Source organism: Oryzias latipes, chromosome 18 (assembly GCF_053564925.1).
Source record: "Oryzias latipes strain Hd-rR chromosome 18, Olatipes_Hd-rR_3.1".
In the NCBI taxonomy this organism is placed as follows: domain Eukaryota; kingdom Metazoa; phylum Chordata; class Actinopteri; order Beloniformes; family Adrianichthyidae; genus Oryzias; species Oryzias latipes.
In genome coordinates, this window is record NC_136254.1 from 25,128,519 (window position 1) to 25,200,607 (window position 72,089).

Here is a 72,089-nt window from a genome sequence, read left to right on the forward strand (position 1 = left end):
TTGTCAATGAGAACAGTTGTTTTACCATTAAAGGGTGGTGAGAACCTCTTATCGGAAGATCTAGCAAAGTCAAAGTCGCAAATGAACCAGAAGATAGGTTTCTAAAGCTATGAAGACATCGAGCATCTGACACGCATTCAAGAACGTGCTAAACGCAGTTTGTTGAACACACATATGTTCACACTGGACAAACAGGGAGGGGTTTCTTCGTTTGTTCTTTTTCTACTGTTTAGCACATGTCTGACAACTACAGTTGGCAGAGGCTTGGTGTGAAATATCAAAGCGGTGGAAATCTCGTGAATCTTGCTCCAGGCTTTTTCTTTCACAGTTCTATTCAGATATATGAAAGACGTGGTACATGTCAATAATTCTGGTTAGCACAAACCACGACTATTAATTTCTCCTTCTAGATCAATTTTTTAATGGTTGGTACTTCCATGTATTAAAGAGGATGCCATCCATATGTCACTACCAAATCCAAGTCTGACTGGTCAAAGTTCAACCTGGTTTAACTTGTACGTTTTGTACATAGAAAACGGTTATAGTAGCTTGCGTAGCTATTTTTTTTACGTGGTAGCCCGACATGTCCATTTACGTGTATTTACATTGCCTTTTCATTGGAAGTTACCACTAGAACGGGTGTTGCAGAGGCTAGTGTGAACGTAGTTTAAAAGTAAACTCCTGTATGATAAGCAGTATTGTCCCCCCAACTTGAACACCTTATGAGCTAGTTAGGCATGAACCAGGCAAAGGAATTATTGCAAAATCTACAAGTGCCCAAGATTTCTGCAAGACTTATAAAAAAATGTATGAAGAAATATCCAGCTATTGGGCCGAATCCAAGTTCTTCCCCTACCCCTTAGGCTTCTCCCTACCCCTCCAATTGTAGGGGCATTTGGAGTGGTAGGGCTGTAGTTTTTAGGGAATAGGGAATAGTTAGGGAATAGTTTTTTTAAGGGCTAACTCTTTATCTATAACTCTCCACTTGGAGGGCTAAATTTAGGGGTAGGGGTAAGCCGTTGGGGTAGGGTAACAATCCAGATTGAGCCTTATGTTGCGGTTTTGTTCATCTGTAAAAACCTTCATGAGTGAAAAGTTTAGTGTATTTTTTGGGTCTAAAAATCTGATTGTTTTTTGGCAAATCCAGTTTTTCATTTTTACTATACATCTCATTTCATAGCGCAACAAGACATTGCTTAAAAAAACTGCCTGTGTGTACATAATACAGTTTTGCTTCACTGTACATGAAACATACTCATAGTTCTTCACACTTTTTTCTGTGTGTAAAATGTTACGCTAATTTCTTGCGTTCCTTTACCTGCCCCTGTGGCTTCTATGCTGCTGTCTGGCCCCATTACCCACAGAGAGACTAATGAGTCTTTCAAATGTGTATTATTTGCATCGGAACATGGGGGGAGATTTGACTGCTGTGATGCACCAATACCTTTGCAATGAGAGATAAAAGCAAAGCCTGGCATAAGCCACTCTACAGACAGAGAGGGAGAAAAAGCTAAATAAAAAAAATAAAAAAGGTTATGTGTTTTTTGGTTTGTTGTGCAACAGAGTGAGAAGTGGGAAACCATTTTTTTGTCATGGAAGGTATGGAATACATCACAAAATCAGATCTTTACCATTTGTTAAAAAAAGCCTCATGTTCATAAAGTATAAACACTCTTACAACTCTTTTTGCATTGAAGCTTATCACATTTGGATATTTAAACCGTAACCCTTGCTCTATCCTAGGCACGTTAACATTTGGAGTTGGGTCATCTAGACCCACTAGACAGTGCGCTGAACCTTTTTTCTTCAGTGATTTGTGAACCTCACTGGTGTCCATGGATTACATGAAATCCTCTTCCCCTTTATCCACCTTTGTCATGGTAGGGAGAACATGTCAATGTAAGGGTGGGGTCATAGGATAGCACAAGGGTTAAACATACCTTCCATATTCTGTAGATTTTAATAATTGAGTGTTTGTAAACCACAAAGCATATACAGAGAAATAGGGCCACCCCTCTAGTTTTGTGTTTATTACCATACATGTGGCTGAGAATACCTGAAGGATCAGTTCTTACAGATCCAAGAAAGTAAACTGGTTCCTGCAGTAGAACTCAGGAACCAGAATCTTCGCTTGATTCCTCTATTGAACAATAAAGTAAGTTGAGAATTTAAATGCAACTCTGTTTTGGGCTTTTACATGAGAACACAAAAGAAATGTCACCTCTACCATCTTGGATGCTTGTAGATGGGGTTGTGTGCTGTCAACAGAGGGAAAAGGCAGAAAAACTTAGAACTAAATAATGTAAAGATTATAAGAAAAATCAAATTTTAAATGAATCTAACAAAAAAAACAACATCCTGGAAATTAGGGATGGGCCGAAATACTTTTTTCCGGCTGATATCGATAACTGATATTTCCTCTGTAGCTGTGGCCAATAGCCAATATTTGGCATTACCGATACATAGTGTCTACAGTAATAAAGCTTAGATTTCCTTTTTGTTTCTTTATTAGAAATGCACAACACTTCTTTTACTGAACAATCACACCATACTTGACCTTTTTAACATACAGCAAAGGATCTCATAGCAACAAGTATCACTCTAAAACTTTCATATAAATATATCTGTAAACATCCCCTCCATTTATTTAATATTGGACATAACTGTAAACCATAGGCTCCCCATTGCCAGGGATCTATTAGGAACAACATGTATCCCTTTCAAAAACAACACTTACCTGAAAACAGTTGATTACTGACTATGACTGAAAACATAAGCTTCCCAATCTATGAGGAACAAGTATACATTTTAAAAAATAAAGTGTTTCTGAAAACAGCCAGAAGAATATCGGTAGATTTTTTAATATCAGAACGATACTAATAAATTCAAAGTATGCAAATATCAGCCAATAATGGCAACAATATATTGTCTTTCCCTACTGGAAAAACCAATTTGTTGCCAAAAGACAAAATCTTGATTCTAAAATTAAACAATTTTACACTCATTCCATTGTGCAAACACAATTTGTTAATAGGTGGCGGTGTCCAACTTTTGGTTCATTTTCCTGCGATCTATACTTTTCAGATGTCTCTACATGCAAGAGGTTCTTTACAGATCAGATTGTACCTTCAAATAAGTTTCAAACTACAATGCTTTTTAATTGAGTTTCATTTATCTGCTGTTTCATTTTCGACAGTTCCTTATTATTAAAGTGGTGCAGCGTTATCTGCTTCCACTAAATTGATCACACAGCTTTATTTTTCTTTTGATAATGATCTTATACTGCAGACTTTTCATTTTCAGTTTAATTCATATTTGAAAATGTGGAAGTTTGAAGTAAGTAACAGGAGACATCCTAACATCCAGCCCCTGTCCATCTCCTTCACCTTCCCCTCTGTTCTCTATCCAGTTGATGGACTACTTATGCCCCAAGGAAGCAGCAGAGTCCGCTTGATAGTATCCACCATCTATTTTATTTTTCCTTATTCTCATTTTTTTTTTTCAATTTGGTGGCTAAGGAAAGGTCAGGATTAGTTATCAACATGGCTGTGTCTAAGCCAGAGACAAGGAACCACAGTCACTGCCATGGGTTCCCTAAAGCCATTTTCCTCAGTCCCAGCAGTAGCCTAATCTGTGTAGGTGTGTGAGCATGTGTGTTCAAGATTGTGAAAGCACCTTTGGGTTTTCTGCACTTTTTTATGCACTCTGAAGAAGGGGTTGTGTACTAAGAGTAAATACTTATTTGCAGGTGGTTTGAACCATACTTAAATGGTTTTTATGCATGTGTGTTTGTCTTCTTGATAGTGTTTCATTGGGTGTGAGCGCTGACATTGTGCACAATACGCATTTTCTAACAGAGCAGTATTTGCATGTATTAGCACAGAAATTGAAGTGAAAAGTCACCTTGTGACTCCAAGCAAACATTTTTTAAAATACTTTCTTTTCATTTTTTTCCCTCATCTTTAGTCGGAGACTTTTAATCTAATTTTTCAAAGCGATTACATCCTTACTTTTTTTTTTTTTTTAATCTCTTCTCTTTTGCAGTTTTGTTTGTTCTGCTTCTGGGTTTTCACATGTCTAATCTTTGCACACAAACAAAGTGTAAAATAAAAGTTGGTGTGCTACCACTATCGGTCAAAGTACAGTATTTTTCTGGAGTATACGTTTTTCTGGAGTATAAGTCGCAGCAGCCAAAAAATGCATAATAAAGAAGTAAAGAATCCCACAACAAGGGAACAAGAACAGAGATTTATCTTGGAAGACAAATTATATAAATATATGCTGATTGTCATGATGGGTTAAATAAAGCATCAGTTCATAGAGAAAATTCACCTCTTAATGTTTGTTTTTGTCCGGATGATAAAGCAAACGTTTGTTTTAAATAAGCCAGCGCAGTGACATAGAACATTTAAACTATGTGAATGGAACTACTATTTTAGGCGTGCATTATCACTGTACATTATCACTTTTTAATGGACACCCAGCAGCCAATCAGAATTGAGCTTTCACCTGGTACAATAACGGAATACGTAACAGTAACAGACAGAATACATGCACGCTTAACGACCAGAAGAGCCTGAAAACGGACTTAAAAACTTGCATGAATGCATGAGTTTTGAACGCGGACGCCCGACACGTGCAAATACACACAGTTACATAGATCTTTCACTGGAAGTGGCTGCTTGAACACGTGTTGCTCAGGCTGGAGTGAACAGGGTTGAGGACTTCACATACATGAAAAGTAACACATTAAGATGCATTTGTGGCCTGCCCCGACACCCAATTGAAAGGGAGCTGACCGACATGCAGGGGTCCCATCTAAAAAAACCTACAGGAGGGAGTCTACCTTTCATTGATTCCAGACATCACTACAGTCAGTGTGTCCTCTGGATCTTTGACTTGTCATACTGGGGGCGATATTCATATTCAGTTTGTTTTTAATGCATATAAGCCTTGGAGCTGATTTAGCATGAATGCATATATTTCATATACACACCCACATATATCTAACTGATTACATTCCACTTTTCCCCCAGCATCCTACTTTTCTTCTTTTATCGTCTCCCATCCATTCCGAAAGTAACGGTGATTCCCTCTGTGAGAGGCTGCTGTCTCGCAGTCCCAGACCTGTTAAATGATGATGGAGGAGCAGCAGGCTTTTACCCATCAGTCTTTATCTTTGCCGTTTTCCCCTCCCCCTGCTTCCACAGCCACCACAAACCCCCTCAAGTATGCTAAAACCCTGCTAAGGCTATGGTCACTCTGATGGTGACAGATGTTCCTGGTTGAACCTGAACTGGAGATTCGTCACTTTTCCAAGATATGAAAAAAAATAATTATCTTATCCATTATATTAATCCTGGCCAGTCCTAAGCTAAAAGCAAAAGAGAAATACATCCGAATAACAAAAGGAGGTTTGATTCATCTTCTTATATTGCTTTTAAAAGGCTTTGTTTCCTATGTGTGCCTCTCCTCTTTAGAATTTAGGCTGCTGCGGTGATTTGATCGGTTTCATGCCATCAATTTGTTCTGCGTCGCGCATTGCATTATTTAGGCTACACTTATCTCTCTCGCTCTCTCTCTCTCCCCCCCATCTTTCCTTGGCTGGTGTAAAATAGTGCACATATCTCTTACTCTCATCAAGGCATCTCATTTATTAACCAAAAAGGAAATCGGCGCAGACCAAGACATGTGAGAACGATCAGATGGTGAGCAATGTTTTGATGCTATCTGTCAGCAATCGTCTTTTTCTTCATCTCTCTGTAGCGGCTAGATCTTTAAAGGACATTAGCCACATACTGTAAAAAATAAATCAAACGAATGGATTAGCAAAGCTAAATAGTTGTCAGGGGCCTCAAAAGGCCTTATGAAGACAGATCTGCCTCTTATGAAGGCAATCAGGTATGGAACTTATCATAACAGAAATTAGGACTGAGACCCATTTTTTATTCCACAACCCAAGGCTGTATTTCCATAAAAACTAATGGCCAAGGATATTATTCAACTACTCTAAGTTATGTGCTGCCTTCCTTGTATTTTAAAAACGCACGAGAGCCGCACACACATAAAAGAGTCACGGCACAACAGAGTAAAATAAATGTAGGATATACTTTTATATATCAATTTTGCTTTGCAGCTCTTTTAGGAAAAGATGACGCAATTGAAGTACCTAATACAAATGGGATCATAAACTTTAAATACTGACACCTTTTCAACAAAAAAACTTTTCTGTAATTCAGAAAAATGTTGAGGGGAGAGGGTTAGCCTAAAAAAAAAGAAAAACCAGTAGAAGCAGCCCATTATTATTTAACCTGTGTTGTCCAATATTCTAAGACCAATATTCTTTTTCCCTTTAGTTCTTCTTTGGTCTGTAGACTGGAACGTGTATTAAAAATAGATGTAGCCTCTAGGTCTGACAAGTGAAGCCAGAGCCACAGCGATAAGTTAATGATGGTAGCTGCTAGTTTCAAGTCGTCTTTGACACAGAAAGGTGCTCATTCTGTGTAAGATGTCTCTATCTGGAGTTAGGCAAATAGTACACAAAGGACCACTACAATGCTCATCTTACTGCCTTTATAAAAACACTCCTTTCTTGGGTATCACAAGTGGTCTTTAATGAGATCAAATAGGTTTTTACAAAAAAATATTCCAACTTAAAAATATCTTTGCGTGATTAGGTTTGAAAGGAATACAAAACACTGAATTTAAAGAAGGAAATAATGCATTTAAAATAAAACGTGTTCAAACTTGCTTTGCTGAAACTGAAAAACTGATTGCTCCCTAAAACCAATAACTTGTTGTGCCAGCCTTAGTGGCAACAATGCCATTGCTTAAAAATATGTTTACACTGGCCTCAGAGTTCTAGCTGGCTCTTTCAATGAAATATCTAAGCACACGTACATATATGTGTATTTTGGGCTTCTGTGTCCAAAATCCCATGTTTTTAAGTCTGTTTTCAGGATCTACATCCGGGCGGCCATTGAACACGTGCTGAAAGTTAATCCAATCAGAGACTAGGATTTAGTTGCGCTGTTTGGTTGGTTTCCCTTTTAACTCACATCAGTGCCCACCGTTTGAACATTGATTATGGAGGACGGAATTTTATGACACCAAGTCTTTCATATATCGGAACAGAGCTGTAGAAGAAAAAAGCCTGGAGCAAGATTTGCACCACTTTGACATTTAGCACTAAGCCTCTTCCAACTGTGAAGACACGTGCTAGTGTCTGGTAGTGACAGTCCAGTGTATACACCATATGCTAAAGGTTAAATGATGTTTATTGAACGGGCATCACATGTTAGGCCTTTATGTATCATGACACCATCTTTAAGAAATACGAGGAACCTTTTTTATCCAGATTTGTTCATATTTTATCAAAGTGCAAGTTAAACAGCATGAATTTCCCATTTGAAGTTGTGGTGTAATGTCCTAATTGAATTGGAGTTCTGACATTAATTAGGAACCAAGGGCACTTAAGTTTGAAGGCATTTTAAATAGCATCTTAAAATATTTTAGGTTTTTCTTGCCAAACTTTTTGTTTGGTTTTGCTTATTCTCCGGGCTTTGGATGTTCTAGTCCCAAATTAAGTCCTGCAAAAATGAACATGTGTTCATTAGGATCTGCAACACCAACCATGACACTACCCTCAACGTGTTTGAGTGCTGACAAAAAAGGGTTTTAATGGATTTCCAGCCATTTATGACAGTATTTATCAATAACACTTGTTTCCTCTATTTGTGGATAATCACTATTATTGTCTTAAAATAGTTTTACATACTCTTTTCCAAATAGTTCATGTCATTTTTTTTTTTTCCGGTTCCGGGTTACACGGCAGGACGCGTGGCGTGCCTCTCTGCGAATACAACTATCTTCAAATTACTTAAAAGGTTGATTTTCAAAAAAGAGAGCTGACCATGCCCCCGAAGAAACCCCAGGAATACGAAGACCTCAAAAAGACTCTTGACATTATTCAAGAAACGCTGAAAAGTTTTATGGAACAAGTGTCGGCTAAGCTAACGCCACTTTGGGATATGATGGAAGAGTTCCGAAGATTTCTGGCTCAAAACGAGCAGCGAGAAAACCGGGTCGAGATTCTGGAGAAAAGACTGGACGATGTGGAACAGCAAGTAAGGATAAATAATGTCATTCTCACTGGAGTACCAATCAAGCCTCGAGCTAGCACTGCTAATGCTAGCGCTAGCGTAGCTAGCAGTGCCAATACGGAGATCGGTGCAGTGTCTTTGGAACAGCAAATACATTCATTTCTCACATCTAAAGGGATTTCCCTGGATCTCAATACCATCGAGACCTGCCACCTGCTCCCCAGGAGAAAGGAGACGGATAAACCAGCGATCCTCATCAGGTTTGTGAATCACAAACACAAGCTAGCTTTGATGACCCAAAGGAAACACCTGAAAGGTTCGGCTGCTTATCTGAACGACCATCTGACCAGAAGGAATACTGAAATCTCAAAACATGCACGGCTTCTCAGGAAGCGTAAGCAGATTGAGAACACTTGGGTTAAAGGCTGCAGGATTTATGTCAAACCGCTCGGTCCAGAGGAGCGGTCCAAGGTTCTGGTTGTGAACACCATGAAAGACTTTGAGAAGTGTTTGATCACGGTCGTCTGAAACAACAAGGAGTAATAAACCAAAGAGCCAAATAATTTCAAAAAATATGACACATGGATTCATCACTTTACGTAACCTGAATAACAGCAGAGTTCTGACCTGCAGATAACTTGACCTCAACTTTCACCGCAGCTGATATCAGCTGAAGAAGGATATGGACCTGAATCTAATGTCTGCAGACATAACATCGAAGAGAACTATAAACTCTGTTTTGAACCAGGGAGATCAGCTGTTATCAGTAAAAGAAGAAATACCAACCTTGGCTACTTGGGGGGGGCTCCGTTGGTCGGGGGGTCGGGTCCGGTGCCTGGGTGGGGCGGGCTGGGGCGCTGCGTGGTCCTCTGGGCTTGGGTGTGGGGGTGCGTGGTGGGGGGGTGGGGTGGTGGTCTGGCTTGGCTTGGGGGGGTGGTCACTTTGCCTGTGCTGGGGGGGGGTTGGCGGGGGGGCCTGCTCGGGTGGGGGGGGCCCAGCGGCGCCGGATGGGCTGCCCATCTGCACCTGGGGCTGGGATCGGCCCTTCCCTGGCTCTGGGACGGGACGGGACAACCCTCTCGGGGCCCCCGGTCGCTCTGGGTGTCACCCGCTTCGGCTGCGGGGTCTGGGGTGGGGTGGGGTGGGGGGCTTGTCGGCCCTGTCCTGTGGGGGGGCGTTCTGGGGGGGAGGGGGGGCCCATTATTAGTACGGGTCGGGGGGGCTAGCGGGTCGGGGTCTCCGCTGAGGCAATCAGTGGTTGCCTCGGCCGGTTGGCCTCCTCGGTCCCGTCGAGGCCTGACCAGAGCTCTTCTAGGGCCGGCGTCTGGGGGTGGGGGCCTGGGCTTGCTCCGGGGGGGGGGCGACGCTTTCTGGCTCCTCTCTCTCTGTGTGGGGTGGGTGGTGCCGGGCCTGGGGTGTCGGCGCCTCCGGGGGTGGGCCCCTGGGCTGGGTGGCCCTGGCCCCTTTGCTGGGGGTGGGCTGGGGGACGGCTGTTTGACCACCGGGGGACAGTCTACCAGCTGTCCCCAACTTACCCCCTTCCTTATATAACCTCATATTAGGGTGAGGGGGTGGGGGGTCTAGCCTGCGATGCGCCTTGGGGGGGGGGCTACTTGGGAGTGGCCCCCCTCCTATGGTTGCCGTATGGAGTGGGCCCCCCCCTCTTTCGGTTTTATTTGCACCTTAGACATGTAGGGTCCTTGGTAGGGGGGGTGCTTGGACATCACTGCAAGCAAGCAGCAGATGTCCTCCTGGCACCCTACCCGCCAATTTTAACCGCACCTTAGACATTTAGGGCCCTTTGGTGTGGAGGGTGAGGGGACATCACTGTGAGTAATCAGGAGATGTCCCCTTAGTGCCCTACTCGCCAATTTTAACTGCACCCCCCTTAGTACACACACCCCTCCCCCTTCAATATATACATTCAAACATAAACACACACACATGCACACAAACACCCTCTCAAACACCCATACACGCACACACATTTTACAAGGAAGGTGGGACCTGGGTCCATCTGTCCCCTACCCCTTCCCTGGTGGGGGGTGCGGGCCCCTTGGCGATGGCGGCCGTGTCCCTTGGGTGCCGGCTCCCTGGGCCCGGCGGTGCTCTCTCCGCACGGTGGGGGGGTTCATATTACACCTGAGCCGGGGGTGTTCGTGTCCCTGGGGGGTGGGTCCTGGTCCTTGCCCCTGGGCGCTGGGCCCCGCCAAACTTCCAACATGGCCGAGCCTGGTCGGGCCATATTTATAACATCCCTTGTGGGCCGCCCTTTTTTCCCCGGGGTTCCCCCCTCCTGGGCGGGGGCGGCGGGCCCCTGCCTTGCTCCTACCTGGACCAACCGTGGGCTGGGTGGGTGGCTGCCTGGAGTGCGGAGCGGGTCTCCCTTGGGGGGTCCTGGCTCGTACCTGGGGTCGGGGCGGGGGGATGCCCGTAACTCCTGGGTGGTGGTGGGGTGCTCGTCTGGGGCTGTGGGCGTCCCTCTCCGGTGGGGCCCTGCGTTGGGCTCTTCCGGCGCGGCGGGGGGCTGCTTTCCTGGCTGGGCTGGGGCGGCGCTCTCTTTCCCTCTGCGCCTCCCTGCTCTCTGGCTCTGGGGGCCTCACGGCGGTCCGGCTGGCCCTGGCCTGGGTGGCGGTCTTGGTCGCCCGGGGGGCGGTTGTTCCCTGCCTGTTCCCGTGTGGCGTTGGGGGAATTCCGGCTGCCGCTGCTGCTGCGGCGGGGGTATGGGTGTGGGGGTGGCTGGGCGCTCCTCCTCCTTCTTTTCACATTCCACCATCCATTTTAGAAGAACATAAACACTCACCTGAGCACAGGTGTTAGCTCACCTTTGCACTAATAGTTTGCATGATTGAATGAATGAAAGATTTCACACTAGTTGGTTTAAAGGCATAGGTATGCGTTCGTGAACACTATCTGTTTTGTGTGCATGTTGACATGTGGACATTTTTGCGGCTAGCAGGTGTGTTGATAATATTTGAGTGTGTGTGAACAGGCCCCGCCCTTTTTGTACTACATTTGAACCGTACCGTAACGATAAACAACCAGTAAACCTGTCTGCTCTATGCTGCTTCATGGTCTTACCCCCCTTCCCCTCCTATTATCACCCTCCTACCCCCCCCTCTCTCTAACGTCCCTCTCTCTTCTTCCCCTCTTTCCTTTTCCGTCCGGTCCAACACCAAAGATTTTCAAACATGATTGAAATTAATAAATTTTGGCCTCAATTACAAAAGGGGTTTATTCAGACATACCTTTGGTTTGTCTGAAGATGAATAACCCCTCTTGTTAAAATAAAATATGTCCAACACAAGAGGCCCTCAGCTCTCATCTGTTTGCCTAGCTGTTGGACAGGACAAGTTAAAAAAAAAAAAAAAAAAAAAAGAAATACCAACCTTGGACAATCGACAGTTATGGACCCTTTTTACTTTTCCCCTACAGCATTACTTTCTTATAAAAAAAAAAAAAAAATACGAAAATACAAAAAAATATTTAAAAAAGTAAAACAAATGATTAATCACTTATTGAAAATTGTTAAATTGATTGACTTTTAATGATATTACTTGACTTTCTCCAAAACTTGATAAATTGATTCAAAAATCCTAATGTAGCATAATTTTGCACATGTTTTTAACTTTTGATACTTGATGAAATTTTTGCTATGAAAATTCCTGAAACAGTGTTGTGTCTGCTTTACTGATATAGTATTATGTTTTATTCATATGAATGGCTTTATAAGTAACATAATCTGCATATATATCTGCATTTGCCATGTTGATTTCTAAAATAGTTATTTTTGACGTAATACTTAAGTAATTCATCTTTGTCATGTGCTTTATCGATATCTTATGATTTTTTTATTCTGTCAGATAAAAACTGGGAACCGGATAATGATAAATCATGTAATAAAATGGTTACAGTATCACGGGGTGGGATTATATAAGTTCGCTTCCTTCCACTCCCTTTCAAGCAATATTTATTAATATGTCTAATTATCCTAAGTTTGATTAGTTACTGTATGAATGTATAACTGATGTTTATATTGCTGTTGTGTATTATTTCTACTTAATTGCTTGAAATAAACCATTTCAAATCAAAAATCAAATCAAAATTTATGATTGAGTAAAAAAGGTGAAGGTTTAGATGTCTGTTTTCATCTTTTTAAAAGTGCATTGTGTATTTTACAATATTAGGTTCACTTAGCGCTATTCTCATAATATTGAAAAGAAAGTTTATTAAAGTGAGTAAATAGGTGGGTTAAGAATGTTTGATCAATATTTATAAAAAGTTACATAGATCTCTGTGAAATGAATCTTCCTGGTGCTATAAATGAAAAATAATGAAAAGGACAAATTAAAAAATGATTGTCTTGTAGGACAAAATTTAAGATTTACCAAAAATTATTGAGAGAAAAATTAATCTCAAAGCAACAGGTTCATTAAAACAATATGTGAATGTAGAAAGCAGAATTCCACTCAGTTTGTTTGATAAACCCGACTTCCAAGCAAAGACAACAAGGCAGTTAACTGTAACAACTGCCAAAAAAGATGGATGCCATCCGATCAATATTCAGAGGGGATCACAGTCCTTTGCCAAGAGCACAAAAAAAAAAAGATGTGGAGGCTGGCCAGTAAAAGGACAGATTTGGGTCCACTGTGTCCCAAAGGTAGCAGAATCTTTGCAAACACTTTCTGTCTCAGATCCTGAGTCATTGTTGCCAGGGTCTTGTAATTTCCAAGAATACCCATTGATAAAGATTTTATGGGGATGAGTGTGGTCCAAGCATTGAAACGAGGCTTGCTGTCTCTGTCTTTTTTTTTTTTACTGTAAATGTAAATTTGCTTCAATGTAGGTTGTAAAAACACTTGCCTTAAGCGCTACTCATAGATTAACTGCTAATGAAACCAATAAAGCTAACATAATTGTAGCCCCATAAAGTAGGATCCAGAGTTCTCTTTTTGTAGTTTCCCATTCCAAGTTTAATAATGCTTGGCTGTTGGACTATTTGTGAGTGTGTGTCTTTGTGTTTGAACACAAAAAGTCCTGTAAAGGATATGTAAAGACCTCCCGATTTAAAAGTCAAATAATATCATTTAAAATTTGGCTGAGGTTCCCATATCACCAGTATATCCCAATGCATTTGTAACTGAAAGACGATTATTGTTTTAGAGATTTGAACTGCAAATGGTAGATAGTTGGCATGTGGAAATGCCATCACTGCCCCCCACATGAAAATGGAAGAAGAGGGGAGCCAAGCCAAAAGGCCATTAAAATCTGCAATCATTTATATCCACTCCTTCGTCTAATCCATCTCTCTGGGGAATGGTTCTGTCCTTATCCACCCAAGGCTACCAATCTTTTCTCCTGTCTGTCTCCATGCATCAAAATGAACCCGTGAAACAGTCAGACATTCTTTCTTTCTTTTTTTACCCCTTTCCTGTCTTCCGTCCTTGTCTCTTGTTGGCTCAACCTGCTTTTCTGATTTCTTTTTATCTCTCCTCTTCCCGTTTCTCCTCCTCCTCCTCCTCCTCCTTGCAGTCTCCGATTGTCCCAGTGTCTTTCCGTTCTAACCTTTTCCTCTCCTCAGCACCTGCTCTTCCTGTCTCTCTTCCTCTCTCCATTTCATTGTGTCAGAAATGTCTACACAAATCCAATTCAAATCATATCTAGAAAAGAGGGAGCAAAAACAAGACTCTGTCAATGGCAATTTAATCCGTGGTGAGCGAGGTGAATGTAATGCCGTGCATGTTCCAGGAAGCTGTCTGATTGCATTTGGATTTGTGCAGATCTGGTTGCTGCTCAGATGTGGAGTGAAAAAAATTCTAAAAATCACACAGGCAAAGCTAGCCGACTCATTTTTCACAATAGGTTTTTATTTTCTTCCCTCGTATTTCTGCATATTTTTGTTTAACCAAATCTTTTTTGCCAAAGAAATCCGTGGACTTCTGAAGACGGGTGGGAGCAAGGACAGCTTTCGCTGCACCCCTAACCTTGTATTTTGGGATGATAAGACTAAGAGGTTTAAAGCTTGCAGCTCATCGCTCATGGCCTCACTAGTCATGAAGCGTCGGAGAATAAAAGTGGCACCTCAAACCAAGGTCCAATTACCCATCAGGCCACTTCCCCAAGGTTAGCCACACCATTGCACTGTCACATCAAGAAATAAAAAACTCCCGTCTGGCTCTCCGCCCGACACCAACCGCCTTTTGCTAATGGATGCAACAAAGTCCTACTAAACATCGAGTGAATATTTATGGACCATTAATAACCTATGTGTAAACTGCTAGTGTCACCAACCGTGTGAGACATATGATGGGAAATCATTGAGAGAGCATTAATATTGGCACACATTCTCCTAAGAAATAAATAAATAGACCTAAGTATCTCAGACTTTTACTCAGATGGGATTAGCTGCCAGGAATCCCAGACGGGTCTGTGATCTGTAACCGTCCAAATTCCAGGAACGTAATTGGTAAAAATTGTTTGATGAATTGCAGCCATTTAGCTTTTCTTTTACTATCTGCAAGGTTCAGCGGTTTTCTTTATGAAGGTATATCCAGCTGGATTTCTCAGAGAAGAGCTGGGAGACGACCCGGGAGATGTTAAACATGTACAATCGGCCAAGTAATTAGATTAATAAGGCCTAAATGAGCAGCAGGCCGGGAACTGAAACCCAAAATCCCTCATCCTTTGTGAGTCTCGAGTACAACACATTATAGTATCTGCTTAAAGTTTAAATGGAGCCTGAAAAAAGTTTCCGCACTGCTGTTCCTGTGCTCGTTTCTCCCCTCGACAGATTTATATTCTCCTCTGTTCACCAGACTAAGAAAGATGTTCAGCAAAAGTAAGAATGAAGCTAAACTTGCCAGGCTCTGCAGGAGATGGGAAAAAAAAAGATACCGATATCTAGAGGCCCTTCAGGATTACTTGAATCTATTCAATCTTCAGCTACATAGGCTTGATGTCAGATCTTCACTGATTATGGTAGTTAGAGCACAATATAGATTTCTTACCTCAAGCCTTTTATTGATAAAAATGTATAAATCGTCCATGCTAAAGGCACAAACTCATTCAGCAGGGAAGGCACCTGAAAGAAAAAGCTCTTGACTTGCATCTCTATGGTGAAAAATACTCACTAACACTCTGAGAACCACTTAGTAGAATTATTCATGCTAACTAATCTTGTGCAAGTTCAATAAATCAGCTTCATAATCGTAGCAGTTTATATGAACACATAATGGTTGGAGAACAACAGTTTTATTGTTATTTAAATGCAACAAAAAGAAAAGTTTTAAACTGGTTGGTTTGTATGACTTTGACCAACTCTGCAAAGTTTAAAAATAGATAGTTGTGGAGGACTTACAAGGCCTTTTTTTAACCAATCTGCACTACAGTCAATGACAGGCCAGAGAAAATCCTAATAATGTATATTTCTGAAAACTTATTAAGTAAAATGTTTGGGGATTCCAAAGACCCGCACACAAAAAAGTGCACATAATCAAGGCATCAAAGTGTTGAGGTTATTTCTTGTGTTTTCTCTTTAATTTCAATTTAAAAATATAAATATCAATGCAAAAATGGTGAGATAATAGTGCTGATTTTTTATTTTCCCATTTCAAAACCAATATCAAATGGAGTTAGAAATGTGTGTGCTGCGGCTCTCTGTGGTTTAGTAAAATAACTAACATGTTCTAAGAGCACCTTAACACAGTTGGGTAGTGGCAGGAGGAAGAGAGCAGCGTGAGCACGCAGAGGGGGCGTGTCTGCAGCTGTGAACGCCGACCAGAGTCTGTTATAGGATGGAAAGTTCTTCTAAAAAGACAGTCAGTGGTAAATTCGTAGGGGTCACATGAACCCCCCCCCCCCCCCCCCCCCCCGCCCAAACAAAAAAACAACTTTTATTCCTCCTAGACTAAAACCAACCGTTTCCGCGTAAAATTGATTAAATTTGCGTTAGGGCGCCCCTACTAACCTATCCACTGTCTGTAATGATGACCGTATATTGCGCTGTCTGTGTAGAACACACTGGAGGGGGGGGGTGCAAGCGGGGGAAAACAACTGGAGCTGCAGAGGTGTGAACAGGTAGAGAGGCGGGGGCGGGGCTTAAACTCACTGCTGATAATTCCAGACTCCAAACTAAAACCTGCTTCCTGCTTACAAAAAATAGTGCTCATCCATAAAATGAATATACTTCATTGGGTTTTCTGGATTTAAAGGGGGAAAAAAATAGAAATGAGTCTGCCTCAAAGTGAATTTGTTTTCCATCATCTCACTATTCAAATACGGAAATGTCTATTATAGTTGTGTAAAATGGACAAAAGATCAAAGGAAACATAACGCTCATAAATAATTAAAATAAATAATTGAATAAATATCCTGACAGCATTTTGAATGAATACACGTATTGCCAAATGAACTATCACGATATATGGGCAAAACAATTTTTGCCGCAACACTAACGACCCTTAGTGTTGCGGCTCCCTGTGCTTTCATTTCTATGGGAAACTGATCCAAATGGCTCTTTGAGTGCTACAGGTTGCTGACCCCTGGCCTGGGCCAAGACTTGTAAGGAATCGACATTTCACACCAAGCCTCTTCCAACTGTAGGTGGTGGACCTACGCTAGTAAACAGTAGGAAAAGAACATGCTGCTCCCTGCTTGTCCGGTGTGAACACAACAGACAGAAAGAGTATTCATAAAACCGCGTAGAGATCATTCTTGAACGAGCAACACATGCCCGTATGGATCCATGTGACACCTACCGGATTTGACAGACAGTTTAAGGGCTCGATCACAACACCATGCCAGGAATTCAAGTTCCCAATGAGTCTCTTCACACCATCTAACTCTTCATCAGTATGACTGACAACAGCGCTTTAGATTAGAGGCCACGAAAAGGCTCTCAAGTGAATTAAGGAAACCTCAGATTGAGTATATTGAACCTTTTCATCTCCAATGAACTCAAAAAATTGGTAGCAGAGCCTTTTAATCTCCAAATTTCTTTCTCGCTTGAGCTTTTTGCAGAAGGTAAGAGGATTCTAAATTGCTTTATAGAACTTTTTTCAGTTGCAAATTTTAATTTTAGCGACTGCTGCACCGCAGACTCGATGCTGCATGTTGGAATTGGGGTTATACTGTGGTCATATCGTGTATGCGCCCAGCATGAATTGTCTTTTGAAGATATACATATTGTTCACCCTACACTAGAGAGCTGCCTCCGTCTCATATTCAAGGAAAAGCACAATGGGACAAATACAGCTTTGGCAGGGTTTAAAAACATGAAAGTACCGTAGGAGGGCTCCTGCTCCTTGGGGAGCACAGATTTTCTTTATGAATGCAAAACCATATATGGAGTGGTATAGGCTGAGGGCCGCTATCATCAAAGGCACCTCATACTTCAGCTTGTTTTCCTTCGTTTTTTCCCCTCTTCTTCTTCCGTGATCTGACAAGGATTAATTACTGCCCAGCACAATTTACACCCTGCTGGAACTGTGGCAGAGAATAAAGAATGGTTGAAATGTGAGCCCAGTGACAGCGCGTTAGAATGCTGAATTGCTTTGAGCTGCGCAAGCCGCTCCTCGATTGCCTTCGCGGGGAGCATGTTTACGAGGCTCGACTCAGAGGTGAACTCCCAGGTCCTAAAGTGACAAAATGCCCTCACTTAGATCAAGACAGTCGCAATGTTTTATGGATACAGAGGATCCGTAGCCGTTTTTTTGTTTGTTTGTTTGTTTGTTTTTTTACATCCTGCAACCCAAAATCACCTCATCTAAAAATGATATCACAAATCTTAAATAGATGTGTATTCCAACACTGTTCTTGGAGAATAAACAGCGTAAAATATATATTTTTTTAGGATTAGTGGGCGCTTCATCCAGAGACGGTTGGATGCAGCCTTGAAGGTGTCAGCTGCAACTGGCAAAGTGGACGCCCTGCCAGCACGCCTGGCTGCCCCGTCCATTAAAAGGTCCTTTTGTCAAAGGCGGCATCGAGGGCACTTAACAGTAATTAACACCGCCTAAAATTAGAACACATGACCCGTGTATCTGGGGAAGCCTCCGAGTCCTGTTTCCCCCACCACCAAAATACAAAATTACGCAAGACATTTAAAAAGATAAAAGCCGAACAACCTTTTTACTGAACCGTGTACAGAGTGTCAACCAGATGTCAGAGGCCACTGACCTGGGGCTTGGGGCAACCACCATGTCTGTTCAGGTGAATTGAGGATGGGGGAGAGGAAGACAAGAAAAACCTTTTCTGATCTGGAGTCGCCAGCAGATCAATGCTCTAAAAAGCAGAGGCAAAGGTCAGGCTGTTCAGCGTTCGCCGAGGGAATTACTGTGACAGTCACCGAGATTGGACGGGGCCTTCGCTGTCACGTGGGAACATGCACACCTCTGGCCTTGTGCGCTTTTAACAAGACACATTATTCTAACAACTCATTTAGGAAGTCCGTTAAAAAAAAAAAAAAATCTCTTTAACACCATGTCACCAGCAACACCTACGGTAACTCTTTGACAGCTCACACAATCAGTGTGAATCAACTGATTCTGACGCAGAGAAAAGTGGCTTTTCACACTGGCTGCACCGATATGCAACACATTACTAACATTAAGTGTTTTACAGTGCAGTCTCACTAGATGACCTATTGCGCTCTTGCTGTTTCGCTGATTTTTTTCTCTATTTTCTTTCCAATGCACTGTGTTCTGCGTCCTGATTGGCGGAAGACAATCAGGAAATCTTCTCCGTGCCGTGTCTCCTGTACAGAAAACGTTCAGCTTGACAAATCTACATAAATCTAATGCTGGGCTCACACAGAACACCATTCGCGCGTCACATTCACGCTTTGCATATTTGCTGCTTGACGCCAAAAGTGCATTCATAGGCTTCATGCCCCAGACATGCGGGGGAAGGGCTACCACCAAATGCTTTTAGCCTGATCGCTACTTGCAGTGGCGTCTTTCTATTTCTCATTTACGACGCATGGAAGCCACGGATGATGTTAAGAGATCAGGTTTTTTTATTTTGAAGATCTCTACAAAAGCATCAAGACAGAGTTAATTAGATCATTCAGAGATTCTCCCGGTCACCCCTGCTGCGGGAGCTGCGTCTAGACAACGGCCGCTTTCTGTCTCTGTGAGCCAGCTTTCTCTGTCCCACATTAGTCAGAGAATGGGGGGGGGGGGGGGGGGGGGGAGTAAAAATGAAATTAGAGGAACCTTTTAATGTTGTCTCAATGAAAACAAGAAAAATACCAAAATGTTCAGGACGAGAACAATCAGATATCTCCCACCGTCTTGGATTTGGACTTCTCCCACAGATCACGTCACCAAACATTTCATGTGCCCAAAGTTGAGTTCCTAATTTAAACTTTTAGCGCACTGCTTAAATTGTTCCACGTTGGTCAAATCGTGCTGCTGCCAGACCCATGTGCCTCACCCGAGGCTCAAATCAGCGCTCAGATTGTGTCACCACATTGACCTAACATTAAAAATGGAAACCTCTGTCGCTTGAATCCCATTCGGTGTGAACGCTGATCTTTCTTTTTCTTATTGGACTTAATTTTCGATGTTCTACTTCACAGATTTCACCTATCACAGGTTATTTTTAGGACGTAACTCCCATGATAAACAAAGGAACAGTGTATTAGCCGCACAAAGTCACTTTCACCGCAACAGAATCAGCTGATTTACATTGTGTACACTTCACTACCGTACTGTGCTGCACATCACCGCAAGGTTGCTTTTCTCTGCTTCAGAATCCGCTGGAATTCTGTTAATTACTTCCACAGTTAAAGAGTTACGGTAGTCCAAAGAATGCAAACACTGGAGCTTAAAGTTCGGGTAAAGTGTTAAAGATGAAAAAGAAAAGTTTGCCTACATGGAAGAAATTAAGAACTTTTTTCCTTGCAATCATACTATGCGTAAGTATTTTGTTTGCCATGATTCAAGATTACAATACAACAATTTTTCAAAGACAAGATAGAGCTTAAATATAAAAACTTAGATTGGTTGGCATACTTAGGCTTAATCTTTTTAATGTCCTAAAACATGACCCACATTTCAACCCTCTTTTCATCTGATACTTCCTTTTCTTAAGTTTCTCTTTCATCCACTGCCTCTTTGATTTGCTTTTTTTTTTTCCTTTCCTCTCAATGTCTGCCATGTTTTTCCTTCTTTTCCTACTTAGCAGCGTGATGTAAAACTCCTGCGTAAATCTGACTGAATGATGTTGGTATAGCTGGCAGTGAGATGCAGCCATAGCATGAAATAAACAAAAATGCCCAATCAAATTGAAAAGAGGGAAGTCCCCCCCTGCTGTGCATTTAAATTGGTCGGCGCGTTCTGACAGGCCGCTGTCGAGCACGTCTGCAAGATTAGACGTTCCCAAGATGTTGTTTATTTGTGTCCATTCATTCCCAGGATATCTTCTCTTTTGTCCACGGCTTATCGACCAACCTTCTTCTACCGCTCCTATCACGCCGCTATGCTATGTGGCTTGAAGTCTTGTCAGGAAGCAATGACCCTTGAGCTCCCCCTTTCCCACCCTCTCTTTGCACCCCCGTCACCATTGTTACTCAAAACTGGCAATCAAGCGGTGAATTATCATTGTCAGCCATACTGCAAAGCTGGATAAGACGGAAATATTAAATTACTGAGCAAAATCAAATAGGCGTCAAACTCATAAGAAGAAAGATCCAGAAGCTTTCTATCACACAATCTGTTGTCAATAGCGAGCACAGACATAGAATTGCCTCTTCCCCACAGCCTCCGTTTTCCTCGGAACTGCGGAACGCCAAACAGGCAAGAAAAATGGCCAGCGTGCTCTCCTTATTCCCCCGAGAAGTCAGTCCTACACATAGGGATGTGGCTATTACTTATCATCATCAAAAAGTGCTTGTTTGGTGATAATAGGGGCCTGGGATAGATATCTCAGCTAAATGGAGGGAGGGCTTTACCTGAAGAAGCAACCGAGGAATCCTTCCACTGCTTACTCAAGCACTTTCTGTCTCACTGCAAAACGGAGGGCCAGCTCAAGGACCTGACTTAGCCTAAGAGTAGAAGCAGATAGGAAAAACTGCTATTAGCCCTGGTTAATAGACAAAGGAAGATAAACAACAGCAGCCAACAGCCTCAGACATGCTTACAGCGCAAGAGACAATTGTTAGGGGATAAGTAGAAAAGGCAGCATAAAGCTGGTTTCTATCAAACATGATCGTACTAACATGAACACCAAAGCTGTAGCTTTAAAGATGTTTAAATTAGAGGTTCTTGAGTAAAGGTTTTTGATTGGTGGATTATTCAAAAATTGTTTTAAAATTGTTTCTTAAATAATAATGCATAATTAATAAGTATTGTCAATGAAAAAGGTTTACCAGGACAACACTCTTTTTAGCCTTTTTCTTTCTGCTGGTATGGGGTCTTCATGTTCGTGAAGAACAAGATTAGAGAAAATTAAAAAATGAGACCTCTTACCTCATGCTTGCACAGCGTTAAAACTCTTGCAGCCCAGGGTTGGTGCATGTTGGTACTGGGCCACAAAGAAAAATACACAACGTACCTTAATGTCTGTTGTATTTGTTATATGATTGTAAAGGAAGTTTAGTCATTCTTGACGCATGTCAAATTTCTCGGTTGCCTGTTGAAAATCCATCCAGTACTTTCTTAAAGCAGCCACGCCATCTTCTGCACCGGAACGCTAGCAAAGTTAATAAAAACCAAATGTTTTTGGAAAGTTTGTTTTAGCAGAAAAGAGTAATTGAGGAAACAGAAAAACAAAAGACGAGTCTTTACCCCAAAAATGGATTTGTGACAGTTAGGGGTGTGACGATAACCTCATCATCGCACTTGTTGTTTTTTTGAAAGGTTTTTTTTTTTTGTTGTTGAAAGTTTTGCACATGGTGCGTGATAGGAACTATAATAAACACATTAAACACATTCATCTTTACTGATAATTCACTTTTTCTGCTAGTCCTGTGTTCAGACTTCAAGGGTTTCTGGGGGAAACCTTTTATTAGTTCTCCTTCACTCCCTGCACCCGACTTCTCACCTCTTGCGCTGCTAGCGGCGCTCGCTCCCTCTTAAGGCTGCGCGCGGCACGCAGCTCACTCTACTTACACACACAGATGCGCAGTTTCAGAAACACATACACATCCTCATTATACAACAGAAATTTCCGTCTCGCGAGGAAATACGACAAATTTACTGCATTCTAATTATTCATTTCCATTGTATTCGTTTCCATTACAAGCTGCGTGCATTCCTGAGTGCGCGACACGGCCGCCCGCCACAGTGCGCACTATTAGATTTCGATGAATATCACTTCATTTTTTGTTTGAAAACTATTTTGTGCAGCGCAAAGTTACGTGTCTGTATAAATAAAGGCGGAGCCTCCTGCCCCGTGTTCTTCATGGGTGTCAGGCTTCACGGCTACCGGAAAAGTGAAAGTGTCGGCAGTCTCGTTTATTACTGGGCAGTAAATAATATTCTGAGAAGATGTCTGTACCAGAGAGCACAGGTAAAGGCTCACTTGCAGCTCCAGAGCGGTCCGCTGCAGAAGAATCAACACGCACCCCCAACACACTTGTGTGCGCTCCTTCCTCCTACACATGCAGCGCGCTGACCCACACACAAATAGTCATTCCACAACACCTGTATAGTTAGTTCACTAATTAGATTGGTAGTAGGTAGTTGTTACTGTTAGTTGTTACTAAAGAATACTGCGTTGTAATTGCATTCATTTCCGACGCGGCCGCTGGGAGATTTTGTGTGTTTTTTTGTTTGTTTGTTTTTGTTTTTTGTTATTTTTTGGGGGGGGTTCATCACCCCGGTGATCAAAAATCCCACACCGTCACAGCTCTAGTGACAGTTGTTCCCTCACACTATAATAATAATGCACAATATTTATCTTTTTGCATTATATCTTGTAAAACCACTATTTGAAAAAATATTTTTTTTATATCTACCAGTCCAATTTTTTAGCTTCAAATACAAAATCTGATGCAAAAATAAAGTTTTAAATAGCTGCAGATATTTTACAGAAGATGAAGATAAACTTTACCTTCTTAATTTAAGGGAAACTGGAGGTAAATAACCAAACAAACAAACAAGCAAGCAAAGAACTACTCTGAGGCCCACTTCAGCATCGTACAGGCCAGAGTTTGTGGCTGGATGGTTGGTGACCACTGTCTAATCCCCAAATAGGGTTCAATTCCAGGTTGTCTTAATCGAAAATACCTGGGGTACTTGGTGTTTCATCCGTTGCACATAAACTACTTTTATCTAAAGCAATGTACAGGCTTCTTTAAGTTGAAGAAGCGTGGAATAGATGTGTGCAATTTGTTATTCAGCGGTCTGATTGACAGATGGCTGATGGCCAGTGAGCTACATTCTCAAGTGAAGTTAGTCCTGAGTGGGAATAGCGTTGCCAACTTTTGCTATATTGAGCAACTTTTCAGACATCTTTGACAACTTAGTTCCTTAAAAGTGACTAGCAACAACTTTTCCTCCTTCTACTTTTCTGGTGTCTAGAGACAAACCTGAAAGCATCCTGACATTTCTGTTCTGACCATGCGGGTGCTGCTGTGAAGCTCCGCCCACCCCAAAGCAGTCTTCGCAGTCGGTGTGACAGACAGCTCCCCCGCCAGCTGCATTAGAGCTGAAGAAGATCAACACCCTGCCACATTAAAAGTGCAAATGAATCACATTTTTACAGTGTGGGGGGTTAAAAATAATGTGCATGTTCTCTTCATCACAAGTGACCTAAATAAGTTACTCCACTCGTCACTGAGTCTTTTTTTTTTTAACTTGTCCTGTCCAACAGCTGAGCAAACAGATGAGAGCTGGAGGTCTCATGTGTTGGACATATTTTACTGTTATAACAAGGCGTTATGAATCTTTTGACACAATAGGTGTATATTTAACCCTTGTGCTGTCTTAGATGACCCCACCCTTACATTGACATGTTCTCCCTACCATGACAAAGGTGGATAAAGGTGGAAAGATTTAATTTAATCAGTGGACACCAGTGAAGATCACAAATCATTGAAGAAAAAAGGTTCAGAGCACTGTCTAGTGGGTCTAGATGACCCAACTCCCAATGTTAAAGTGCCTTGGATAGCACAAGGGTTACATAAAACCCTTTTGTAATTTAGGCAAAACTTTATTCATCTTACTTATATCTGTAAAAACTCTTTGTTGGACCGGACGGAAAAGAAGAGGCGGAAAGAAGAGAGGGGGATGTTGGGGGGGTGGGGGGGGTGGGGGGGTTGGAGGTTGATTATAGAAGGGAGGGGGTCAACAAGTTGCTGGATGTTTATAATCATTACAGTCAGGTTTAGAAGGAACACAAATCTAAAGGCGGGGCCTGTCTTCACACACACACTCAAATGTTATAAACATACCTGTTGGTTCCAAAAATGTTCACATGTCAACATGTACATAATACAACTAACGTTCACACACGCATACCTGTGCATTCAGACTAACACATGTGAAACACGCAAACTATTTGTGCACAGGTGAGAAAAAACCTGTGCCTGAAATGTAAAAGGAAGGAGGGAAAGTCACCTCTTCCATTGTGTTTCTATCTGTAATTTATTTTTAAGCAATACAAAGTTAGAATTAAAAAAAGAGCAAATCTGTCAATGTGTGAAATTTAGACCACTAAAAACTGCATAATCATAATTAAAAGATCACTGGGGACACTATGACAATAGATCAATAGATGAGTGGAATGGGACTTTAAGAGGAAAGTGATTTCTGTGGAACTGATTCTTCCAATCCAATGCAAATCTTCTGCTACTGATTTCTTGTAGCAAAAAAATCTCTCAACAACAATACAAATCCCCTGTAGTGGAGGCCAGCACAGCTCACAGCTTGACAAAACAATGGTAGAACTTTCCATGCGATACTCAAAGTTGGGGTCAAATGTTACAATTCACCCATGAGTCAGGCTCAATTACAGCCTGATCTCAAAACTAAATTTGCTGGCCTTATCTGTAAAGGTTCACAGAAGGGCGCCTCTTCACCTCCCTCTGCAGGCAGTTCACGTTCCTTGTTTGTTTTATCTATTGCCATTCAGCTATTTGAGTTTGACATTAGGTTCATGACCACTCCAATTCACCTCCCGCTATCTGATGATTCTGTCGCTCACACTCCTCTAATGTATTCTTAGGAGAGAGGGAATACGTGTTGGGGAGAAAAAAGGCTCACGTCCCATCTGATTGCAAGGTCTCCTCTGATGAATGACGCCGCGATGGGCATCTGCATTATATCAAAGGGTGTCTTCCATCTGACCGTAGTGATTCATTAGAAAGAGGCCTTATTGTTAGCATGAAAAGTCACTGGAAGACTTTTGTTATTCTTTTGGTGAATCGGCATAATAGTAGGATGTGTCAAAAACAAAAGGAAATTTGAACTTTGTTTGTTTCCTTAGAGAATAAGACAACAGGATAATAGAAGAGGACCGAAATCGATGTTGAGAGAAATACCTCCCACAGCAAGCATTTCTCAGTTTTGTTTCATCGCCTCAACTGTTCACAAGTACTGAAGATATACCTGTAGGATGGAGGGGAGCTGCTGAAAGAAGAAAAATTGAGAGAATGAAATAAATATCTATTTAAAAATAGCCTCTCAGCACGGCGAGGAGAGATTTGAAGATATTATCCTCAAAGGCTGCTGTGAGTGAGGCCAGCAGAAGGGAAAACTGTCTGCAATGAAATATGAAAAGCACATCCTCCCCGACAGCCTATGGCTTTTCCTGATACTGCCAACACCAGCCGACTGGAGTGATCCATAGACTCTTTGCGGAGACTTTTGATATAAATGCTGAGGGCTAGATGTTAAAGATCCTCAGCTCACTGACGCCCCACCCTTCCTCGTCATTCTCTGCCAACGCCTTGCTCGCCGCGTGGGGGAAATTTGTTAGGTTCCCTCTCGTCCTCCTGCCTCGGAAATATCATGAAAGCGGACAGGGAAAAAGTCGACTGACTTGTCCTTGTCCCTTTTCAATTTGACAAGGCAAGCAGCCTTGGGGACTTTCCAGTCTATTTTCAAATTGACCATTTATAATCAGTTTTCTAAGGGAGAACGCAAAGGGGGTGGAGGAGTTGAGCAGGCTGTGTTGTTATGGAGGGCATAGAGCTGGGGGTTGGCGGATGATAATACAGCGGCTTGTTGTCAGACATGTCAGCAGGTAAGATGAATGAAGAATAGAGAGAGGGGGAGCATAAAAGAGACTGCACAGTGGGGAGTTGACCTCTATTTAAAAAAGCAAGCTGGGAAGGAAGGGAAAAAATCTATAAATACTCAAGCAAATGAAAATATACACCTTAAATTGTCGAAATATGCACCACCTCTCCATGACCCAGGTGGGGGAATACAAAATAAAGTTGCACTCGTGGAAGATAAAACCTTCCGGAAAGACGTCGCCCGGTGTGTCCATTTGTTGGAGCCAATGTGGCTGCATACATCAGCACCTGCAAGGTCAGGCCAACTCGGGCGTAGCAAGCTTTGCGAGGGTCCCGGCACGGGAGCCGTTACAGCTTTCTGTCACACTACTTGCTCCATCACCACCACACGATGACATTTCCACAAGATGGCCCCTGTGAATTATGCGGCCCAGCGGAAGGGTAAGAAGAGGGAGCTGGGAAGGAGGGAGCTCATTTTCTGGGTGTCTGCTCACGACCTGAAACCGCCACTTGTTTTCATCAGCACCTTTCGCTGCTTATGCAAAGAGGCACGCGGGGCAATAAGGGAACAATCAAGCCGGCCCACTGCTCTTGTTCTCCATGCCACAGCTGCCTTTCTCTCTTTGAGGCGTAATGACAGAGTGTCACCTCTACGCTGGCCCTCATCTTCCCCGAATTAATCCCAATTTGGCCATCAAGCAAGGGCCCGTCCAAAGGTGCTGGCGGCGAGTAATTGACATTCTCAGGTGCATGAGTTTTGTTTATGTAGCGACACCGAGCCAAGGCCTTTCACCACGGATGACAAGCAGACCCAGTTTGCATACACCACTTGATTCGGGAGCTCTGCATGAGTGACTGCTCAGCAGCCCGTGGCTCTATGGCATTTCAGCAGAGGACATTTCAGTAAAGATCACCTCAGGTGTCAAGCGGCTCGGAAGGTGCAGGCGGCAGCTGGAGGTCGTTTGTCCAGCACATTGATTCCACCATGACCCCGTCGCTCTCTGTACCTATTGATCCATCTCCCCAAGAGCCCAGCCCAATGCCCATTCCACGTCGGGAGATGGAACTCAGGCATCAGCGTGGCCTTCCCTTCAACAAACGAATGGCACTTATTCGATAGTGTGTTGCACCTCACTATATGAAACACTTATCTCTGAGGTCGTTCAAACCAAAGTCCATCTCGGTTATTGGGATTGTGTGAATCGGGGGAGAGGTGAGTTGATAAACTTGAGAGCATACTGGAACAGCAGATGACCTTAAGCCATTACAGGTTAGGCGGACATGTGTGCGCGTGAGTGTGCAAGCCGGAGCTCATTCCTGGACTGGACTTTTCTAAAAGCTTTGCCAGGCACAAATCCCACGCCTTTAAGCATGTCACTCGGGGGGACTATGAATCACCGTTTCAGCACCCCCATTTCTACCTGAGCACCTAAAAGGCTTTTTCATTAGGGTAAAAGGGAACCCAGGCAGGGCTGTTGTCAGGGTTGACTATGTTTGTGATTGGGAGGGTCGGGATTTGGGTTAATTACAATAACAATAGGGGGCGGTCGAAAAGAAAAAAATGTATATATATAAATAAAGAGAAGAACTCGTGGCATGGCAGGGCTGAGCCGCTCTCATTTGTTTCAATAAGGTAAATTGATTCTTATGTCCTCTGGTGCCATTTGCATCACATCCATTTCGTGCACGCCACTCGCCCCATTCTCATCCTCCTCCCCCCTCCATTCACTTTGAGCATTGAGGGCAAGACAACATCAATGGGGGACGCATTGATCTTCCCGGACACCAGGCGCGTAAAAAACTCACACCTGCACACAGACGTGCGCGTACAGTGGATGCAGTAATGAATAGCTCGAACATAAGATACCCCTAATAAAGACATTCAGTAATCAGATCCCTCTTATAATTAATTCTCCATCTTTGTTCTGTCTGCAGAAAGATCTGCTTGTGAGCTAATATAAAAGCTGCATCCTTCAGTCAGTAACTTTGAAACCAGATAAAATACAGGTTAGTTCTGCCGCTTTTTGGTACAGAAGTGCACTTTTTTTTTTAAAAAAGCTTATTTTTTCTGTCATTTTAACTTATATTTAAAGACCCACTCCAATGAAAGTGGTGTTTTTAACATGTTCTTGTGGCATTTTTCTCACGATGGATAACATGTAAAAAGAAAGTTAATCTTAAAATTGCATTTTCTGAGTATTTCTTTATTCAAATTATTATGAATCTGGAGCAGACTAAAAACTGCTGTTAGAAAAAGTCTGTAGCAGTGACTTAAGTGCTATAATCATTATGCCACGAGCTCACTGCTCTGCTCTATTCTTATGCCTCCACTTGTAGATGACTAAATCTATGTACATCACCTTTGTGATCCTTGTCTGAGTTTGCATCTGTATAGCTATACGGCTGTATAGCTCCGGGATTCCTCGCTATTTTTGTTGCACCGATGATGTTGGGTTGGAGTTGTGAGGTGCCGTAAGGTAGGAGGAGAAATGTCAACAAAGGGATGACGGGAAATGAGGTCAGGTTGACATTGTGCCAACAGTCCCGCCCACAACTTGGAGGCAAATTTCTAATGAACTACTACTGCTCTGCAACAACTATGTCCAAAAAAATAACACGTTTATTGATTTTGGCTTACAATGGCACAATAAAAATGAATAGACGACAGGGAATGTAAATGCTATAGATCAAAAGATGCACAAAAAATTCACATACTTTGTGGATCTGATAACTGCTTCTTTTTGCAACAGTTTTAACCCTTTATCGCTCTAATTAAACGTTTGTACCTTCCCAAAGTCATTATTTTTACATTTAGACTTCAGAAATAATTTCCTGTTGCTTGAGTAGATTAATTAAGCATCAAAACTGCTTGTGATTTGAGATTTCACTGTGACATCTCCAACACGTGGCTACACTATGGCAACTTGCCATATTTCTAATTTCCATTGTCATGCTATCCGTGTGACAGCTGATCTATTTCATCCAGGCTGCTGTCCTTGCTTTGCCCAGGGACTCCGGTCTGACTCAAAGGCATGGACAAATGTTGCACTGCCCACTGGCATCCACCCAGGCCCTCAGTGAGGGTGGGATCTTGTGTCTCTGTTACTCCTCGGGTGCCATCCCCCTCTCCTTAAGACTTTGATGCACCACACTTATCCGTTTCTAACACATAAACATTCCCATCATCAGTCAGGGCAGATAGCAACAGCCATCAGACACATGAGTGAGGACTAGGGCAGTTACCCACTGCCTGCATTACGGTGGCCCTATGAGCTAAGCAACTGAAGCTGCATCTCTGCTGCATGCTTGCCTAACACAACATACTGGCATGTCTTCCTTGTTGGCTCTACAATTAGCTGTCAACCAAGGATGCAAAGACAAGTTGTGTAATGCGTCCAGTCTGGTGAAACACAACTGTTCATCTGACTCTATGAAAGCCATCTTTAGGATTTTGACACAGAGCCTCATCCCTTGCACAAGCCATAATCAAGGTTCTTCACATTCATCTACAAGAATGCATTGCTTCTTTAAAGATGACAAAATCCTCTATAGGCTTTATTCCCAAGTTGATAGTGTGACGAAATTGCTGTAAAAAGCTCCAGAATCATCTTCAATCAGCAAGGAGCTAATCCTGCAAAATCCTTTTTAATTGTGTTTCATTCAGACAAATTAGGAATGCTTAAACATATCGACTCTCGTGGTTTCTAGGAGGTGGAAGATTCTTGTAAAATAGACTTTAATCTTTTGAATGCTACAGGGTGGCATGGCTCCGGACCAGGACGGTATGCATAAAGCCTTAGTCACAAGGGTTGACCGTACAGTTTTTGGGTTGTCCGAGCCCGTGGAGGATCAGAGAGGAGCGGCCGCAACTTAAGGGGAGTGCAGGTCTGTCTTGCAGTGCCCTAGAGTATTGTACGGCCACCTCAAGGGATTTAATGAAAATGGAAGGTACTATTGCCATGAGTGTGGCAAGAGCATCATGAAGTATTTGTAACGATAATGTAAGTGGAACTCCAGTATGATGGGTGATGCTGTCGTGTGGTGCTCTTAAGAGTGTTTTGCCCCTTAACTGACCCAGTGTGAATACTGTACAATCGGGTGTGTAGATGTTGCGCAAGTGCCTGTAGGACGCCTGGAGGATGCCCACACAAACTACACTCTGATTGTCTAACAGTCAAGCTGTGTGCATAGAATGCACACCTGTCTGGTCAAATGCAGGTCCTTTGTGCAGTCCACAAGATTTGGGAGGATGGAAGAAGAAAAATCCATGCAACGTGCTTGTCTCTTATCTACTTCACCCAACCCTTACCTCTTCGTGTAGTTTACATGTTCACTACGACCTGATGCCTGCAGGATGCCCGTAGAAAACAAACGTGTGAACATTTTTGCTTTATGGCTACCACAGTGAATTTTAAATAAAACAACTCAGATGCCATTAAAGTACAGACTTTCAGCTTTTATTCCATGGGTTGAACAAAAAGATTGCTTAAAAATGTGTGGGGGGGGGGGGGATGCAATCTTGGTGGGTTGAACAAAAAGATTGCATAATTTCCCCCCCCCACATTTTTAAGCAATCTTTTTGTTCAACCCATGAAATAAAAGCTGAAAGTCTGCACTTCAATGGCATCTGAGTTGTTTTATTTAAAATTCACTGTGGTAATGTACAGAAACTAAATTACAAATAACGTGTCTCTGTCCAAATATTTATGGTCCTGACTGTATGACCTTGATATTTGGTTTGGGATACCTGGGTGCCCCGTACAGTTTTACCCATTTTTGGTTACCCATAAGAACAGTTGTGACTATGGCTTAAAACAAGAACAAGCCAAAAACACTTTCACTAGAACACTTCAACTCAACTCTTTTTGAAACAGTTATAAACTCCATCTTATTCCTTCCATGTACCTACTACTGCAAAGACAGTTTTCTTAGATGTTAGCACCAACAGCTCAGGCAGTTTATTTGGACACATATTCAAACATTCATGTGCTGTGATCTGTTTTTCTCAGACTTTTGTAAATGCAGTTGAACACACCCACCAGTATTGGCGGTGGTGCTGTGTCAAAGTTAGCACATACAACAGCAAAAAAGACCACAGGTTCATTTGGTCAGGTTTTGACTATAAATAAAAGCACAAAACAAAGAGAGAAAAAACAGGAAGCCGAGGCACTTCCCCACAACCCAAAATGATTGTGAGATTTCCTTAAGCACAATGCAACTTGTAAGATCTTTAGAGTTGAGTTAAAAAACATTGATAATGTAGCTTGTTATGTGCCTTATTTGTGACTAGCTTTAGATTAAAGTACCTCAAAAATAATAGGTTTGCTGAAGATAAAAGCTCATGATCAGAAACCAATTTCTTTAAGCCAGGAAAACCCCTGCAAATTACCATTAAATCAACACCATCCTCAAACTAGAGTGATCAAACAAAGGCTTAACCACGCATGTATTCATACTTACTACTGCTAAAACCAAATTCCTCAGTCCCCCTTCCTACAGAAAATTTCTACTGAATGCATTGAGGGAATGTGTGTCCTGCCCGCACCAATGGTTACTGATTATGGTAATTTAACAGTAGCAAAGCTCCATTGTATGTCGTAGACTTTTGTTGCAAACTGGTGACCTAATTAACCTTTTTAATCCTCAACTGGGCTCCGATGATAAGAGACTTAGACTCTTACGGTTTTCACTCATGCCCAGCAAACACTTCAGAAGCCCTATCCACCTGTTTCAACCAGCACAGCGGAGGTTCTCTGCATGATATCAACAGAGGCCCATAAGTCATCCAGGACAATTAACACTACCTAAGATCAACAGAAGGAAAAAAAAGAAAAAGAAAGGGGCTGGCAGCATTTGGAGCAAAGAGCCCTCCCAAGTGTGGGCGCATGAGAAATCAGGTTTGATTGGTATTAAGCGGTGAGATTAAAAAGCCATCTCATAGGTCAGGTCAGCCGGCGTTCATTTGAATGCATTACCAGGGTCCGAAGCCAGATAACGCTCTCATTAGTGCCACTCAAACCCTGAGTGACAACAGGGGTGAGGAGAGAGCATGTCGTACAACGCTTTGAGTTAATTACTCAACGCACTGTTTGCTCTGCACTCCATACATTTGTTCTCTGCTCCTCCTCCTCCTGAAGGGGCCTGCATGGGAAGCACATTAGTAAAGGAGCTACCTGTTGCTTACGCTAGCACTTTAAAGACCCACTCCGATGAAAGTTGTGTTTTTGGTGTTTTTAAATCGTTCTTGTGGCATTTTTCTAATGATGGTGGATGTATATATACAGAAGATTACCGTATTTTCCGGACTATAAGTCGCCCTTTTTTTCATAGTTTGGCAAGGGGTGCGACTTATACTCCGCAGCGACTTATATTAGAAACAAATTGAAATAAATACATTGTTAACCCTCCTGTTATGTTCATTTGTGAGGATGTCCCTGGGTCAATTTGATGTATGAGGTATGTTAAGTGTTAAGAGTATGTTAAGTGACTCAGAGAATCAGCAAACCTTTTTTTACAGTAAGATCTTGAAGGCTAAAAACATAATATTCTATTTTCCAATGATTTCATAGATTCAGAAATGCAATAAAAATGACAACTGTTTCTACAAATACAGGATGAAAACAGAGTATTAGTTGGCCAATGATGCTTCATGAAAGGAATAAATAAGTATGAGAAAGAATTACTGTGAAATTATGAGATAAACAATCTGCTATGATTGTGTCATATGAGGTTGTGCAACTTATTAGTTCTTGGTCTCAGATTTTGTCAAATAAATTTCCCGTCAAAATGCGACTTATCTGTGTTTTTTTCTACTTTATAATGCATTTTTGGGCTGGTGCGACTTATAGTCCGGAAAATACGGTAAGATCAAAATAGGATTTCTTAGTATTTCTTTTTTCAATTCATGAATCAGCAGCAGACAACAAAATGCCGTTTGAAAAAGATCGTATAGTGACGTCAAAAATATGCTGAGAGGCCACAAGCTCCCTGTTCCGCTCCACTCTGATGCATCAACTTGTAGACAACGAGATCGATGTACGTCTTGAATTTCCTCGTCTGAGCTGGCATTTCCATGTAAACAGAGAGCTCTCAGCAACTTGGATGAAAAGGAGGCTGGGTTTCTCCCACCCACATTGAAAATTCTTATGAACCACTTAAAAAGTTATGCCCTAGGAAACGGCAGCTTTTTATTATTTTAAATCATAATTTAAAGACCAACAGGACAACTTTTAAAATTCCTAAAAAGATCATCGGAGCGGGTCTTTAAAAACTTTGTCCGTGAATTTTTACATTTTTTTAAAGAGGATAAAAAGAGCAAAAAGCTCTGCCTCTTAAAAAAGAAAAGGAGTGACGAGAAAGAAGAGGAAAGCTTGACTCCTCATCGATGACATTGTGTTTGCATATTGGGAGCACGAGGTTACATCCACGCCATTAGTCTCCCTGCATGCATCCAGCTCCCATTTCTGCCCCATCTTCACAGTTATGTTCACCTCAGCTCTAAAGGTTCCATAAATTGTTCATTTTTTTATCCTTTTCACTCCCACCACTGTTCCCAGAAACCCGCCTCATTGGCCACTGCACACACGCAGGCAAGCAAGGGGGGGGGGGGGTTCTTACCCGCTGTGCACACATCCCCATACAGAATGCCCATCTCTGCATGTTCACCCCCCAACAGAGCACCCAGGGAAAGCTGAATATTCCAGGGCGCTTTCAATTTTTCAGGCAGGTCTGCGAACCTCCTCTCATAATACAGCACCTCCACACTCAAGGGAGTTGGAGTTTTGACTGTCATTAGCGGGGTCATCCGTGGCCCCTCAGGAGGGAGACTTAAAAAATGGATCTGAATTGCTTTTATTTCCCTCTCTCTCCCTTTTATTTCTTTTTTTTTTTTTTTTTTTTGCCAGTTTGAGCCCTCTGCACGACTCCGTCACAAACTCCACTTCCTGTTACTGGAGGCCTAAGAATATTCACACACACACTCCTCCTCCTCTCCCTCTCCTCTTCAATTCTGTCTCCACTGCCAAATTCATCATGAGCGAAGTCTTCCAAAGCACTTTTTCATAACTCGGATGTCACGCTTCTTACTCCACTGTGAGGAGTGGCGAGCGAGCTCCAAAACGTCAGTTATGCAATTGTAAGACGTTTATCCACTTGTATAACGTGCTGTTGGGGCTCATGTGGGGATCAAACACTTGATGTGAGGAAAATGGCCTCCAGCTGAAAAAGCCCAGGAAGACAGAGGGGTAGAGGAAAGAAAAAAAAACTGTTCTTGAAACTCTTTGGCACTAATGTGAATTCCCAGTGCAAGGTCTGGCAAAGTAGGTCAATAGGATTTAGAAAGTTTGTGCCTTTTTTTTTTTTCCCCTCCCGTCTCCTCGTGTACTCACTTGTCAATGGAAAATGAGCAAATATGAGAGGGGAAGATGATGAGCTGGAGAGTGAGAGGAAAAACAGCAAAAGAGAGGGGTAGGGGAGAAGAAGAAAAAAAAACATGAAGACAGGCTGATCAGTGGTTTGAGGCTCTCGCTGGTCTCTCACCAGCTGACTGAGAGACCCAGACAAAGAAAAGAGTGCAGAGATTTGTATCTGCGCTCCAGAGAAAGGCGGTGACTCACATCTCATCATCTCGATATTAAAGCAACAATCTAATTATAGTATTTCTCCGGGGACTACGAATATGAGAGTAATCAGTAACTAGAACAGGGTAATTATTTGTCAGAAGTTTCAGCAGTTGCACCTGTGAGGACTGCAGGGATGCACAAAGTTGGGCCTCTCTTTTAGTTCATAATAAAGAGTCTTTAGTATTATGATTTAACTTAATCATTTCGTTGCTAACTACCATACCTTCCACACTGTTGGGTGCACCTGATTATAAGGCGCACCGTCAATGAATGGTAAATTTTTGAACTTATTCCACAAATGAGGACCACCGAACTATAAGCCGCATTAAGCGAGACGAGATTCAGAGATAAGTCAGTCAGTCAGTCTTTATTACCTGCGTTCACAGTTACTGTCTAGAACTTGTTTATAACACGCTACACATTAGCCATGCTAGCGCCATGCAGGCCAATTAGGCCTGCACAATAGATCGCACATTTATTGTTATCACGATATCAAGCTTTGCAATATGCATATAGCAAAAGTCGATAAATGGTAACTTTAAATGTGCAAATACAATCTTATGGCAGTATTTAACAAATCAAATAAAACCCTTTATGCATTTGACCAATCGGATGGAGCCCTTTGATGTTAGATGCTCGCCTCCTATGTGGACGAGGGTCATTTGGAGTGTAATTTCAGTTGTGTTGACTCTTATTCGAGTGAAACTGTTGCAGTTGAGTTCGAGTATGAACAATAACACCCAACGTTGTTTGCAACAAGGTTGAAGAGACAAGCTGGTACAGTCAAGACAAGCGTCACTGACTCCCAACCCAAAAACTCCGACAACGCTACACCCAACCAAGCATTTTGACAGAACGCTGTGCACATCTCAGAATAACTTTGACATCAGTAAACACAACCAGAATAATCCAGATTATAAAACAAACTGTTTTTGTTCTTTTTTTTTTAAATCATTAAGGCTTTTAGTGCACAAAACAAGGTAAATGAATTTCCTATTGATTATTTTTATAGCCTCTGCCAAAATATAAGTTTGGTCAAACACAAATGGGCTTCACTTGGCGTACCACAAAATTCCAGAGGGAAAACGCACTGGCAGACATGATTAAATGGGCCAATTAAATGTGTTAATTCATTGTAAAGAGCAACATATCTATGCACATGATAGATTTAACACTTAATTGGAAAGCACATTTAAAAATAGCTTGTTCTGTAACTTTCTTCATGAACTAATCACAATAAACTCTACCGGCTGTAATGAATTGAAGTCAAATATTCATATTCAGGCTATTAAAGATACGGCAAGTGTGAATTATTTAAATGCTAATGAATGTTTTAGGCCTTCCAAGTAGCAATAGACATATTATTCCTCAGCTCCTTACAAATGGCTCATTTCGGCATTGGTTAAGTGCAAAGTAACCTCTCGCTCGTATTTCATTTAATCAATTCGGCAGCGACGGTGGTTCCTCCGCCCAAGCAGCTGCTTCTACCCAGTGATAGGAGGAGATGGAAACCATCAATACCGGCAGACAGTTTCTGGAATTACTAATCAATTCTTAGCTGAAAAATTCAGTCGCCCAAGATGAATCACGGGAAACAAGATTCAGACCTACTTCAGTCTTGATTTCGACTCTGACACATCTGGCGAGAAAAAAACTTCCATGTTTTTATTTTCCAGAGAGTTCAATAACATTTTTTGTTTGTTTGTACCCTGCAGGAGTCACCTGCAGCACCTGAAAGAGTTGTAGATATGCGAGCGGCGAGATGTGGCTCAACTTTGCCTTCAAAAGCACGCTGCAAAGACGTTGCAATGCGAAGAGGAGCACCATTATTCATGTTTCCACATTATTCATCACAAAACAAAAGAGGTTCTCACTCGACTTGACGGAGATGGACGAGGGCCACCAGGGTATTATTCACATCTGTAGAGAGAAAGAAAAAAAAAAAGACAACTGGATGCCATGATACACCACGCTTCTTAATGCAAAGTCCCCCAACTCTGTATATAAATCACATTTCCCTCCCCATCCGGGTATAAATATTAATTGTGTTAAATATATGATGTATTGCTGTTAGAGAGCTTCTTCACTTGTTCATTGTTCAACCAAAAGGATACGTTCCATACATCAAAGCCGCACATACTGTGATGGTGCGCTTTCTGCGAGCACCACAAGGGGGCAGTGCAGCCTCACAAACAGATGCTATCATAATCTTCATCTGCAGCTCTCATCCCCTTAATTGATGTGGATTTCAGTTTTAAACATCGCAAACTGTCGACAATATGCTCCGTCTTATCAGACGCAGCCTCAGAGCTGAAAACAAAAATCCCACCTCCATCTTTAAGCCCCTTAGCTCAGGCGTGCATTTATCAGGGCTAAATCTAAATATTGCTTAATCTGTACCACAGTGTGGACAAAGAATCAGCCGCTAGGAGGATTTTTGTTTCCCTTTATTTTTTTCCCATCTCCAACTAGACAGTTTACACAGCTGTGCTGAAGGTACAAATGACATTGTGGTCTCATTCTGTGGTGGGACATCTGTTGCTTTCAGATGGCATCACTTCTGAGTCTGCAGCAGGTTTCTTCATGGATTCAGATGTCCTTTTTTTTTTTCTTTGGGTCACAAAAGCTTTGCAAAACCCAAAGCATGTGACTTTCCTAAGGAGAAAGGCTGTGGTCATAATACGACTTTGTGTCACTTTTTTTTTGTTGAGTTTTTGTGCTACCAACGATTCAGAACGGTTGTTTCAGGCTTCAGGCCTTTTTTTGATCCACAACTTCCGGTAATAAACGGGAATGTTACGTTTGATTTAATTCGCACAAACCACATCAGCTGATTCCCATTAAAGACAGTGTCAGCTGCAGACGTATGCACTCCATTATGGTGAAAGCCTCTAGAACACATTACTGACGGCAAAACTCTGTTCACTTTAAGCTCTGCTTCATATCTGCAGACATAAAATACTGATTTGTTTAGTTGTGACAAGAATACACTTTTTTAAACATAAAAAGACAAAAAAAAATTGTTTTACGAAAGCAGATTTCAGAAAAGCCTAAGAATGGAAATGTTCTGTTTTAATGACTTTAAATGTTCACATAGGCTTTGTCCAGATTCTTTCACTACTTAGAACATTTGCCCTTTTGTCAGGGTATCTTCTAAGATCAAGTGCCATGGAAAATTCCCAAAAACATATGTGCATCAGTGCTCACTAGATTGGTGAAAATAGACCAATGCATTGCATTGGAAAAGATTTGTCAATTGAAAAGAACGTATTTAAAATTATATTTTATAAATCCTCCAAGTCTTCATCATCAGAACACAGTGGGTTTCTAAATAAAGAAAACAACAGACTCCTTGGGGGAGCTGGTTCAGAAAGCAGAAAATGTCATTTGGACTCATAAACACGTCTTTTACTGCAGTTTTTATTTTTTTTGTCCTCAGGCCTGCGCTCGACTGTGCCTGCAAGCAGGTAAACATTTGTTATTCCAAATGCCATAAAACTTTGAATTTACAGCACAAAAACACCAGTCTTATAATCAACTTTTTTTTTTACAAATAATTTATTTATTATTTAATGTTTATTTGTTATTTTGTTTGCACACAGTGTTTGTTGTTGCTGACATGTTTTTGTAATCTTATCATATGCTGGAAAAGTGATATCTATCTGTCCGTCCATCCATCTATCCATCCATCCATCCATCCGTCTATCTGTCCATCCATCTATCTATCTATCCATCCATCTATCTATCCGTCTATCCATCAATCCGTCCATCCATCTGTCTATCTATCCATGCATCCATCCATCCATCTATCTATCCATCCATCCATCTATCCATCTGTCAATCCATCTATCCATCTATTTATCTATCCATCAATCCGCCCATCCATCCATCTATCCATTTATCCATCAATCCGTCCGTTCGTCCATCCATTTTTCTTATTTTGTTCTGTCGTTCTCTTATTATCATATCTTTGAAGAAGTTTGACGAACATGGACTTTATTTTTTTTACACCTAGGGAAACACCCTGATTATCAATAAAAACGAGGAGGAAGAGCTTTGGAAGCTCAGAGCAAACGGAGAATTGCATGAGTGTGTTCCTGTCTGCTGTCTCTCTCTCTCTCCAGAAAAGATTTAAAGTGAGTCCGTGTCCTTTCTTCCTGCTCAAATATAGTTGAGAAGTGTTTAGACCCAACACTGCTGCTCTTTTCTCCCACCAGTTCCGGGTCCGGTGTATTGTTTATGCGATCAGCTTTTCTCACGTGACAACACAAAATGCAGCAGCTGTAAATAACTTTTTTTTTTTATTATTATTCAGCAGATATGGTATCAAGATAATTTCCCTGTCAGGTGATCAATAACATTCTAAAAAGTTTAATTATATCTTAGTTTAATAAATGAGGCTCAAAGTGCATCCTCACTCAGTTGAATCAATGTTTCTGGACTCCATGTATATGCCAGTGTCGTGTTTTTGACAGTTTAACAGGGGAAATGTTGTATTCAAGACAAAAAAAAGAGTTGTATTCAAAACAGACATGTTAAACGTGAAACCAAATGTCGTATTTTTTTTTATATTTGTTCAATTTCTTTTTTTGCAAGGTTTGATTTGTGCATAAGTCTTTATGAATTTATTTTTTATTGACAGATTCCTGAGCCCAAACTCTTTAAGTGTTGCAGACCCGTAAGTCAGTAGCGAGGGAATTCATACATAGCCATGATCGATACATAACCCTTTTTAAATTCAAAGGTTTTAACAGCGTCTGGTTTTGTAATGTTAGTGTAGAACCAGAATCGTCCATAATAAACCTTCTTTGTTTTTCCCTTTCGTGTTCATTTCCCAGGTCTGTAAGTCGAAATAGTCCGGGCATAGTCTTGTCCCGATCTGTAGATGGTTCGGGTCAAGTTGGAGTCAGAGAAATCCACGTGGAAGAGTCCAAAACGAACACTGAATCCGTCGGCCCACTCAAAGTTGTCCATCAGAGACCACGCAAAATATCCACAGACGTTGACCCCGTCTTCATTTATGGCTAAACGGAGTCAGAACATAAAAAAGGCGGTTTAACACAGCAGAGCAAGAAAAAGCAGCTTTTGAAAAGAAAAAGAACAAAACTGTTGCTTCTCCTTCTTAAACCATCTAATTAATTCATGACTGTTAACATGACATGCGAGAAGATTAACATCATTACTTTACTTGAGAACAACAGCATCATTAGTAATGCCTAGTTATATGCTTGTCAGCTGTGAGTATCTAAGCAAGGTCTGCACTTGCTATCTCATTAATGACTAAACATTCCAGTGTAGTTTTTGCTTTCATCGTAAAAGCTTGCCTTTTTTATTTTAACAGAAAACTTAGATTTGCGCATAATTCATTTTTGAAAAGAAAGCTAATTTTATAAATTCTTTGAATACTTGAGCATCAAAGTCAAACTATTCAGATTAATGCAAACGTGCTGAGATAAAACGTAAGACTTTTAAAATATTTGAATCATAACTTGACCAATGCAATATAATTTAAGCCTTAGTCATATGCGCCTGTATGAGGGGTTGACCCGTACGGACGCTGCAGGTTTTTGGGTTGCCTAGACCCGTGGAGGGTCGTAGACGGCAGCTGCTTCTTAACCCTTGTGCTATCTTAGATGACCCCACCCTTGCATTGCCGTGTTCTCCCTACCATGACAAAGGTGGATAAAGGTGGAATGATTTCATGTAACCCTTGGACACCAATGAGGTTCACAAATCATTGAAGAAAAAAGGTTCAGCGCACTGTCTAGTGGGTCTAGATGACCCAAATCCCAATGTTAACGAGCCTAGGATAGCACAAGGGTTAAAGGAAGCGCGGGTGTGTCTTGCAGTTCCCTTGAGGTTGGTACAACCACCTTAAGGTACATCGTAGAAATGGAACATACGATTGCCGTGCGTGTGGTATGTGCATCAGGAAGTGTTCTTAAGGCTAAAGGAAGCTATGACGTAGCAGTGATGCTGTCGTAGGGAGCCCTTTACACCACCGGTGTGCATGTGGTACGCAAGTGTTTGTAGGACGCCCAGACAAACAACTTATCACTTGAACAGCACTTCCGTGCACAGTGTGCAGAGTTTGGGGGCGGTTGTTCAACAAACAAAAAATCATATCCGAATGACATTGTTGCTCTTCGGGCTCAGTGAACGGTCTACAACCTTCATATTTCATGCGGGCTACTATCTAACCGAAAGGGCAGCTGTGACTAAGGCTTAAACCTAAATGGCATCTCACAAAAAGGCAGAAAATGAAAGCAGTTACAATAGTCATAGCATTCAGTCATAACAGTCAACTGCATAAGTCACATGACTTGCAGTTGAAACTGGGGTCTCCTTGTTTTTGATCAGATCTGCTTCTTTTGGGGGGGGGGGGGGGGTCATCATCATCATCATGAGAGCACTTTAAAAATCACTCTTTGGCAGAAATATAGGAAAGAAACAACATCTCTGTCCACTGAGTGATCTCGCACTTACCAAAGTTTACAGCTGGCTCTTTGAAAAAAAAAATACATTTGGTGTAATGCAAACCCACTGGAGCAGGAAACTGATTTACTCTTTATCCAGATATTCTACCCAGTACCAATTACCTGGATCAGGTGTGTCCGGCCAATCAAGAAGCTGCAAGGTTAGAATTGATTGAAAAAGTAGACCTCCCCTTCCAGGCACTAGAGCAGGATAATAAACTGCTGCATCGTGTTTTGCAGTCTCTCTCGGCAGATGTGCAAAGCAATGCTTCGCAGGTTTAAGCTCACCCTTTTGCACAGAAATTGCATGTGAAAGAAATTGCACAGCAATTGCACAGAAACGTATGGTGCATCCAACGTTTGCAGTGTTAACACATACGTACAACAAGAAATGATGTTTATTACCAGTTTGCATACACTGGGGCTGCACATTTAGGGTTATTGAAGCACCATAATGTGATTTGGATTCAAACCTTTTACACCATTTATCCAGAACAGTAAAAGCTGATGGTTGACCGTGTTCCACTCTCAGGCCAAGAGGGCCTGCCAAGCCTAACTGTGCTCCAGCTTTATAATGACCCTCAGCCCTTGAATAGGAGCACACTTGGGAAACTTTTAGAGGAGTCATTTGTTAAACCCTAATGCTGTATTGGACACGAGGTGCTTAAAAAGTGACTCAAAAGGCACTGCTCCAAGAATACAACATTAAAATAATGTTTTCACCATCATTTGTTTCATGGACATACTTAAGGCTGCACGGTCTGCCAAGTCCTGCTCAGTGATTAAACAGCGTCCACCAGCCATTACCTTTAGCGACTTCTAAGATGGTGCTCTTGTAAAACTCGCAGCGTTGAGCATCCTCGATCTGCAGCGGCCCGGCCTGAGCGAAGCCATTCTCTGTGATGTAGACAGCAGGGTTACTGAAAGTGTCCTGGAATGTAACAAGGCAAATGTTTTTGTCAAACGAGGCATCAGAGTTTGTCAGGCATTCAGAGGGGAGACAGATTGGTGCACGGCGTGTCGTTTAGCCGCGTTTGATGGTGCCAGGCTCAAACTAATGGCCTGTGACGAGTCACAACGGCAGGAAATTGCTTGTTTGCAAACACGGCAAAGTAACGGTTTCATTCTACGTGACAGCATTAATGAAGAATCAGTGCCGTTCTGGAGGTGTCGAAAGAGAGATTACTGCATCCAGAATCAATGGCAAAACATTAAACAAATGTCAGAGTGTTCTTCTTGTGCGGCTGGACGCAATCCATCATGTTCAAAGGTGAAGAATAAATTCGCTGGGTGAAATGTGGGGGAGTCTTGTTGTGAGTCAATCCCAGATCTACGAAACAATAGATAAGAATATAGCGAAACAGACAATTATTTGCCTTGGTCACAACTGTCCTTACAGGTAGGTACAGGCTGTCAAACCTGAGCAGGGCACGCAGGTGGCTTAAACCAAATTTTAAGATTGGAGGAAGAGAGGAAATCTCTCTACATTGAGAAGGAGAGACTCGTTAAACTAAAAGGAAAATAAGTAAGACATTTCCAACAGATCATAGAGCTTTTTGTGGAGAAGGATTGGTGCATAGTAAGGCCAAACATGGTTTTCAATCTTTGTTGAAGAAGAGTGTCTATCCATGTCTATAAAAGAAATATTCTCTGTTGGAAAAATAGGTTCTTGTGTGTATTTTATAAGCTGTTACCTGCTGTTGGATGAATGGTGAAATAGTCAGTTCTTGCAATTGTAAATCTGGCTCCAGAGGAGTAAGTGCCTCACCAACCATCAACCTCACCGTACGTCACTGCCGTACAGCAAAGCTGTTCATGCACATTTTTTCTACAGACATGCTGCGAGCAACAAGTTACAGCGAACACTAATACAACACATAAGGGCAATGTAGGTGAGATGCAGGTACAATGTACAGATTTTTTTTCCCCCAATTCCCCAAAACTTGCGCACTGTGCAAGAAACAGTGCTGTTCAACTTATAAGTGCATGCTCCTTGCATGTCCCTTGCATGTCCCTTGCGCGCAAAGGCACTTGCATGTTAATTGGACACCCCCCTGCGTCATAAGTAAGGCTTAATGGCCAACAAAGTGTGCATTATCACGTTTTAACACACGCCGTGGAAGCCTGAACCGTCCAACGCGAAAAATTGATAATGCACACTTCGAAGGCCATTAAACCGCTTATACCATGGTCACTTACAAAATAAATAAATACTAACAAGTTTTTAGACCTTAATTCTTGTTTTTTTCCGATTTGGATAGCTTTTTTCACAGGAAGTGGACTATTTATTATGTGGTGTGTCGCTGCACCACCGCTGAATTCAATATTCGCGATATAAAGCATCAGTTCAGATAGAAAGTTCACCTCTTACCGGTTGTTTTTGTCCCGATGATGAAGCTAAAAGTTGTTTTAAAGAAACCAGCGCAGTGATGCAGAACATCTAAGCTAGGTGACCAGAACTTCTTTTTTCACTGTGCGGTTTTCCTGTGGTATATCACTTTTTAACACACACCCAGCAGCCAATCAGAATCGAGTATTCAACCGGACCATGGTATAGGTTTGTGTAACTTACATTATCCTTACAAGTACTTCACAATACATTTACCACACCCACGACAAAAGGTACTTTCCGTTTTTATGACGCCCTATAAGGTGGCCAAACGAGCCTATAGGGTAATGCAACACACACCTGAGCTCCTCTTCAGATGCGGCCGCATCTGTCTGTGACCCTCTATGGGCCTGGACAATGCAAAAACCTACAGCACTCATACAAGTCAACCCCCCTACAACAACATGGGCGTTTTACAATGCACAATCAAGAATGTGCATCACATGCCAGGTTTGTCCATATCTTCAGGCATTACCTTAATGTATTGAAGAAGTTTTCTTAAGCCGTGTGGGACAACAGCAAGCCAAGAAACCCCACAAACAGGCCAGGAAGGGTCTAAAACGTCCTCTGCATCTCTGTCGCACTTCATGCTGAGCGTTTGCTCTCGACCTCCTCCTGCTTTGACTTTGCGGGATGTGTAGTAGTTGAGCGCAAAAAAGTCAGCAGTTCCCAAAACAGCAGGGTCACCCTCTGAGAACTTTGGCAGCCTTGAGGCACCAGTGTATCCCAGCCTGGAGCTCTGTGCATCAATGGCATATCTCATCATCTCCGGATAGTCTCCAGTAACAAACACAGGCCAAGCAAACCATCCCAGCGTGAATGAGAGCTCACGCTCGGCGGCGGCAGCATCCTCGCTGCAGTCCCCGTCCAGCGGCTCGAACCAGTCGCTGTTGAGTGCCAGCGACACAGCGCCCCTCTGCTCTGCTCTGTACCCGGAGTCGTAGCTGTGCCACGCCATGGCATGAGCACGGAGCATGTTGTGCCCGACCACGTAAGCGAGGGTGCCTTTTTCCTTTAACCCTGGGGCGTGGATGCCATCCTCATGGCCTAGTTTGGCACACACGTAAGGCTCGTTGATTGTGATCCAAAGTCTGACTCGATCTCCAAAAGTCTGGAAACAAAACTTTGCATAGTCATCAAATAAAGTAGCTATGCTGGGTGATAACCACCCGCCCCGATCTTGGAGAGCTTGCGGCAGATCAAAGTGGTACAGAGTGACCATAGGGGACACGTTACAGGCCAGCAAATCGTCAATCACCTTATTGTAGTACTGCACACCTGTTTGACAGCCATAAAGAAAAATGTAAAAAAAAAAAACATCAATTTATGAGGGTTTCACTCTGGGTGTTGAAGGGACACGCAGATATACCTTTTTGATTGACGTGCCTGGTGGTCCCATCAGGCAGGAGCCGGGCCCAGGCCAGAGACAGGCGATAGTGGGTCAGTCCAAGCTGCTGGATGCAGGCCAGGTCTGTCTCCCACAGCTCATAGCTGCTACAGGCCACATCTCCATTCTGCTCTCCAAACACTCTGCCTTCCTCATGACAAAAGGTGTCCCAGATACTAAGTCCCTTCTCGTCTGCCTGCCATCCACCTAAACAAGCAGCATTACTGTACGTCAATGCAAATGCCAACACAGGGGTGATAAAACACATTCTACAAGACTTCTGCTAAAATGACGTGTTTAGTTCAAAAGCAAGAGAAAAACTCAAAAATTACATGAGCAAGCTTTAAAAAATAAACGAATGCTTAAAATAGAAATCAGGAGAAAGTAAGAACACAAAAACATAAAAGAAACTAAAAATATAGAATTTGGATAAGGACTGAGTTGAAAAACTATAACTTATTCAAATTCAATACTAGGTCACCATATATAATGCACAACTTTAAAAAATAAAAACGATTTTTGGCATCCAGACTGTTAAGCTGATTTACTACTTTGCATTTTTTCTCATCTTAAGCATCAACCATTATTTTTCATCTTTTAATGGCTTTTATAACAGAAAAATCACTTTTTTAATTTAGTTATAAATGCATTATTTATTTAGATATTTAAAATGCAAGTTTTGGAAAGAAAAAAAACATAGCTACGATTTTTTTTTTCATAAACTGGTTTTTACAGAGTTTGTGCCTTTAACATTGTGTAGTCATTACAGTCGCTCCCCCCGCGTGTTTTACCTTCTATCTGATATGCAGACGTTGCGGCTCCCCAAGCAAAATTAGGCGGAAACATAACAATTTTTTTGTGTTTTTGACAGGAAGCCCCTTTTTTCTAATTTAAAGTTTTCTTAAACAACAGAAAATATGTTTCACATAAATTAAGTCAGGTGTCTCGTGATCTAAATGGACCTCAACCGACTTCAACGCAGACGCGCTCCTCCTGAAACCAGGAAGTGGCTCATTCAAAAGAGTGGGCGTGGTTGTACGTCACATGGGAGGTCACGTGAGAAAAGCCACAGGGATTGGCAGGAAGACAAGATGGCTAGAAAAATGGTTTACCTGTCTTTCTCTGAATATTTTCAATGCATAGCATCTGTAATCTTTTTGTAATACATGTACCATCCCCTGACATTGTTGTTGTTATGACTATTGTTCCTGTCATACATATTTGTTCTATTTGTGTTGAATAATAAAGTTTATAAAAAAAAATAAAAAAAACAAGCCTCTACTGACAAATAATTACGGAATCTCCTGTTTATTAAACTGACAGTGCAGTCCGCAGACATGGAGATAAAGGGACAGTAAAAAAAGATCAGGGTTTCTGCTATTTCCAAGAACCTACATTGAGTCATTATTTTTATTTGTTTAAAACAATAATAATCTTCCATCAAAAAAAATTTTTTTTAATTGAAACTAATAAATATTCGACGAGCTAAACAAAAGATGAAGTTTTATTTTCCTTTTAGAAATATTTTATTGCTTCCTGATTTTTTTTAAAGAAGTTCTTTATCTGTTTTAGATAATTTCGAGGTTATTGTTTTATTTATTTTCTTTACATTTAATGTACAAATAGATAAAACGTACACTTAAAAACTTAAATGAACACGGACTACAATTTGAAATATTAATTGAAATAAATGTCAGTATATTTATTTATTTATTTATTCAAATCAAATGTGCTTATTCCTTTTTTCATTTAATGTATTTTTAACATTAAAATGCAGAATTTGTGTTGCAACTTTGATCATTTTTTAAATTAACAAATACTAGGGATGACTATAAGCTCTAAGTTTTAACACACAGTGTGATTTAGGTGTACATTTTCAAAGTTAAAAAGTGCATAATATCTTTAAAAGCCTCTTGAGAGTTTCATTTGATGCAACTTCAACTGTTAAGTATAGAAAAACATTATTTTTTCCTTAAACTAGACAAACTAAAATAGTACTCCCTGGTTGCAAGTACACCCTTAGCCCACATGGAGGCACAAGCAGGAACTAAATGACAGGAGCATTATCAGATATGGTTGCTCTTATTTTGCTGTTATGGACATGTCTCTCTTTTTTCAAATAAAAATCTAGTGCTTCATATGTGAAATGCATTTTTTTAACTGAGAAGATTACTAAAACTATATTATAAACTACAAAGCATTGGCAAATATTAGTTTTCCTGTGTTCTTAAATGCTGAGTATAATTGTTTTTCAAATAAAGTGTTAAAGAAACTCTTAACATACTGAAATATAGCAGTTTAATTGAATAATTGTGCCACCAAAGGCTTCAGAAAAGTTATACAACCAAAAATCACGGTGTAGTTGCATTTAGATTGATCTATGCTACTTTAAAAAAAAAGCAATCCACTTGCATAGTTTACCAGTTCTTAATGATGATTTTATTGATTTAGCTGTTAAGAGTTGTTTCACATTTTGAACGCTAGAACGTCTCCTTTTTCATGATCATGATGCAAATTTAATTTACTTTTATAGTTGAGAAAACGAACATGCATTATTATTTGCATATCTTTGACTTTTATCAAAACAAATCCATTAGATAAGGTGGAAAATAATAATAGTCTCTGATCATACCAAGTTATCACAAAAATTTTATTTTTTTCATTCTGCTTACTGGTTTTCTTTGGCTAGACTGTTTAGTTCTCAGAAATGTCTGCATTCAGTAACTACACATACAAGTTCTTTAAATTGTTTGATCAAATATTATGAAATCAACACTTTTAATTACAATTTGAATAAAATTGTTATATTTTGAGTCAGAACTGCTTCCTGTAGAGTGTTTTTGAAGTCTACTCAGACTCAAAGCTGAGTCGTTCCAGGTTACCTTTATTATAACATGAACAAACAGGAGGTGAAAGCACAGCCAGAGGCCCCACGTTTTCTAATCTCTGCTCAAACTGGATGCTGCTCTTTCATCCACCTTTTCTGCAGAATCAAGCGCTTCACTTGACTTAATCATAACAAAGGAAAATGGATTGTGTGCCAAAAGGTAAAAAATTCTTATCAGTCAAAGCTTCTCCTCTCTCTTCCTCACACATTCATTCAAGGATTTTAACTTGTCGTGTGTCTTTGTCTTCAAGGCTTCAGCAGACTAGACTGAACATGTTGGGGCACTCAATCAGAAGAGACGACAGGAATGGAAGACCAGTCGTTTGTTTTTCATACAAACAGCAACCAGAAAGCACAAAAGCTCCATTTAGCAAAGGAAAAAGTCTTGTATAGTTGTGCTTTTTATGGAGGAAAAAAAAGATAAAAGGAAAATTTATATTTGGACTGACTAAATCTGTTTATAAAACCCTTCATTGGGAAAGCATGCAGAGCTCAGTTTCCTTTTTATTCAAACTCATATGGACTTAAGGTATCACTAAATTGAAAATGTGTTTTTTCCCCCAATTATTTTTCATTAATTGGGACCCTCTAACAGAATTAGTCCTGTTTTTTGTCACACCAGAGAGTGTTTGCTATCCCTAACTCTTTATCAAGCAAAGAACTGTGGTAATGACTCTTAATTTTTTGGGTGGGAAATGAGAAAAAGTCAAGCAATATCCCAGAACAATTTCAGAGATGAATTTTTAGTCTTATCCTTACAAAATTTTTTAGGATAAAAACTTAATTAACATGTACATTTAGTCACATCAGTACTGGTTTCATTCCTTCCTGTCTGACCGCACTCAGTTTATTCAATGGAAATCTTTCACTTCTCATTCTATCCCTATCACAACCGGTGTTCCTCAGGGTTCTGTCCTCGGTCCACTCCTCTTCATCATCTACCTTCTCATTTTTCAAAAACACCACATCCATTTCCATTGCTATGCCGATGTCACCCAGCTCCATCACTCCAGACAACCCAACTCCACACTGCCTCCATTAGCGCTGGTTGACTGCATCAATTAAATCAAATCCTGGTTCACCTCCAACTTTTTAAAACTCAATAGCAATAAAACTGAACTTCTTCTGATAGGCACCCCGAGCAAGACTAATAATTTCTCTCCTTCCATCGACGGCTCCACCATCTCTCCCTCCCCTCAGGTAAAGAGTTTGGGTGTCATCCTCGACAGTAGTCTCTCCTTCACTTCTCACATAAACAACATCCCCCGCTCAGCCTACTTCCATCTACACAACATACAACATCTCCTGCCCTCCCTCACTCCTCAGTCCACTGCTGTACACAGCCTTGTTACTTCCCGCCTGGACTACTGTACATTAACTCTCTTCTGTTTGGTCTCCCACAAAAAACCCTCCATAAACTTCAACTGGTTCAGAATTCAGCTGCTTGTGTCATCACAAGCACTCCCTCCATCAACCACATCACACCTATCCTTCAACAGCTTCACTGGCTCCCCATTCCATACCGCATTCAATACAAAATCTTGCTCTACACCTCCATATCTCTCGGACCTCCTTCATATCGCCACACCTGCTCGCTCTCTCCGCTCCTCAGTTTTCTGTCCCTCCCTCCTGTATTGTCACCATGGGGCGCAGGGCATTCAGTTGCTCTGCTCCCCAGCTTTGGAACTCACTCCCCCCTGACCTCCACAACTCTGAACCACTCCCACATTTCAAATCAAAGTTAAAAACTCATCTCTTTCAAATGGCCTATTCACTGTAACAGTAACTTTTTCATGTTTTTATATACATTTTATTTAAATGTGTATGTATTTAATTATTTTTGTTTGAACTGTTCATTGTATTTTATATACCGTACATATGTTGTACGGCAGCCTTGAGTTCTCAGAGAGGCGCCTTATAAATAAAATGTATTATTATTATTATTAAACTTTTGATATTTTCTTTATTTTATTTCTATTTTTTTGGCTTGACTCATCTCTTAGTACCTCAAAACAAACCAAGTTCAAAACCGAAAGTGCCTATACAGTCTGCAACTACTAGTTTCATATGAAGAAAAATGCTAATTTTGCTTTATGGAAAGGGTCTCATTTTTATATCTATATATCTATATCTATATCTATATATCTATATATCTATATATCTATATATCTATCTCTCTCTCTCTCTATATATATATATATATATATCTATATATATATATATATAGATATATATATATATATATAGATATATATACACACACTGTGGTTTGTCCCCTCCATCCAGTTGTTTCTCGGGAAAAAGCAAAGTTGTCTTCACTTCACAATTTAAAACGTGCTTTTATTCTGAAAGGCAGAGCGGATGTTGTTTAATTTCCCCTGCCTAGCTTGTTCAATGACGATTTTAGTTGAGGGAAATCTCAGATTCGGAGTAGCACTATTTTTGCATACGAGTTTTATGAAGTTTTATCTGGTTTTACTTTAATTTTTGATGGTTTTGAATCATTTTGGGAGGTTTTGTAAGTACAACTTTCCACTTTTGTGTAGTTTTTGGGAAGTAATTTCCTGTGACTGTGTGTGTATTCGTGGATATGTTGTCGCGCATTCGGTGAGGGTACAACAAAGTACCACGGAGTTCATGTAGAGCCTGACGATATTTCCTGAAGTTTTAGAGAGAAATAACCTGAGATGACTGCAGCTGCCGCCCGTGGAAAGACAACACGGACCCGCTCCCACGCCACGAGCAACAAAGAAGCTCCAAAACCCGGACACATTTTTTAGAAACTAGCTGGAATTTTCTGTTTACTACATGGATTTTGTGGGAAACGAAGCACGCGCCAGAACGGAATGGGAATTGTAAATAAGCCAAACAAAGGACACCTCCGTTGGACTTGACCCCGAGAAAAGGAAACAATATTTTTGAGAAATGGAGGAAAGCTCGCGGAGGACAAAGGTCTTATTTTTCTCCAGCTTGTAAGGCGAACTCCCTTCCAGCACACTGCTGTTGTTCTGTCGTCGTCAATGCCGTAGTGGTTTTGGTGGTCTTTCGTGAGTATGAGGCTGCGGTCGTTGGTGTTTTCGCCGCCGCCGCCGCCGCCGCTGCTGCTGCTGCTGCTGCTGCTGCTGGCGGCTGTCTGCTGCCGCTCCACGCCGCCGCCCGCCTGCAAATCCTCCGACGAACGCCCCAAAAGCGGTGGGAAAAGCCTAACATCCGACATAAGGGTGGTCTGCAGCAACATGGAGCTCAATCAGGTGTTGCCCCCGGACTCCTACCCAAACAGAACCGTCACTCTGTGAGTATATATATATCAGCCATTTTAACTTGTGAATGAACAGCCCTGCCACCAAAAAAAAAAAAAAGGAAACCTTAATCAAACAACGTGATACCATTGTCAGAAAAGCTTTTAAGGAAAAGGATTACCCTATCAAGTTACATGACCTCACAAAACTTACAAAAGCTTAGCTTGATTGACTAAAAAAAGTCTTTATTTTCACTTAGATGTGTTCATGACTAAGCCAATGATCACACATGACTGTCTTGAGGGTATTTTATTTATAAGAGCTGACAGGATGGGAATAAATCCTGGTTGGTTGTGTTTTTCCTCCAGGCTGTAACATAAACTGGTGGGATTAACTTCAGTTTCAGCTCCTGACAGCACACCTGAGTAAGCCTTATGTTTATCCCATTTTAGAGTTATACTTTATGCCTCAAATGGATTTACAGTGCCTGGTTTGGTGTTCTTTTTTCAATTTACAAAAGTTATGATGTTAAAGGGAAGCACTTGTGGCTTCATTTGTTTTGTTTTGTTATCCTGAAAAGGAGACATTGGGTATCAGTTGCTGTTAATCTTTCGGGGGTAAATTCCATAACCTTTAGCAGTACAAGAATAACATTGTACAGACGCTGGTTGTTGATAACTGAAGGTCTTTATGTTCATTCTCGTGCATGCCTTAAAAGTCATAGCTAGATCTTTTTATGTAAAAGATTAAATCATAATAAAGACCTACTCTGATCTTCTCTTAAACTATTTAAAAAGTGTTTGCAGTTGTCTTTTATTTGCGATGAGGCAGTTTTTAGACAAAAAAAAAAAAAAACTGTGTTATCTAGGACATAGTTTCTGCAGAGTGGCAGGAATTCAGTTGTGGGTGTGGTGGTCTCATGTGCTAGTGTCAATACGGTGAGTACATTCCAATTTTTGTAGAAATAGGTTGGTCCTAAAGACCTGTTGCATAAAGAATACTACAGTTTTACTGCGAAATAAAGCAATCATCTGCTTCTTATAAAGTGAAACACTACATGTCCTGGAAAGGACCCTTGAGGGATGCCTTAAAATGTAAAAGAGCATCCGCTTATAGATGACTGGATCCAGTACATCTTTATTATCCTCGTCTGAGCTGGCATCTGGCTCAAAACTGTACAGCTGGACAGCTACAAAATTGCTAGCAACTTTTGCTGTGCAGGTAATGTTAGCTTGGGGAAGTGAGGGGCTGAAAGCTAGCAGAAGTGTGTAAACAAATGTATGATGGGAAATCACAGGCAAATTCCTGATGAAGTCCTGCTGGTCTGCAGAAACAATGGTATAGAAAACGATAGTTTTTTTTGCCTAAAAATTTCATAATCATAATAAAAAGACCACTGGGAACACTTCTACAAAAGATGATCGGAGTGGTACTTTAAGAAAATTAAAGCTGTGTTTATAGCTTTAGGAGTTGAACTGTCCGGTAAACTAATTTGTGATTATCAAAAGCTGTCACCATCACTGACTAAATTTTTTTTTTTTTAGGTTTTCTGAGTTTTATTGCAATTCATTCAATTGTTTATATGTCAAGTGTTTGTAACAAAATTAAGGATCTAGAAGAGGTGCAAACCTGTTGTAATACAGATTATGTTGTGATTGTTTAGAAACTGCCTTCTTTAAATGCAGTGGATGCGGTTTCCTAGCATTATTGCTAACAGCTGTGATTTTAGGGGTTAATTTATAATAAATGTAACAGATATAAAATTTTAATGTTCATTAAATAGCTTGTTAAATACTGCTAGTATGTGAAAGAATAGCATAAAATTATGAAAAATAAGGTAGTGGGGAAAAAAATGGCTATTAAATTGCTAGATGGTGCCAGATGCTGTTATAATTGAATTAAAAAAATCTGTCTTTTATCCATCTTCTGTAATTACCTAAGCATGTAAATTATGCTGAATTATGAATCATTTTAACCGCCCCACCCCCACCACCCCCCAAGCTGCGTCTTTTCTATAGGGAAAATATACACCATTTTGTACATTTCGTGCTTGGCTTTCAGTATTTTTGAGTTCTTCTTTTTTTGTGCTGGTACCTAATCATGCAGATCATTGTTTTGACACAAACAGATTGGAGGTGGAAACATGCTTCTACATTACTAATATTAGTTACAATTTACAATGTAGAGAATATAACTTTTAAAGATTAAGATCATTTTACTTTGAGAGCCTAAAATACTGCTGATATCAGGAATTCCTTCCAACCTCAGTTTTGTTATATATTGTAAAAAAAAAACCAAAGAAAACAGCGGAAACCCTGTCAAGTCTCCCCCTGGATACAAATGGAAACAAAAAAGCAGTCCGCGTTGATTCCACAGTGTTGATAATTTACAGCCTGCAAAAGCCAGTATGACTCTGCGGAGGTTCTATTGAACGGCACTTCTGCGCTTTTCATGTAAGGGAGATGCTGCGGTTTGGTCTATCCATACACTGTTATTCGCTTCATAGATCTGTTCATGTATTGGACATAGACACAAACTTCATTAAAATTGACTAGATTTTTTTCATGCTTAAATAAACAAAGTTGAAATCTTCACTAATGACATAGAACTTAACATGTAACGATACGTTCAAGCTCATTTGTTTTGTGTGTTATGCAAAACGTGATTGAAAAGCTTATGTGAAAACATCTTATTGGGTCTTGAAAATTAGTAAAATAAAAGGCACAAAAATTCAACTTTTAAATTCCTAGGAATTTAGGACTTAAAAAGTTTAAATGTAATTGTTCAACACTGGAAATGTCACCAGCGACAACTACATAACACATGCACTTTGACATACCATTACTCTTTGACTGCTTATGTGATCAATGTGAATCTGCTGATACAGAGAAAAGCGGCTTTTTATTTTGGCTTTGCACCAATAGGTAACACATTCTTAACTAGGGCTGTGATCTGCCCTCGAAGATTCAAGTAGGAATATTTGCGACGTCCAAGATCGCTGACTGGCGATCATTATAAATATAGTGAAGTGTAGTAAAAATACAGTCCGGGAACGATCTATTTATTGCTCTGAAATGCAGAATAATGTTGAATTGTAAGTTTATAAACTAAAAAAAAGCTGAATGTGCAGTGCTACTTTCACCGGAAGTAAACAAATCTTCAAAATAAAGTGTTGGTGAAGCTGCCCATTTTCAAAGTAAAACTACCGTGTTTTCTTGTATTTGAAAAAATGAGACTAAAGTGCAGATTACTGACATAATTTTTGAAAAAAGGAATTTGCTTAAACTCCCAGTGTTTTACATTCTTTTAAATACGATAACTCTTTGACCGTTGACGCAATTAACGTAATTCCAAAACAATTGGTTTGACTTGATTCAAGAAAGTGACTTCACAAGTTGAGGGACAGTCTTGAGCAGTGGGCCTCTTTAGGTAGTTTAAATGAATAGGTTACCCTGACACAGAGAGCATGAAGTTATTCATTGCAGCTCTTCTCTCAATGCCCCTCTGTCAAGAAAAATGAGCAATGCATTCCTTGCATGAGTCCACTGCAAGTGATACCACATGCCTAAAGTGATCTGGAGGAAATGGCACAAATGAGTTTTCAGCCGGCCTGTCATCCCGCGTCAGCATGAATCTCGGTGAAATAGTACAGAGTTAAATTTAATCCTCACTTCTTTTGGGTCTATAAAGTTGAAGTAAAAGTTTCAGCCAACGTATGTATATGAATAGAAGTTCCTTTGACTTGAGCTTTACAAACACACCTTTGTCATATTTCTGTACAACCAAGGTCTATTCACAGCACTGTTGGGACAGTTTAAATGAATACACCTGGGTTAGTTCTCCGCAGAGATATGCAGGATTAATGTTGGGAAGGAAGCAGGTATTTCCTTTTGCCGCAGCAAAAAGCGCGCCCAAGTTGATGGCACACTGGGGTGCACTAAACATTGTGGTTTTCAAACAGTGTAAACTAGAAGGAAGAGCCACACTCATCTGTTTTCTTGCTGTCTCTCTTAAGAGAATTTTTCATGTTATTTCAATCAGATTTTACCTCCTTAGCTCTAAAATTGATGGTAAACTCATTTATTTTTCTGTCATGCGCGATCCTTTTAGTAGCTTACGTTAAAAAGATGACACAAATGTCCTTGTTCCATGCATTTCGGAACAAGGTTTTATTTTTATAGACATTTACTTAGTCTGCAGCTTTTTATAAATTGTCGATATGGTTTGCTATTAAACTTGCCCCACTTTGCTGGGTTACCGTACCTGGACATTCTCAAACTGCCAAATAAAACAAAAACTAGCTCATTAACATTTTCTAAATCGTCAAGACTTCCCATAAAACCCAAAACATTTTCATCACTTTTAACCTTTTTCTAAAGAAACCATGCCTTTTGTTTTTTTTTTTGTCTTTCTTAATTTACTAATATTATAGTTTTAAGCATTTTTAAAACGGAAGGCTGTAGCACCTTGTTGGGATGTTCATAGATGGGATAGGATCCAAGTATTTTTGCATTAGACAATGATCATTGGGATTGGCTAATGAAAACATTTCTGCCTCTACTTTTGGCAGTTTAGTTCTGGGATGACTTTACGGCTACAATGACTATGAACACATCATTGCCTTTGCAACCAATGTTTCTGCCACCTTGTGGTATGTTTTAAATATTTTAAAGCAGCAGTGATATGTGCGGTATGGCTAAACATTTAACACCATAACAACACTTAAAACCTGGGTTTATATCTTCAACTATGGTTGAAGATATAAACCCAAGAAGATATTAACCGATACTGGTTATTTTATATTGGCCAAAACTTGTGAAAAATTAGTTGGTTTTTCAAAATCTGGAAAAGAAATGTTTAGAAACAGTTTTTTTGTTTGGCCTTTCTATGTTTCTTTTTATGTGTTGGGCTATTTAAAATGTTCCTCTGATGGCTGTTTTAGGTTTTGGTGCATGGACAAACAGTTTTTGACTGCTATGCTGTACCATTCATGTTATAATTATCGATATTATTTTACTTGGCTCAGTGGCCCAGTGGCAGAATGTCTTCCCTAAGACTAGAGGATTGTTGGTTCAAATTACGGCTGCACGATATGAGGAAAACTCGCGATATCTAAGATTAATATTGCGATAACGGTATAATTTGCGGTATATAAACAAATAAAAAAATAAACAAAAACATTCCCATTTAATTGCAACAGTTTAAAAATTATACTCCAAATGACCCTCGTTGACATAGGAGACAAACATCTAACATAATAGGCCTCCATCCGATTGGTCAACAAGGTGAAGGCGTCCATCCGATTGGTCTAATGCACAAAGGGATTTATTTGATTCGTTAAATGCTTCAAGCTGCCATAAGGTTGTATTATCACATTTAAGGTTTACGATTTATTGCGATTTTCACTGTCTTTTGCGATATGCATATTGCAGAGCTGGATATTGCAACAACGATAAATTTGCGGTATATTGTGCAGGCCTAGTTCAAATCATACCAAAAAAGTGTTCTTCAATACCTTCCTGCTTGACACTCAACATTAGGACTCGGAGTGAAAGTTCAATGCTTAAACATCTAACCGGCATAACGTCAAATTCATGTACATCCCTTTGGAGTTTCTTTTTCTTTACCTGAATTCAGTCAAGTTTTATCTAGTGAATGCATAAGAACAAGGGAGGCACTTCAACATTTGGGACTGCTTTAGAAAGTTTCATGGGTTTGTCGGTAGTTTGTAAAAGTCTAGCTGACATGCAGAGATGGGCAGTAATGTTATTAGGGATTTGTAGACAGAAAAAAACTCCCAATTATTGTACAAATAGTATTTATGTGACCAGCTCTTGTATCACTGTCACAAATGCACTGGTGGAAAGCGAAGAACACAACCCTACTTTTTGCCAAAATAATTTCTTGCATGCCATCTGAACAATGTTGACACGAGAAAGAGGGAGGAATGGGGTTAAGGCAGGAAATCATCCACTGATTAGTGGGTGGGGGGTAGAGAGAAGACAAGGAAATGGCTTATGACCCTCAGGAGAGCCTCTTTTACGGATTTAATTTGACGACCCATTGAGTCATAGGGCTTGAATGTTGTGCATCCAAGCTCAAGTTATTCCAAGATATGTTTCAATTTCACAATCTACTGATGACATCTAATTTTACAGCTTTCTGTGAAGTGAAAACACTGCACAGAAATTCAACAGTGCATGTCATTGATGAGAAGTTTATATTCAATACCCCCACTGGTAAATGTACAAATTCATGCTTAGTAGTTATCAGGTTAACTGATCTGGCTTTTTTGAATTTTTGTCCGCGAACCAGCTTAATGGAGGAGGTGAAAGCATTGTTATGTGATCTTGGTGACACAAAGGGCCTGGTCGCAACACACCACCAAACTGTGCCAATAAAATTATAGAGGCTCCACTCAAAATGACTCATTTACTATGTGTCCCCAGGCACAGTTGCCACATAGGCTGTAACAGTAGTTGATAGCTTTTACTGTTCTTCTTTCGGTCATAAGAAAAGGTCACAAACATACAACTTTTTTTCTATTTGCGATCTATTTATGTTAAGTTTGGCAAATACTTAACTACAACTCCAGTCCAGATAAACCCCTTTGTAGTCATGATTGTAAGTCTTTTTTTTTTCATAATGTAAAATCTTGTAGCCTGTACTTTATTTATGCAGGTACAAAAGATCTTTGATCATAGGTCACCACGTATTGTTGCCCAATTGGTGTTTGAATATCCTTTGTCACTCTTCATGCTTATAGCATAACTATACAATTCTGGAGTTCAGGTAATGGTGCAGTAGCATACCTGTACAAGCAGCAGGCTCTGTGCTGGGGAGTGCATCAAGAGTCTGATGCCTATTGTACAGAACAGAAAGCGACTTCAGTGACCAAACAAACAAGACCTAATGTTCTTTGCCACTGACTTTAAGTCCTTGCTTTGGTTTGTAATGGGAGTGAACAATGCTTCTAGTTTCCTTGAAAAGAAGAGACATGGGTCAAAGTTGTGGGGACAGAAAATGAAGTTTAGCACATTGTGGATTAAGTCTAATGGTAACTAACCGTGAATTAGTTAGCAAAATGCATTTCAGTACTTAAGAAGGAAGCTACAAAAATTTCACTCAGAGTTTTCTAAACCTGAAATGTCTGAACATTTCTGACTTCAGCTTTTGTTCTAAGTATTGATCTCAACTAGTATCCAAGCATCATCTTTCTCAACCTTTTATGACAAATTTTATTTTCATCGATGAAACAGCCCCTTTTGTAATCTTTTATAAATTTTGGTATTAGAAACTAAGCGACTTGTTGCAGTTTTTTTTCTACAAGAAGTGTAATCAAAAAAGAAAAAATACCAAATACTGTGTGTCAAAAATAAACAGTGGGCTGACCTTTACCTGAATCAAAAAAAAAAAGCTCTAGATCCTTTTTGATTCCTTATTCACATTTATTTACTTGCATCCTTTTTGTTGGTGTTTCAGGTGCTGAGGTTGATTTTCTTAATGAAACATTCTTTTTTTATTGTATATACATTTGAGCAGACATTCAAGCAACACACAACGCTGCAAACTTGCTTTCCTTTTCATGACAGGTTTCTTTCTTTTCACAGAATTTTAAACAACAACAAGATTCAAGAACTCAGAAAGGATTCCTTCATTGGATTGTCATTTTTGGAAAAACTGTAAGTAATACATTACTCAAGACGGGTGACGGGTGGTTGGTTTCACACAATATAATTGGAATATATTCTCTTTTAAAAATATACATCTACGTTTGCCACATTCTCTGTGATCAAGTTAGGTCTAGAGCATGTTGTCCTAACTACCTTTAGTGTTATGCATTCTGTGAACCACTGCATTAGCCATCTTTTACTCTTCAAGTGATTCTTTGATTTGTAGAGTAACGTTTTAAAAATGAGAAGGCAGCCACATAGCTATTTGCTGAAGTCAAAAATATCCGTCTAAAGTGGAAGGCTTGAGATCTAGAACTAGAAGGGCTAATTATAGTTATACCCCCCAAGGTTTTGTTGTCTGCCTGGTGGCACTAACTTGATATACAGCTGTTCGGTTATATCGGGCTGGGGGCCATGTGGCTGCACAAAAAGTGACACAAAATCAGCATTGCTATTTTTTTAGGATTCAGCTTTAACAGTGTTTAAGGTATTTGTATTGTTAGTGTAAAGCAAATAAAGGCTTTGGACTTTTCCGTATAGGCCACTAGTGATTTATTACATTGGAATGGGTGCAAACAGATAAAATAACCAAACCTTTAATGGTCCTGCTTTTACCCAAGGCTATAATAACACATGACTACATCAACATGGAATTCCTAGAGAAAACTTCTGCTGTTATTCTCTGGTTGCTTAAAAAGCCTTAAGATCCGAAAAATAATAGGCAATTGATTTAGAGGTACTAAGACATGGGGTTTTTAACTGGTTTAATAATGTTGATTAAAACTTGTGTCTAATGTTGTCAAATACTATCCATTTGCTCCATTGATAATAAAAACAAATTACTTTCTTGCACCCAAGTGTTACAGATCCCTAAAAATGAACATGCTGATTTCGACTTTTGGTAAATGTTTCAATTTTGCTCTAAATTTGTTTTTCTTTTGAATTGTCAGACGCTTGTTGTAAATTCTGTTTTTGTCATATTTGCATGAATGCTCAGGGAATTTTACCTCCAGTAAGCAGGCCTCATTGTGTCCAACAAACCCCACCCCACTGTTGTTTGCCCTACACCAGTGGGGCCAGATTTATAGATGGCTTTCTTTCTTTTGTGATTTCAGTGAGGCCAATGCAAGGCCAGAGGTGCTAGCAGGATAATTCACATGCACGCACACGTGCACACTGAGTGAATGTTGTAGCCCCTCCCACACTTCTTTCAAACTTTCAATGGAGGGGGAAGGCTTTTTTATTCGTTTGAGAGCCTAGAACCTCTCTTCTTCCTCTTTGGACTGCTTAAATGCGGCGGCGGTAACTCAGCCAACGACTGGCTGTGAGGACCAGAGAGGGGTAAAGAATTGATTACGTCTCTCCAGCTCTCTGCGTGAAATTGGAAAGTAACTGTGGAGACCGCTGTGTTTTCTTGGGTTCAAAGGTGCTTCTGCTTGTATATAAGCCACTCTGAATCTGCATTGTGTCTTAAAAGTGAAGGCCAAGCCAGGCTGTTGTCACATGTTGAAGCCTCTCTAATCCTCTGCCTTGGAATGCTCACTGTGGTTTAAAGAGGAAAAGAAAACGGCAGTAGCTAGGCTGTTTGCTAGTCCCTGAAGAGCTTAGTGACGTCAGTTCAACAGTTTTTAACAAAACAACCATGCATCATTATGTGTTATTATATTGGAGTTACTGTTGTAATACGCTCCTTTAATTTTATCTAATTTTGAAAGAATGAGCCTCATTTCAAAATATATATGAAACTAAGCACATTTCAAAAATCCTTTCCCAAGTGAAAAGCTAAAGTCAGATCATATAAAGTGCTGCTGTTTGCAGTAACACACAGGCTGGAATAGTTCAGACTCTTGTGGTGAATACTTTCTGCTTGGAGTCACATGATTTGTGAGATATGCTTGCAAAAAGTATACGACTTAGACATAAAGGGCAGGAAGTACTCTATTGTGTTTTTGCCTCTAACAAAAACACTTTATGTTCATCAAAGACGGCCATGTGCACATCTACAGCTGATCTTTTTAAAAAGGGGACATTAATTGAGACTGTAATGTTACATTTATCAGTAAACGGCACTGATAACACTACCCGTTTTTCTTTAAACATACTCCACTTTTGCATTCAAAGATGCATTAAATATTTCTGTGTACCCCGTCTGAAAAAGGGGTCAATCTGTTAACCTCAGCATCATGCTGTGAACATCTATTTAAGTACCAGGTGGGAAAAAAAAAAAACAGCCATTGGGGATAGTATGGAAATTCTTAGAAGATGTAAGACCTAATCAAATATGTCACATGGGTGACCATACATTTTCTTTTACTATCCCCCAGTTATGTAATAATCTTCCCCCAGAACTGTGCATGTCATCAGACCCTGAAGAGTTTTTAATGTCAACTAAAAACTTACCTTTTTTAGAATGGCTTTTTCTACTCAGTAGTTGGGGGCATCTTGTTTCTTTTACACTTTTTATGTCTTTTATGTATTTTATTTGTTGTTATTTTTAAGAAGTTGTTACTTAATTTGCTCAATTTAAAAAAAAATCTTGATATTGTCTTTTTACTGTAAAACATTCGGGCTCCTGATAGCATTGTGAAATGCTATAGAAATTTTGATTTGGATTTTACAATTCATTTCAGTGTCAGATTGGTTTTAAACTTCCATTCAAGACCAAGTATATTTGGTTAATGACCTTTTTCGCAGAACCAGTGATACATATAGAACAAAGGTGGAAGTTGCACTAATACAATTATAAATCTTTGCATTAAAAATTAGATAAGATCAGTTTTTCCTGAAGAAAATACATAAGTATTTAGTTCGAAAGTACAAGTATCTAAAAGGATAAATGAAATTTGATGAATCTGTGCTGACTTTCTTTGTGATTGATTAATTCGGTATACATATTACAATAATAGCATATTTGACATTCTTTAGTAATTTCAAGAACTGCTTTCTAAGACATCAGAAACATTTCCAACCTTTTTTACTCAAATCTTAAATAGTAGATATCGGTAACAAAACACACCCTGCTTTTCATTTCACTGCGAGTACCAGAGAAAGTTAGTTGTTTTCTCTGTGTAATTACATTTTAAAGGTTTCAGAACAAATGCAATTTAATATACCGTCATCTGCAGTAGTTTGAGGTTCCTATAGGTTTCTGTTTTCTCCAGATATCACCTGCCAGCAAAACAATAGCTATGCCACAGATCCATTTGTTTGTAATCCATTTTTTAGACATTTGCATTAATGTTTGATATATTAACTTTTAAGTTTTAAAGCAAGACAGAAAACAAGGCTTATAACAGAGTTTGACTGAGTTATTCAGATCCTAACTGCACCATAACAACAGCCGTCTGTGAGAACATCTTGTGATGTCTTTGTTACTTTGTTCCTATTTATCAACACTACCGCGCAGAGTTATCGGCTCTTTCTGACTCGGATCAAAAGTTTCCGAAAACCGCAGTTTTTACCCTCCCCTGCAACTTATCAATGGCCACAAACTCTACTTCAGATGACGGTTTGTTGACATCAAACCGACAGAATTACCCTGAGGTCCTTTGTGTGGGTTCAGGTGGGGAACGGATTCTCCTGAACCTCCTGTAATGACTGCCTGGGTAGTGCCAGTGCAGGTGAGCAGCACCACAGGAATCTGTGACTGCAAGCCTTTGAACTTATGTGAAGAGAGGCTGTGTACTCGTGTGCGAGTTTGTGATGTGAGAGCCAAAGAACGCCTTTGAGGCTCGGGTCGTGACAGCAGTCATGCAGTGATGATAGCTGGATGAGTCTTGGAAAAGGTCTGCTTCTTGCATTTAAAACGAGCAGAAGGCTCTTCCCTGAATGAATAGGCATATCCAAAATATGCCTAGAATGGTTTACATAATAACTTCTCACATTTCCTCATTGGGTTCACACTACAAGGCTGATAAGCAGCAGAAGGTCAAACTGCAACATTTTCCACCAGACTCCAAAGCCTAGCTTAGTTGTCTGGACTTTATCAAGCAGTTACAGCTGTCATGGAAGCATCATGCATACTTTCCTTGCCCTACAAGGGGAAACAACTTGTTTTACCCTCCTGGGTGTTTAGGAGTAGTGGCAGTTTCTGTCTACACCTCCTGCCTGTCTCTCTCTGCTTCGAGTCAAATAGATTTTATGCTGGAAACATCAAAAGCACAGGGGCCTATGCCAAAGTTCAAACAAATTCTGCAAGCAGAGGTGTTGGCAGTTTGTGTGGAACATCAAGGTGTGTTCGATTTACAGTTTGGTGGAATTACATCTGCAGTCGGTTGTAAGACCATTTTTAAACAATTCCATTTTATGGCAGACTATGAAAATGACTGAGAATCAACTAATTGCACTTTATGTAGAACTTGTTGCTTCTATTTGGTGTTGAAACTCTGTTTTTTTTTTCTCATTTGTCATGTTCCACTATTTGACTTGACACTGTCAAGTGTGTGTATATCAGTGATTCCTCAATTATCCTAGGAGTTATGTTCTAAAAACAACCCAGGATGGGTGAAATCTGCCAAGTAGGATCAGATATTTATGGTTGTAAAACCCCTAAATACACACTAAATACATTTTTCTCAGACAGACAAGAACTTTTAAATGCTTTTTCTCTTGTTTAAACTCACAAAGTGCAAACCTTTGTAGAGAAGTCAGTCCAGTATCATGGAATGAAAACAAACATCTGATCGCAATTGAAGATTTCTGAAAATGTATCCAAAGAAACGTTTTTTGAACAACTAATTAATCAACTAATACATCATTTCTATTTCACTGCAAGAGTTTTATTTTAATAAAAGTCAACACAACCCACGTCCACGTCAAACGTAGCAGGCAGGCATCTAGCAGTAAAAGGCTCTTTTCGAATGGACAACAACGTGAGCAAGTCTGTCTGATTGGTCAAATGCGTAAAGGGCTACATTCGTTAAATACCAAAAACTGCCAAAAGATTGTTTTAGCACGTATGGAAACATTTAAGGTGACCATTTATCGCAGTTTACGACATCTTTTGCGATATTCATATCACATAGACTGATATCACGATAATGATAATTTTGTAGTTTATTGTGCAGGCCTTCCACTGTATCTACTTTTTCTATTTCTCTTTTTCATGTTTGGACTCATTCCGACCCCAAATTTTTCCTTTCTCCCCACAGTGATCTGCGGAGTAACCTGATTAGCCATATTGATCCAGGTGCTTTTCTGGGCTTGTCATCACTTAAAAAGCTGTGAGTATTGATGACAGTTTTTCTATCTTTTGCCGTCTCTTCATTGTGGTTTCTGAAAGCTGTGTTAATTTTATTATCACCTATCTTTATATCCTGTCTGGTATTTAACTGTGGTGCTCCTTTCTTTTATTCATGTTCAAACCCTTTTAAGATTGTTTTTGTTTTGATAAGCCACTCTTTTTAATTTAAGAAGGTTGTTAAAGAAGCAGTTAATTCATAATTCAAGCTGTAACTTTGGGAAAACACTGAAAAACAAAAAACAAAAATATACATAAGTATTTACCATAATTTTTTTCTTGTACATGTAAATACATTTATAAAGAAAGTTTGCTGGTTAGATGTTAACTTGTATGTAAATAAGCAGTTTTTAAGTTAAATTTAGGATCTGCTGTCTGTTTTGGAGCACTGCCAAGCAGCAATCTATTTTTATTTTCTTTGTTTTTTTGTTGTCTTTTTTCTTTCTTTGGCTTTTTGCCCAAGGGAAAAAAAAGCATAAATAGAAGATTCAATTCCCCAATAGTTGTGTAATACAGGTATGCGTCAACCAGATACGGTTGTATGTTTTTTCCTGTGGTGATTTTGCCCATAGGGATTGAGCAAAAAGGACGCAGCAGGAATGGGAATCATCTGACTGTCGTTGCCAACACAAACTTGAGCTTGGCTGCAGCTGCGCTGCAATAAGAGCACCACGGGAAGGCGGTCGACTCTTTGGCTCAGACCTGCTCTAATTTTCCTCTCCAACTCTTCTCCCTTCTTCGCGATGTATATTTATTCCACACTCCCTTCCAAGTTATACATTACATTTCCAAACCAATACCCCTCGTAATTGTCCCCACATCCTGTCTGAATTTATTAAAAGGGCGAATATTACTAACTTTGTAAAGGAAGGGCTGCAACAGTTATGGTACTAAGAATATATAAACATATCATATTAACATGAAGGTCTTGGTACAAAGCAAAGAATTAGAACAATTAGGCTCAATTGTGTGACACCAATTTTACATTTGCCAGAACTTGTATTCTCATGAAAAATACAGTTTGTAATTAGTTTTTATCGATCTTCACCTATTTACTTGCCGATTTTTACTTTCTCAATCTGCTTCTTTTTTATTATTTAAACCTCATAGTTGATATTTATTTAGTTGATGAATGATTATTTCCCCCCTTCATTTAAAGCCCCCACACTCGTTTGGCTTATTGTCACACTGCACTAGAAAAGGAGGCAAAGTATAGACTGAAGGCTGGATTGTTACAATTATTTCCTTAAACTGTTGCCTTTTGACACTAGAAAACAGCTCCTGCATGAATGCATCTAGGGGTTAATTTCTATTTAGGTCCTATCTACAAAGAAATCTTTCTTTTTCATTGTCATGAAAAAATTATTTTAAATAAGTGAGCCACTTTGTTTCTGCTCGTCCTTACCACAGTGTCCCAAAAATAAATAAACAATGCTTTTGGTTTTTATTCTCATAAAACATTTTTTCTGGCTGAATTTTTTGAATTAATCTTTGTTTTGATGTTAATTGAGGAAAAAAACAATTACGGTAAAGGAAAATTATATACTGTACATCTTCCAATAAAAGCCCCAGCATTTATTCAAAAATTATTTGGATGGTTTTTAGAGACTCAATGGTGATATGCAAACTTCCCGTTTCAGTTCGCCGCCCTGATTGGCTGCAGACCATTGTCTGTCTCCTCCGTACTGAATGTGTTCAGATCGCCAAATCTACATAAATCTTTGATTGTGATCACTTTTTTTTCTACAAAGGTTTAAGCTTTGAGAATTTAAACAAAAGAAAAAGGTGTAAAAAAATTTCGAGTGTGTCTGAGAAAAGTGATTAAAGTGTGTAGTACAGCCTTACATCTTTAATCCTACTTCACAGATTTCACCAATTGAGGGTTTACTTTTAGAACGTTACCCCTGCAAAAAAGGATGGAACTCTGTACTACCAAACACAAAACGTTGGCAACAGTTGAACTTTTCACAATTTAAGGAAATTATCACACTTTTTTGTATCTGATAGCCATATATAAGCCATTAAAAAAAGTCAACTCTGAGTTTTTTTTGTAACTTTTTATTCAAAAGTTGCTAGTTGAATCATTGCTGTGCTTAAATTGCTCATATTCAGGTGACTTTCCCTTTTCATGATCTGTCCCATGACACACGCTTTCAAGCCTGCAGAGATCTGCTTTTTCTTCTCCTCCAAGTGGAACTAATAACCTCACACAGTGAATTCCCCGGCTGATACCTTAAGAACTAACACCAATAATTACATAAATGCCTGGAAGCTGGCATATAACCACCAGTCATTTTCTAAGTATTGCTTTGTGTTAGAAGTGCATCCCTCAAGGAGCCCAAATTTAGCTCAGCGGTGGGTTGAAAAAGTGATGTCTCTTGGCACTTGTTACTGGAACACTTAGAAAATAACGCATTACCCAGTAAGGTCTTAGAACCTGAGTCACAAGATCTAAGTTTTCTTATTTTTCTTTCTTCTCTCTAAAGTTATATCTCATCTGTTCTTTTTTTATGTCAATGTGAAAGACAACACTACACATACTGAGGACCTTAGGTGTTTCCATTTAACAGTTTCAAAGTGGACTAACTAGAAACTGTACCGTCAAAGTAGTTTTATGATGCTTCAAAGGCAGTCTTTTGATCAAGACTGAGAAAACTAAAGTGGAACCCCAAACATAAAGACTTTTAAAATGTTTTTTTTTTTTTTATTCGTTTTACCAGGATCTTTTTACCAGATGTACATCTGTTTTAACTTAAATGTGTGTAAATTGGATTTGATAAACATTTGTATTCTTTAGAAATGAAAAAAAGTCATTATCTTACGCTTCCATGTAAAGTTGTAAGATAAAACTTCATGAGGTTGTGATCGAACTGGTTTAATTGTAATCCCTACATCCCTAAAACGTTGAATTTCTCAATTGTATTTAAATGCCTAAAGACCACCACAACAGGTTTTTCAAATTAAAGTACTAGAATTTTTAAGCCCTTTGAAAGACCCATTCAGTTCATCAATTTGATCCATTTTAAAAGCGTTCCCAGCGGTTTTTTAATTATGATTATTCATTTTCATCTTCTTCCGTTTTGTCCCTTTCGGGGTCGCGGGGCTGCCGGAGCCTATCACGGCCACTTGTGGGCGAAGGCAGGGGACACCCTGGACAGTTCGCCAGTCTGTCACAGGGCCACATATCACACATCCATTCACTCTCACACCTATGGACAATGTAGAGTGGCCATTTGACCTATGAAGCATGTTTTGGGACGGTGGGAGGAAGCCGGAGACCCCGGAGAAAACCCACGGATGCACGGGGAGAACATGCAAACTCCACACAGAAAGGTCCCCCATAGTTGTTCTGTTTTTGGTCCCCCAGCTAGGACTTGAACCAGGGGCCTTCTTACTGTGAGGCAAGAGCGCCAACCACTCTACCACCATGCAGCCCATTAAATTATAATTATGCTATTTTTTATTTTTCCAAGATCCCTGTGTCGTTCTCTAGGACATAGTTCCTACAGAGCAACAGTACTTCATTATATATTCGCCTATGGGCGGGACCATTGACTTAACCCTTGTTCTATCCTATGGGGTCCAGATCCTTACATTGACGTGTTCTTCCTACCATGACAAAGGTGGATAAAGGTGAAGAGGATTTCATGTAATCCATGGACACCAGTGAAGATCACAAATCATTGACAGCGCACTGTCTTGTGGGGTCTAGAAGACCCCACACCCAATGTTAAAGTGACTAGGATAGCACAAGGGTTACAGTAAACCTACCCCCTCCCCATTGCTGAGAGCTCTATGTTTACATGCTTTCCAGCCCATCACACCAGCCTAACATTATTATTATTTTAGCGTTCAACTTTACTTTATTTTTTTGGGTCAAATAAATTATTTTGATATTTTATTGGTCAAAATAGGGTTTTATTCTTAAACAACACACTTTAGGCTACAAGTATAAAGGTAAACTAGAATATTAAAGTAAATGAAACTGATTAATTTGGATCTATGCATCATCTCATGTCACCCAATTACCGTATTGTTTTCTCACTTTTGTCTTCTAGTTGTTTTCCTTCTATTTGTGTTTATTTTGTCTATCTAAGCATGTCTGAGACTTTCTCTGGATAAAAATGATAAACGCTGTTTCATCAACCACAGAGCTGCAGGATGTTAGGAGGAGACTGGTAACCCAACCATCCCTACTCTGTAAAAAGTTAAATCTAAGTTTAGTAATTTTATGTTATTGGTAGCCATCTTTTTTGTCTACATTCAGTTGCAGTTTTTTTTTTTTTTCTCTCTCTGGTCAGTACTGTCGGACGCTCTCGTCTGATATATCCCAGACGCGTCTTGTCAGGTCACATCCAGACTGGAAACACGCCTGATTTGGCACTAATCACCAGTGATTGATGTGTAGACTCCCCCGGAGGCCCACACAAACACTGATATCACCTCAAAAGCTGTAAATGTGTCGGTGAAGTTTTGAAAGTCTCTGTCCAGACTTGTCTTTAAAGTGTGGCTTGTTTTCTTTTCTATCCCCTGTGTTTTCATGGCCAACTGTTAGGAATTTAGATGATGACTTTGGTGGTTTCTTTTACCCTGCACACGTCTACAAATGGAATTTCATCATTTGTGTTGCAGAGATTTGTCCAACAACAACATTGGCTGTCTTAATGCAGACATTTTCAAGGGCCTCGCTAATCTTATCCGACTGTAAGTGTTTTGTACCGTTAAAGGTGTAATTAAACGTCCCAGCATATTCACAAGCAAGTTTTTTTTATTTTGTTTTTCTTTTTGTTTTCAACAGAAACCTAGCAGGAAACAAGTTCTCCTCAATTTCTCCTGGAACTTTTGATAACTTGGAGTCTCTAAAGTCTTTGTAAGTTTGATAAACTAGTTGATCGCTTTTGTCCAAGACCAAAATCAAGCTTTTATTTAAAGTTTTTGTTTCTAAAAGAAATTCTAAAGGAAATTCAGCCATCTTGTGCGTTTCCTGTGGTCTGTCTCCAGGGAGTTTCAGACTCCTTACCTGCTGTGTGACTGCAACCTTCTATGGCTGCTGCGCTGGATCAAGGACCGGAACATTTCTGTGAAGAACACCAAGTGCTCCTACCCGCAGTCCCTCCAGGGACAGCTCGTCACCTCCGTGGGGCCGGGCCTGTTCACCTGCGGTACGGACAACCACTTAAACTGAACTATTTTCAGGTTGAAGGCAGCAGCTTGTCCAGAGAACTCAACTGGATTTACCCTAAAATCAGTCATAGAATCTTCCAAAAACGACTGGCCTATAATATAATTTTGAAGTTGTGCATCCACAATAACTACAAAACTCCAAACAGTTTACCAGAACTATCAACTAGTCTGAAAACACTTTGATGGATTAGTTATGACAGATATGTTATTGAGTTTATTTAGTGTATCTGCAAAGGTTAAACAGTGTTCAAGTTGAACAGGAGACCGGTCATAGATAAAATTAAAGAAAAAAATGTATGCATTCTTTAAAAAATGTAAAAGTCTACAGGACTTTAAACCATAAAAAAGATTCTTTTTTTCTTTCTTTTTTTGCCAAACAACATATTAAAGACCCGCTCAGAAGAATATCCACTTTTTGTTTTTTACACAAAAACCTGATGATGGAGAATATATCTAAAGAAAACTAAGATCAAAATTGCCTTTGTGGGTATTGAAATCTTGAATCAGGAGCAGACTAAATATGCAGTTGGGCCCCAAGCTCCCTGCTCTGAGCTCGCAGCAACGGGAAGGGAAGAGGAGACGGGGTTGCCAACAGCCCACAACTCGAGGCAAATTCCTATTTTGGAAAAAAAATGCAGAATTTGAGCTTTTAAAATGATCGAAGTGGGTCTTTTATATGGGCAAAAGTATGTTGGGATAATTGTAATGTTAACAAAAGACAAATCTCAGTGCAAACTGTCTTTGTGTGTTTTTTATTCTTAGATATGAAATGCAGAGCACATAAAGGATAAGGGGCCTAAAACTGTCAAAATGATGCACTGTCTCTTTAATTCTTTTTTCTGTTTTGATGTCTTCGGGGCTTGTGTAGTGAGCAGAGGCCTGTGCATCGACACGGGAGATAAGACGAGGGCTGCCCAGTCCAGAGACGCCATTGTTTGTACTCGCTCATGGCTTATCAGTTTGGCAGTCATCTCGCAGAGGGATTATAAAACACATGGCACAGATTTAGCAGGAGCCGGTCGCCTCACACGAATGCTAAATAGCCCCAAAGCAAAAGAAGAAGAAGTCCAGGCACAGTTTCGGTTCTCCCTGTCGTCCAAAAGTATGCAACTGTGTGATATCACACGGCTGTGATGAGATTTACGGAGATGCCGCTTGGTTTCCTCAGATGCTCCCCTGGAGCTGCCCTCCTTCCAGCTGACTCCATCCCAGCGGCAGGTGGTTTTTCAGGGGGACAGTCTGCCCTTCCAGTGCCAGGCCTCCCGTGTTTCCAAGGACATGCAAGTGCTGTGGTATCAGAACGGCCGCATGGTCAAGCCTAACGCCGCTCAAGGAATCTTCATCGAAACCCCCGTGGTGGAGAACTGCTCCCTGATTGCTAGGTACGGTCTGTCCCACTGCACGAGAATGACTCAAACTACCCTAGACGGCAAACCAAATCAAGTTCTTTGCTTTCCGTCAGCGCGCTGACCATCTCCAACATTCAGCCTGGTTTCAATGGGAGCTGGGAGTGCCGGGTGTGGACGAGCAGGGGCAACACCACCCGCACCGTCCACATTGTGGTGCTGCCCAGTTCTGCCAAGTACTGCGCTCCTGACCGGGTTTCCAACAACAGGGGAGAGTTCAGGTAGATGTGAGACCCATATTTGAATTTGTATACGAAAACTGGACCGAGCGAGTGTGACGTCACCCACAGAAAATACCCCACTTCAACGAAACAAAAGTCAATTCAGTCACTGGTTTATTTTTGCCCACCACTTGAAAGCGGGCTACACAAAATCTGTCAAACCTTTTAAACTTCTACTGAGGCATCTGATTGGCCAGTTTACAACTTGAATAAAAAAAAAAAGTAGAAGAGCAAGAACGGTTATTCTGACTCAGAATGACTGAGTAATAGCTGTTTATTTCTTCATAGAAGTCTATAGGATTTTGGTTTTTTGGAACTAGCAGATACTTCCTGTTTGGAACATGAGGGGGAGGAGCCACTCAGTCCAGTTCTCCTATACACTCAATGCTTTTAGGAGATGTTTTGAATAAATATTTGTTTATCTTGCTCTGCCAGTGGATTTCTGTTACAGTGCAAACATCGCCACCTTCTGGCTTTTTCAATGCAGCACACATGTAAGGTTTGGGAGCAAACGGGACACGAGGCCATGATCAGATCAGTTAGATTGGATTTATTTGGATTCTTTTAGGTGGCCCCGCACGCTGGCAGGAATCAGGGTGGAACTCCCCTGTAACAGACTGCGCTCGAGCGCAGGCGCCCCCCTGGGAAGCTCCGGTAAAGATCGACAGGCGTGGCGCTACTGCAGCCAGGAGGGTCACTGGACAGAGGAAGACTACTCCCAGTGCCAGTTTCAGAAAGAGACCACCAGATTTCTCTCTGTCATCAATCAGGTGAAACTGATGCATGTTTTGATTTTCCTTGGAAACACAGACCTCCGTACGCCAACCTGCTCAAATTTCCCTGAACTCATCTTCGTCTGACTCTTATTTTTCCACTAGATGCCTCTGAATGATAGCAATGTGATGGCCATAGCGCACCGCCTGTTCCTCTTCACGATCGATGCCGCCAACTTCTCAGACAAGATGGACATCATCTTTATAGCAGAGATGTTTGAAAAGTTTGGCAGATTTGTGGAAAAGTATAAGGATGTAAGTGTTTATGTTGATATTTTCTCCCTAAGAGGAAGAACAGCTGGGTTTAG

General features: G+C 40.5%; 2 protein-coding genes across 7 annotated transcripts in view; one reads left to right on the forward strand and one right to left on the reverse strand.

The window, feature by feature from the left end:
- Nucleotides 1-33,588: 33,588 nt before the first annotated feature.
- On the reverse strand, nucleotides 33,589-46,548 carry gba3 (glucosidase, beta, acid 3). 6 transcript variants are annotated; one of them, XM_011487369.4, is made up of 6 exons: nucleotides 45,951-46,535; nucleotides 45,142-45,366; nucleotides 45,031-45,050; nucleotides 44,248-44,883; nucleotides 42,191-42,314; nucleotides 39,464-39,931 (listed from the first exon to the last, which is right to left on the reverse strand). In XM_011487369.4, the coding sequence occupies exons 1-6, from the start codon at nucleotides 46,003-46,005 to the stop codon at nucleotides 39,735-39,737; spliced, it is 1,257 nt and encodes a 418-aa protein (XP_011485671.1). In that variant the 5' UTR covers nucleotides 46,006-46,535; the 3' UTR covers nucleotides 39,464-39,734. The 6 variants fall into 6 exon arrangements, with proteins under 6 accessions (XP_020567246.1, XP_020567245.1, XP_011485671.1 ...); XM_020711587.3 differs by lacking the exon at nucleotides 39,464-39,931 and adding an exon at nucleotides 33,589-36,827 and having other exon boundaries at nucleotides 42,191-42,280; nucleotides 44,248-45,050; nucleotides 45,951-46,548; XM_020711586.3 differs by lacking the exon at nucleotides 39,464-39,931 and adding an exon at nucleotides 33,595-36,827 and having other exon boundaries at nucleotides 44,248-45,050; nucleotides 45,951-46,546.
- Nucleotides 46,549-50,404: 3,856 nt separating this feature from the next.
- adgra3 (adhesion G protein-coupled receptor A3) overlaps nucleotides 50,405-72,089 on the forward strand; it is a 28,536-nt gene continuing 6,851 nt past the window's right edge. The window contains exons 1-10 of the mRNA XM_023966016.2: nucleotides 50,405-51,338; nucleotides 58,896-58,967; nucleotides 64,109-64,180; nucleotides 68,830-68,901; nucleotides 68,996-69,067; nucleotides 69,199-69,359; nucleotides 70,550-70,763; nucleotides 70,844-71,008; nucleotides 71,577-71,778; nucleotides 71,887-72,036. Coding sequence (XP_023821784.1) covers nucleotides 51,100-51,338; nucleotides 58,896-58,967; nucleotides 64,109-64,180; nucleotides 68,830-68,901; nucleotides 68,996-69,067; nucleotides 69,199-69,359; nucleotides 70,550-70,763; nucleotides 70,844-71,008; nucleotides 71,577-71,778; nucleotides 71,887-72,036 — 1,419 coding nt within the window. The 5' untranslated portion in view covers nucleotides 50,405-51,099. The remainder of the gene's footprint in view (nucleotides 51,339-58,895; nucleotides 58,968-64,108; nucleotides 64,181-68,829; nucleotides 68,902-68,995; nucleotides 69,068-69,198; nucleotides 69,360-70,549; nucleotides 70,764-70,843; nucleotides 71,009-71,576; nucleotides 71,779-71,886; nucleotides 72,037-72,089) is intronic.

Excerpts from the sequence above, each read along its gene's own strand:
- gba3 (XM_004079749.5), bottom strand. The coding sequence starts at position 46,005 with ATGTTTCCGCCTAATTTTGCTTGGGGAGCCGCAACGTCTGCATATCAG. Across the intron at positions 45,051-45,141 it reads CAGGCACGTCAATCAAAAAG|GTGTGCAGTACTACAATAAG; the intron begins GTATATCTGCGT and ends GCTGTCAAACAG. Across the intron at positions 39,932-42,190 it reads CATCTTAGAAGTCGCTAAAG|CCATAAATGAAGACGGGGTC; the intron begins GTAATGGCTGGT and ends GACTCCGTTTAG.